Source organism: Sitodiplosis mosellana, unplaced genomic scaffold (assembly GCF_009176505.1).
Source record: "Sitodiplosis mosellana isolate CC-2019 unplaced genomic scaffold, AAFC_SMos_1.0 Smas_scaffold_5948, whole genome shotgun sequence".
Classification (NCBI taxonomy): Eukaryota; Metazoa; Arthropoda; class Insecta; order Diptera; family Cecidomyiidae; genus Sitodiplosis; species Sitodiplosis mosellana.
The window spans coordinates 286,345-358,433 of record NW_022601190.1 but is presented as its reverse complement, the minus strand read 5'-3'; the positions used below and the strand labels follow the sequence as shown (position 1 = coordinate 358,433).

Genomic DNA, 72,089 nt, shown 5'->3' with positions numbered 1-72,089 from the left:
AATTAAAATATATGTTGAAATTAAAGAGAACTCAGTTCCTACAGTGAAATCATTTTCGGATTCGAAAAAAGCGATATATTCACCGAAAAAAAACATAAAATTAAAGAACAACAAATATATCCAGCCGACACTAAAAAATGTGTTATTTTTCAATTTGGTCGAGGGGATTCATTTGGATTTTGAACGGCGGTATCATGCGGTCAAAACATATCAATTCAAATGTTTATGGCCATGCAAAGTGAACACTTTTCGAGAAACAAAAAAAACGCAGCGAGAGAAACAGAATTGCCGTCCATTTCCTTTTGCCACTTAATGATATGAGTTGCCAGAAATTTACTCTTATATCATTATTGAACGAGTTAATTTGATGCTTACCCCGAAACGCACCTTCATTTGAAACGAAATACCCGTAATGATCACGTATTTGACATGGACGCGTCAATCTCTTTTGAAAATTAAATTATTTAACACAAACACACACTCACACGCGGCTTTGTTTCAGAATATGGAAGACACACCGCCAAACCGATGCTGCCGACTTCGTCGCGAATTTAATTATTTAATTTTCGGGCCAACAAATCATTGCACATTTTTGTGCTGTGCATCACAGAATTCAAACCGTATGCAATGGGAACACAAAATATTGGAGTTGTATTTTATGGCCGAATCCATCCATTACTGCGGGCTAAAGAAGAATCAAAGAAAATGGCTTGAAACACAAATGGCCACAATAATTTATTAACATCATCATCATCAATATTGTCGTCATTGCCGGCTCATCATTCGAAAAGAATTAAATCGAAGAAAGAAGAAGCCGTTTAATTCGTCTTTGCATATGTATGTATCTGCTACTCTCAGCACATGTGCATACACGACTTAAACGACTCATTTCCAATTTGAGTGGCTATTCGGTCGTATTCTCAGTTGAAAGATCTTCATTTTTATAGCAAAATTGACTCAAAACCAAAGAAAAATCAAAAGATTTTTCTCAAAGAAAAAAAAAACATCGGCCATTTTCAAATATGAATCTCAGATAAATTTTCTTCAGCTTCAAAACAATGATCATAATTCGAGTTTTTGATATCATTAACTTTTCATCTCGTGTGGTGAAATCAACACAAATTCAAAACGGAAATGAAGAAAAAAAAGTTCCCACAATCTCTGGGTAGCAAACAATGGATTATTTGTTTGGATTTTTGATGAACACATGACTTGATAGATTTATTTCCGCATCTTTAAATTGAATTGTATTATTAAAATAGTGATGTTCCAATCAAAACGATTTGGTTTTTGTTTTCTGCGAAAGGTTAAAATCGCTTTCCAGCAAATTGATTGTTGGCCCAAAGACGTTTTTAAATCTAAAAAATATTTACGTGCAAAATACATTTGAGCGTGAAATCTGATTACATTAAAAAAAACCTTTTTCCATAGACATACATACACGCATGCACACGCACACATCGACTCAAAGTAATGCGATTGAATTGAGTGTTTGGCATATAAACCGTAATTTGCAACACGAACCCAAGACCATGAACATGTTTTTGAGTCATCATCAGTAAGCAAAAGTTTTTCGTACATAGAAATGCACTATACTAGCCAGACCAGAAGATGAAAAAACATCATGCCCCGTCCATATCAAATGATGAATCTGTAATGGCCCGTAATCCATTTCACGAAACCGCAGGATACTGACATAATCGTTGAGATTTGTAATACAAAATTCTAAATCGGGTATCCTTTAGGTAGAACATTTTCGGTTCTCTTCTTTTTGATTCTATGTTTGTTGTTTTTGATGCCGACTTAAAGTCTATTTTGGCTGGTGTACACGATGTTTTAAATACTTGTTGTTGTGGTTGTCTGTCGGTCAAGCCGAAAACAATGTTTAAATCCAATTTACACGAGTCAAATATTATCACCCATTTGTTTAGCCCACAAAAAAAAAACAACAACAACAACAAGCCGAGTATATTACGCCTATTAGACAGTCAGTCAAAACAGAACACAATTGTCGTAATGAAGATCGAAATGAGAATGCGATTTGGATGGGATAAGTGATGCGATAAGTCGGTAAAATAAAACAAAATCCATTTGAAATCCGTGTATGCATTGTTCCGTATGCACAACACATGACTTCATGTGTGTGTGAGAGAGAGAGGGGGAGTTAAAGAGAGAAGCCGACAAGGACAAGCACATAGCAACATACACAAAATATAAAACTGAATAAGACCGGATTGCAAAGGCCAAAACGCAAAATTGCTATTTTGATTTAGTGTACGTCTTATCTCGGCTTTCATTTCTAGGTAATCATTTTTTCAATGCGTATTTCCTTCTTATTCACAAGACGATTCGCAATGCTGCATTTGAAATGGCCAATGGTTAGATTAGAAAACCTTGACAGCAAAAGAAGAACGAATTAAGAAAAGTCAAAATATTACACCAAAACACATTTCGACATGCACACACATGCATTGAATGCGAACGAAATGAAAATTGTTGTTCAGTTATATGCTTTTGTTGATGGTTTCTATTCAAACATTTCGGTAATTCCGGCCAATACAACAGGAGGCGAAAAAAAACAGAATGAAAGTGGCGCAAGAAATAGACAAAATAATAGCAAATTGAAGAGGTAAAATAGCATCAATTGCAACAGCCTTTTTTTGTCTGTGAAAATGGGCAATGTGTTTTGTTATTTGTATCGTCGATTGTGTTTATAAACATGCTGTTTAAACTTTTCTTTTCAATTCTGCTGTTTTTTGTGTGTGCTGAAGTCAATATTTACAAATTTACTTGCCACAAAGGTAAAACTGCGTAACGAAATGTATTAGAAAAAGAGACAGAGAGAGAAAAAAATAAGAAAAAGAGCGAGAGAGAGAGAGAGAGAGAGAGAGTGATTCAAAGAGATCGCAATAACTTTTAACAAGGGACCAATGCCAATTATCCGATTGTAAGTGCCAATGGCCAATGATGTTTGTTCAGTGAAAATCGAACGAAAAATGTGCGCGTGTTACACACACGAATCGAAGACGATTCACCATTGTTGCGGCGATGAAAACAAAATTCTTCAGAATTTTGCTCATCTGAAAGCGATATTTTGTCACACGACGCTCGCGTTCGCAACAACAAAATTTAATTGTGCTGATTATTATGAATACACACCAAAAAGTGAGCACGTATTTGCTGGCAGAGAGAAGAAGACGGTACAAAAAAAAAACGTAAAAAAAAGTGTCGCCGATGATTGTAACCAACAATAAGATTCGCTTGCCAAAGAATCGTGTTAATACAGTGAATGTCGCGAGGCTATTTCATGGGAAATACTAGACTTTGAGGCGCGTATAAAATTCGCTGGCGTGCGCGTTCTTTTCCTGCCTGTATCTTTCCCTCTCTCGCTCTCTGCTCGCTCTTTGTTCATAATCAATGGAGTGTGATCAATTGAACAGTGAATGCACATGAAATAACTAGTTGCGATCACATTATTTTGTTTTTCTCTCGCTCTCTCTCTCTCTCTCTCTCTCCCTTTTCACTCGGCTATTTTGCGGCTATTTACATTGTATTCATCGAATGGTACACAAACACCACGAGCGAACGGACAGTTTGCGACGTTTTGATTTGCACTCTAATTTGAATGCAACCGTTCGGCGTGAACGACGACCAAGTGAATGAGTCATAATGGCAACATTGCAAAAACAAATAAAGAAAAAAAAATCCAACGAGATTGATAGAGATGAAGATGGTGAAGAATGAGAGTAAGGAATATGTTAAGTGTGTGCATTTGGCATTGAACATCGTTATTTATTCATTGATACGACCACTGAATTTGAAATTTACTCAAACAGTGCGAGAAATTCTGTTTTGTGGTGAGAACATGAGAACGATGTTTCATTCTTTGCTCTCAGAGTAATGGAACAGCGTCTCTCTCTCTCTCTCATTTGTCCATTTTAACCGAAATTCAATCTGCACGCTACTTAAGTGTGTGCTTATGGAAGCCAATCGCAAAGTCAATTTAAGACTCCGAAAATTATTATCAGATAAAAATAATTGCGAAACGTGAGAAATGCGAGCGCGAAACAGAGAATATATATATCCATTTCACTCGGTGGCTATTAGCTGGTCTACGAGGCACATATTTTTTTTCCTGCCGAGATTTTAAAGGCGTTTCTCTTCATCATCTGCTACCAAAATCGAAACGATCATTTCCTTTGGGATTCTCAACTGGGGAAACTGTTTGAATGTGCTCACCATTTCTCTCTCCCTCTCGCGTGTAAACCGCGAAAATCATCGGCCGCGAATTTGATTGCTCGTTTCGATTTCACAAAAATACCACCGTTCCTCTCTGTGTGTGGATTTGCGCGCGCAATGCAAACGAATTGAATTGCGGGAAATGGCATTTACCATCGAGATCAATTAAAATATATAAATAAAACGCTTTATTAGGTTAATTAGGTTTCAAATGAATAGCGAAATTCCCACTTTGATACACGATTTAATTATCAAGATTCTTGGTTCACCTCTTGCACACTCCACTCTACATACACGCATTCCATCGTCGCGCATTTTCACATAAACCGAAACCGCACCATCACGAAAAACCTGAGCACCAACCATCTTTTTTGTCTTAACTGTCTCTCTCTCTCTCTCTCTCTCTCTCTCTCTCTCTCTCTCTCTCGCCACAGGATTCGTTTGTTCTTTTAATTTTTAATCGCGTATTTTGTATGAAGCTTGCATTGTCAGATCGCATATCAATTTATGTCGCATTTTCATTCTCACTCATAAACAAAAACAATTTTCGCGAAAACATACAACTAAGCGGCCGGCCAAAGATAAAAGATTCATATACAAAGGCAATTAGAAGTGCAGCAGCAAAGCTTTTTTTCATTCGACAGAAAGAAAAGAAAAAAAAACACAGAGAGAGAGAGAGCAGAGAAAAGAAAAGTGCAGCGTTCTTAAGGAGCTCAAAACCAAATTACATTATTATCAACGGTTGTATTTATGGGATCGTGTCTTAAGTGGTTTTTGTTTGTTTTAAGTCGCAGCGCGCGCTCTCTTTCAAAAACATAATGTTCGCAGAGTAAAAATTAAATGGTAAAATCATTTTCATTAATCGACCCGTGTGCATGTGCACAATATAGTCGTGAAGCAAGACATAGAGCAGCTTTTATTTTTTTCGTACAAGAAGAACAGAATTCTATACAATTGCCATTATCCATCGTGCTGTCGACTGAAACTTGAGAATAAGCCACTTCAACGAAGAACGAACGAACATACACAACGAATGAACGAGCGCATCAGAATTGGGCCCAACTAAAAACCAGACATTCTTCATTGCATCATATATATATATATATTGAGTATGAGATGCAACGCAACCAAATGCATCGCATAGGCTGACCGAAATGGAAAGTATTGAGCACGAAACTTGAACAACAAGGCATCAACAAAAGCTACAAAATTGTTTATGCGAAACCACTGAACTACGTAATAAATTGGTTATATTTGCAGACACGTTTGAAGGAGCATTTTTCGTGGTTGCAGTGTCATGGCAATGTGCATGTGCACACACACACATTACGTATGAATCGCACAGGTTAAATGTACGAACTTATGGAATAATCAAACGAAAAATTTATCGAAGAAGCAAAAGCATTTATTGATGAACGCAAAAGTGGTATTTGAAATAGTTTTTATAGGAAAAGAGATACGATGTTGGTTCAATTCCATCAAGCATCGGTTCGGATATAGAAATATGCAAGATAAATATGCAAAGCATAGACGCGTACGGACGGCCGTGCGACGAACGTATCAACGTGCGATCGTGCATTGCGAGACGCACGCGTACGTGTGTGTATGAATACAGTATACAGCAAACAACGATGGCTCTGGTGATACGTCCGTCGCACGGTCGTCCGTTTGCGTCTATGCTTTGCATATTTATACAGTATAGAACATCTAGGTAAACATATTTCTATGTCCGAATCGGTGCTTGAATTCCATCCTGATATTTGAAGAGCAATAACGAAAAGTGTCATATTGACGATTCCAACACTTTCCCTTCACTTAAACTACTTTAGCTGGCTTTAGCTTGCAGTCTTATAATTTTGTGAATTTCTCTCTTATTCTTAACGGTTCACAGCTTGTCACCCAAGTAGCAGTATATGTCTTTGAATGCATTTGATTGCTTTGACATAAGTGTATCTCTTCGGCTTAGAATATTACTCATTATCATTTAATCATATAACAGAAGTAATAATTGTGGATCCGAATTCCAGAGTCATCAATTTACCCTGAAGGTATTCCTCATTTTACGCCTAAATTGCTGAAGACTTCCATATCCTTCTGGCATATTTTTATTTCCCGGTCTTACTGCATTTCTTCCCAGTCGCACGCGATCATCCACACGTATGCCCGTTCAAATATTTGCCAGAAGTTAAGCAATTTCATTCGATTTCATCGATGATTTGTGAACTTTTTCCCATTTACCCCCATTATTCTGTTTCTTTCCCAGGTTGGCTGCTGGTGTTTTTCTCGTTCTTTAACCGCAACAGTTTGCATGCATTGCAATGATTGTGCATCTCTTAATGGTCATGCATCCACGGCCTAATCTTTAGAACACCAACTCATCAATTTGTATGCGATCCGATTGAATCGTGCAACGTGTAGTTCAATTGCTGTGTATAGAATTGACGGGCTATGATGCCATTCGTCGTCACCGTCGCTGTTGTCGTCGTCATTGCAGAGCTTACGTCGAAGTAGGTGCACTAAAAATAATGCATTTTACTGTACACACTGAATCGATGGAATTGCGATGGAAATGGCAACGAAAGAAGACCACACACGTTGATCGGCATCTCTTATTGTTAATCACACGCCGGTGCAATCTTTAAACATATTTATTTATTCCGCATACTTGCCTCGTTCATTTGTCTCTCGTATTCGTGCTCTTTGTCGCTCTCTCTCTCTCTCTCCCTGTCTCTCGCCCGCTCGCTCAATTCGCCTTAGCCGGTAAGTATCCACACTGCATTCACGCAATGACAGATGAAACGCTCGTCAAATTGGTGGTAATTAAAAAGTGGAGAGAAAAAACAAACTTAACAGACAGAGTATGATGATTAATTCTATTACTATGTCGTTATCATAAATTATAATGGCAGGAAGAAGGGAAGCCTTTTTTTCGCCAAATTCATGGACACAGTTTTAGGAGTCATATTTTTGTTTTGCTTAGGTACTTACTTCTGTTTTTAAACTGTTTATATTATAAAACTTTTACAACAAATTTATTTATGAATACATTCTACTTTACAATGAACGTTTGAAGCAGAGAAGGAAATTGACCAAGTTGCCGTTTGAATGTAGAATGAAGGCAAAATTTATGAGGTCCATTGGGAAAATTCTCAATTTTTTGGCAAACAAATTTTTCTTTGTGAAATGATCAAAATCGAATGAAAGAGAATGTACTCTTGATTTTGATCCAAACCAAATTGATTTTAACTAGAATGAAATGAATAATTTGAATTGGAATAAGTAATCAAATAACGAACTAGTGCTGTGAATGAATGGTGATGCAATGCAGTGCAATGCAACGTATTAAATCCAATGCAAATGCCCATTTCCGTATCATTATGTTCGAATGGCCGTGAGATGAAGTGGTGAATTCATCAACGGCGCAGCTGATAGTAATTGTAATAATGTTATGTGATTAACTTGTTTGCAGACGCTTGAAAGCTTGCAATCACATCTTTAATGTAAAGTAGCTGTGTGTATGCACCGCTGGGATTGATATCAAGAGTGCAAAATGCTAATCTGAAAATTGCTCATCATTAATTTGTCGATTGATCATGACGAGTTAAACACCTTGTCTATGCTCGGGTTTTTCTGTTCGTCCATAATTTTCTGCGCCGGGAGAGATTTGAACTGAATCAGTTTTCAATCATATTTAGTTTCGCTGCGGTGTTTGTTGATTTTTGTGCGATGACTTAACATTTATTCGTTACACCGTTCGTTTCACTCTAGGATTCTGAAATTTAGCTTGAGGAAATCCAGTGTCAATGAAGTGCCATGAATATTATGCATATATATGCATACAGTCATAAATGGATTGCCAGCAAGTATGATTCATTTCGCGAAATATTTGCCGGCAGCTTCAGTTTTGTTCGGTTTTTTTTTATTATTATTTTGTCTGTGGCGCAACACGTCGCAATCTTAGTAAATGCTAATTGATTAGCATCTGCCGCTGTGAGTCGGTCTCATTCAGAACCCCAGAATGAGCGACAGTGAGTGAATGAGTGTGAGAGATAAAACTGAGTTTGAGAGCAAGACTGAGAACCGACTGTGATCAAGATTATGTTTCATTTTACAACACATTTCAATGAATTTAGTGCAGTGCGGATGACTTCATTGCGACGGAATGTTGTCTATACTTTCTCATTGAAGCCAATTTGGTGTGCGCTAAACCCGCTATCCCATCATCCCATCATCGTTCATATTTCTTAGCTTCGTTTTCTTCTTTTTTTTTTCTTGGCTTCGTTTTGACATTTAAATCATTTCATCGCACGGCATCCACATCTTATATGTATAAATTCTGTCCCGTTTTTCGCAGAAAACTCTATGAAAATGCAATGAAGATGAAAATTACACATTTAAATTTTAATGATATAATTAAATGTGTCGGAATTTAATGCGTACCTTGAGTCATTTACAACGTATGATTACATGACTTTTTAACGGTTTTGCATTCACTTTGCAAAATGGTAATTGCGTTCTCAGACTCTTTAACTTCCTCAATGTCAGTACATGATTAAACGCATTGACATAACTTTTTCTTATTTTCGAACGCTTTTTTTCTCGGTGCTCGTTGTCCCTGTCGCGTTTCGGAAAACGTGTTACTGTTGAGATCATCAATTTTGGTTGCGTTTAGAAAAATGGAATATAGTTTATTTTTGTGAGCAAAGAATGTCTCAGCATCACGTTTTTTCCTTTCTCTCTCCCCACTAAACATAAGATCGAAGTCAAATAGAACAAACCAGCGAAAAAAAAACCGACAACGATGACGAAGACGACGAGAAATGATCAATGTATAAAGAATTGTTCCCGGTAGAATGTGTAATCGATAATATCTAAGACAAGCGATTACATTGAATCATTGCACTCGTTACAACGATCGATCATGTTCGTGTGTATTGAGAGCCGATTAGCTGTGGCGAGTTAGGTTGTCTATGAGTTTATTAGTGCAATAAATATTGGCCAAATGAAAATTAAGCCAATTCGCGGAAAAAATTGCAGCGCTAGTTTTGTTGCACGCTTGCAAAACGACTTTGTGTCGGGGCTGTGTCGCACATGCGGTCAAAACAATAAAATGTAATGGAACAAACAATAAATATATGAGTTGGTATGGTTTCGAAAATGCCAAAAACTAAGAACCAACTCCTCATATCGCCAAAGAATTTCGATTTTGCGATCTTTTACACATTCTTATTCGTACTAAAAGAAACGATTCACAGTCATCGTTGTTGCTTCGCTCTGCACTGTGTATATTTCCAGATTGTTTGTTATTGTGTGTCGTGCGCGCGCTATTTTTGCGATATATTTGGTTTTTATTCGATGTTTAAAGTATTTATTTGATTTTCATGTGCGCGCGCACCTACATATTCCGAATTCATTTCGGATTTCGCTGCTTTCTCTTTCTGTCCACCTTTCGCCGAGATTGCGCATGCTTCTCTCGATCTCTGTCTGCGCGCGCGCTCGCACGCGCTTGCTCAATCGCTTTCGGTTTCGGACATACATTTCCAATGCAACGGTGCGCGCAATAAGTATTAAAAATGTACGAGGTTTGCGCTGAGCGCGGGCGCGCGCACACAGTTATAAAAATTACGTGTGTATTTTCGGTTTGAGCTGAATGATCGCGCTGAGAGTAGCACGCTTGCTGTGCGCGAGATGTGCACTGAGAGAGTCCAACACCGTGTGACCATATAGTTGAAAATTACTTACGAAAAATGCTATGTGCTTAATGTACGGCTTTTTGCCTTAATGTGGAACATGCTGGACCACCCAAGTTGAAATATGCACCGAAGACATCTCACATGCCACTGCCACAGAGAGGGACAGAGAGCTAGCGAGCGAGCACAAGCACCGAGTGAACAATGAACGAACAAGCACAACAAGCAAACTAATTTGCTATCCTTTCGTGTCGTTTTCTCTGCTCGGTGTTCCTCTCTGTTGTCTCTTATATTTCTCTACATTGCTCGTTGTTATTGTTGTTGTTGTTGTTGTTGACCGTTTAAGATTGCAGTGCTGCTGTTGCTGCTGTGTAGCTTTTTTCAGCCGTTCTTCCTCGTCATTTTATGGATAAATGTGTGTGCTTCAGTTGCGCGAGAGAGCTCGCTAAAGTACAATGCGCTTAAAATTGTATTTTATTGTATTGACTTTTCTGGGCTTGAATTGAGAAAAGAACAGAGGAATAAATCCAGCAACAACACAGTCCAAATTCAAAATCACAATAAATGAACGAAGATGTGCAGATTGTCGTGCTTCGTTCGTTGGTTGGTTGTTGATGGTTTTTTTTCGCTTTCTTGTTCATTTCGGCACATCGTTGGCATAATACACAACATAATATGGAGATGTATTCAACGCGTAAAGCGAGCTATTCGCATAACTCTCTTGCCCCTGCCTTTGCTATGCTCAACTCGCGCACACACACACACACACATTTTCGTGTGATTCGATTTTTAAATGGATTTTTGCCATTTCGTTCATTTAAAATTTATGCCGATCGTGCGTTATCTTTTGACGCGTCAATAGCATTAGGGCTAACACAATTCAGTTGAACACACACCAAATGATTGCTCAAACAAAAGACAAAAACATTTGAATTGCCAACATAACACCGATTTTTCGGTAACTTCGACAACACTTTGAACAATTCAAGGAGGGTAATTTGTTGGTTTGGAAATTTTGTGGATATTTTTGGTCATTTCGGACTTTTTTCGCCTTTTTTCCCTCGTACTTATTATATAATAATAATAACTGTAAATTAGCAGAGATTGAAAATCTTGGAAAATGTCAATTTGATTTGTCGAATTTTCTTGGTCTTATCAAAAATGTCTTTTTCTTTCCCAAAAAGAGGAAAAGTGAAGAAAGTTTTCAATTCGCAGGTCCTTGAAAGTTATAGAAATCACCAATTTTTGTACAATTGCTTTGCATCGACCATTCCATAGATAAACTCTTTTGATTGCTTTTCTTCACCGATCACAAAACCATTGCATGAATGAAATGGACCACATTCGAAATCTATCAGCATATCATTGTTGTGAACTAGAGTGATAACAATCACTTTGTGATCATACCGCAGAACAAAAACTGTTATCAAATAAATTTCGCAGTAGCGAAAGGTAATCCCGCTATTGGATTAGGGTAACCGCTTTAAATGCTACATTCCACGCATCAGCGAACAACCGTAAATTTCGAAACAAATGTTGTAAAAATAAGAACGAGAATCATGCGGTCTTTAGCATTTGTCAATAAGTTGGATGATTGATCAATTGTGGTCTGTGGTCTACACAAAATACGTGGTCGCATCACGTCAAATGTCTTCGTTCACTCAATACTATAATTGTCGTGGACACATTCGTGGTTCGTTCATAATCCATTGAACATCATTATTTGGAATTTTTATTGACAATAACAACACAAACGACAGACAAGCAAATCCTAGGCAAACACTAAATATTATTTTCATTTCAAGTCATAACATTTATAGAGTTGCTAGAGTGTAGTTTTTCTTGGAACGTTGTCGATGGGTATGACATTGGACGGGAGATTAATAGTTATGAAAGAAAACTTCAAGTAAAACTCTGTTGTACCACGAAGACCAGCTAATGTTCTTTGCGCATTTGTCGAGAATTCATAGCTCTCGGTATTTGTCAATGCCCTGGACGATCAGCGTACGTCTCTATTTTGGACAGTGCAGACCATCTATAGCCTATAGCGTACGAATAAATTCCAACAAAAATACCCATCACAAACTCGCATTGAATGCAGATGTTTTGCAGTTTATTTGCTGTGTCGTGTGATGATTTGTGTAAGCGTTCGGTTCACGCAGCGATCATCGATGCAAATTAATTGCGGAGAATTTACAACTAAACACTGGATGTGTTGTGGTTATTCAAATTTTTGGGCATGAACATCGCCGAATTTGATAATACTGATAAGAGAGCGGCTAAAATGATGAACCCAACGTCGTAATGATCGGTGAAGTATGAGCTGCTACAAAGCCAACACTCGTTGGAGTGGTTTTTTCGGTCTTCACATAAACGTTAAGTGTCGTTTGTTTCGATGCATTTCTCGTTATAGCTCTCACTCTATTGGAAACCCGCGCGACCAAACGACCGCCGCTCAATTTGATAAAGTGCAAATGAATAAAGTGCGCTACCACTTTCCTGACAATCCTCTGAAGGCGTGCTCTATCAACTTTGCATGTTTGCCGCGCGCGCATTGCGAAGCAGCACAAATTTTAGTATTCTCAACCGACACTCACACAAACACAACCGAGGACCGAGAAGAAAGCCATTCGGCGCAAAATGGCAATGGTGTTTGCAGCTAATCTTATATTTCTCACTCTTCGCGCTTTGAATAATAATAAACTAATTAGACTGCGAAAAATGTTGGAGCGCGCAAATGTTTTTGAAATATACCGGTGTCGTTGTGTCTAGTTCGTGTGCCCGCTTTCTTTCGATTTCCTTCGGACTACGTACATCGACGGAAAAAAGTGAACTCGGAAAAGAAGAGCGCGCGCGCGCGTACGCTCAAAATATCACGACACCTCCGCCATCGACACACAAGTACACATTACATTTGTGGAAATTGGCCCTTTATCCGAGCCACAGCGCGAGCACAAATTCAAAATAATACAAACAAACAAACGCTATCCACAGGATCACACGCTCTTTAATCACATGGAGCTCGAACTAAAAGCAACACCGATGTCAGTTTTGAGAAAACCAACACGAAAAAGTTTACAGTCATTCAAATGTGCACGGGCAAGAAAGAGAACGCTCGCAAATACTGATAGACAAAATTAAAAATTGAAAGAAAACCGAACGAAAGAGGAAGACAGAGAGAGAGAGGGGGGGGGGGGGGGTCAGAGAACGGCTGTGCAAATAACTGATAATTTTGGTATAAATTAAAATGCTTGCCATTTAAAGTGGTCTTGCTGCTGCTGCTGCTGGTGCTTCTTCTTTTTCTTCTTGGCAACATTTTTTAAATAGTATTTTACTCACTTTTTTCTTTCCAAATTCATTATACATTCAAACAGTTTGCTGTTTGGTGTTTTCTTTTACCTTCCTCTCACTTGGTGCTGCTGTTGCTTGTGGCTTTGATTGCGTTCGTTTTGCACTTAATGGGAGTGGAAGGAAAGGTGATTTTGACGCGCAAAATACGGATGACTGGAAGAAAATTTGTATTTATTTTTCCGTTTGGACCAACGAGGTTTTAATGCACACGTACATGAATGAATAATGAGTTTAGTATGTTATATAGACTACACAGCTCAAAACAAGCTCGTTCACGCGATTTTTGGCATACCAGCGAAGAGAGCAGTGAGAGAGACCGACAAGAGCAGTGAGAGAGTGAAGAAATGAAACCAAAACGAAAGACGAAGAAGAAAAAAATGAAAAACGCGTACATCGACAACGCCGGAAAATGTGAATATAATTACGAATTCAAATGCACTCTTATTCGCCATTGCACTGTATCGCATCACCACGATAAAATCCAATTATTGATTACGCAAATAACATTTTTCATCGTTCTATTCTCCATTTCACTCTCTGCCGTGTCTCTTTGTGTGTTTTTGTTGTTGTCGCTGGTATCAAACATTGTGAACGCGATGAACTTGACGTTCATTACACCGCAAATTCGCACTCGGTAATTAAAGACGCGCGCAATTTTTCGTTATTGTTTTCCATTGCTGTATGTGTGTGTGTGTCGACAATTCAAAAACATGTATTGTGTGGTTGATCATTTTTTGTCACCTTGTTAAATAAAACAACAGCAGCGACGCGCATTTACGCTCTTTGAGGTGCGTTTTTAATTGTTTGTCTGTTTAATTCTTTTCTCTTTGTAGTGTTCCATCTCTCTCTCTGCCTCTCTCTGCCTTTGTTGTTCTTTCCACATCTTGCTGTGGCGTGTTTTATAGTCGCAATTTGCGTGGTTACCTTTTTGGTTTCAGATAATTTAATACGTAAACTGTTTGTTGTAACGCATCATTTAGAGCAGTTGCAAGTTATGCAAGAAAACGATGATTCTTTGTCGTCGTCGTTGTGTTTGTTTTTTATTTACTGTTTTTTTTTTCTTCGTTCGTTTCTGCGTGCATCGATCGTTGTGTGCTATTTAGATCGATCCTTTGCACTCTTGCTCTCCGTGTTCACGTTCGCAATCAATTAAGCCATGTTTTTGTTGTTTAAGCATTTTGAACGCGCCCTATTGATTGCCACTTGTGAGTGTATGGGTGTAGGTAAAACACACACTTTTTGTCTTGATTGATATTGACTCACCGCAATTTAGCTTACCAACGCAAAAATTGTTCAATTCGTTTTTCTCCATTTTTTTTCCGCTGCGCTTAATTTATCGAAGGTCAGCCTAATGTTTACACATAATTTAGAAAATGTTCAACGAAAAACCCAAACGAAAAACCCGAACGAAGAAAAAGTCAAATAAAACGTTGTGAAGTAGAGACTTCAAGGGAAGTTCACATTCAGACATCAGGTTCACTGTATGAAACCCATTAAACTGTTTAATGTGGAAAAAAAGTCCATCAAAAACAATAACATTTCATTCGCAAACTGCCACTGCACTCAAGTATGCATTGTAATATCATCGATATGCACAAGCACAGACAAAGGCACAAACACACATGAAATGGGAACATGATCAACTCTTCATCGGCGTCGGCATGTGGCATGTGAAAATATCAATGGAAAATAAAAATGTCAATCATAGATTGTTTTCTGTCTGTCAGTTAGTGCAATTGAGCAAATGTAAGGCTCATAAAACAAAAAACGCGCGCGTTTATTGCAGCGCAATAGCACGTCTCTTTCTATTCGCTCTTTGCGCCTCTTTCACGCAAAATGCATGAACGTCAAATGAGAAAATTCAATAGTTTCGAGAGGAAAAAAATTGAAACACATTCGACCGTGCGCCTGACATCGAGCAAAACTGAACAAAAAGACGTAAATCCGACGAGGGAAAAAGTCGAGAGAGAGAGAGAGCTGGATAGAGAAATGGCGAATCGGCAACACCAAAGATTTGACCTGATAGAGAGCAAGAGAATAAAAACAGCAAAACCGTCAAACAACACCTGTATATTTATTTGATCTACTCCATAATTTATGCTCATATCGGACGGACACTGCGACTCGCGTACATCACATTGGATGCAGTAAATCGATCACGTCATCGATTTAATACAACTAGATGGATAATGCGAACTCACAATGTCTATGGAACGATGTGATATGTGGCGCAACTAGGTGATGGCCGCAGAAGTTCTGTCAAAATTCATACACAACCAACTTGACATTCAGTTATATAGTTCAGCTAACCCATAGTACATCCATCCATGGGCTAGGTGCGCCACCAGCGTGAAAAAATATGACAGTATATGATTAATAAACAGCAGCTTTGTGAGTTCGGATAATGTTAACGACGTTTCAAGTCAGTGCAACAGCAGAAGAAGAAGAAGAAGAAGAAAAAAGGCAGTTGCCACCATGTTAAATATCTCGTTTGAAAGCTATTTGATCTCGAGCAAGTTTCGGATTCCGTAGAAAAACCAAATATTCAAAAACGGACAGCTTTCGTTAATGTGGCAGCAGTCGTTATTGTAATTATTATTTAAATCGTACACACACATTTCGCAGCCAATTGATTCGAGTTTTCGACACACACACACACACTCACACACAAGTTACGAATTCATTTCACATCTAGACAAGCAGTTGGATTGTTTTCGTTCAGCAAAACGTATTGTGTCTTGTTGCTTGTCGTGTCGTGTAATTCTTGGAATTGGAATGAGACCGGCGATAGAAAGCAAGAAAGAGTGACGCACAGTAAGAGAAGAGTGGCGGCCGAATTGTTCCTTTTCCTTTGATTCGATTTGCATTTGTGGAAAATAATTCATAAACTGAATTTATATCTACATCAAACGGGATGAAGTACCAACAACTTGCTGGCTGGGGCAGAATAAATAGACACAACGTTAAATTATTATAATATACCGTTTGGTTGCAAGTTGCGCGCGCTCGCGCTCGTTGAATTGAAAATGACCAAAACGACAGACAGGCAATAATTCTTATGCGCTCTCTATTCATTGCAACGGCTCTCGCTAGCATGACGTGCTGGCAGCCAGAGCGAGTGTGATCCATGCATTGGAGGCAACAGTGCGACCGAAACAAATACACTAAAAAAAACCGGTGTGAAATACAAAAATCACCAAATCACCAAGGCAAATAATATATTGTCTATTGCATTTTCCGTAAGGTAATTTTCGCCTTTTTTATCCAAATATATTCATGTGTCGAAAACGGAAAGCCCTTCAAACAAAGTGAATAAAGAAAAAAAAAGTGAAGCAATAGCAGCAACGAGCAATACAACAACGTCGGCACATGTAAAACACACATATTCAATGCTAAATTGGCACTACTTTCGTACTAAATGATGAACAAAAGTTAGCGTTTAGCGCGCTCAACACCTTTTCGCCAAATCGCAAGTGCCTAACTAACCGTGCGCGCATCAATGGCCATCCGCACGTAATCTATTTGTCTAGCGAAACGATAGAACTTAGCCCCGGCCCAGAATATACATATGAACCCGTGAGCATAAAAACAACGTATTGACTCTTCGCCGATGAATACGAAACGCAAAAAAATCGCCGAACAAAGTGAAACACCAATCTGTTATTGGATCAATATGAAGCATGAAATCGTTGGCTACTATTTTATTCACGTTGCGCTTTGTTTCGAAGCGCGGCAAGTGTTTCATTTTGTTCCAGTAACAGAACGTTGTATCACTTTGTTCGGCGACGCGCTCAATGTACTGTTTTGGAAAAATATACATGATTTGATATAGTTTTGAGTCCATTGGTATGATGATTCATTTTAACACAACACCCATTCTATTTCGCTCACACTTACGTGCACTTTAACGTTGCTGAAACATGTACGTTCTTGTTTCTTTACTGCGCACATCTTTTTAACAGTAAAGCAGACTACTTTGTTATACGGGTAAAAATTGCACGTAAGTGTGAGCGAAATAGAATGGGTGTTGTGCGTCTGTGTTTTGGCCATGTATAGATTTCACTATATAAACCAATGTATTCACAGCGGCGTGAACCCGCGTTCCGAGGATTTCATACAAACTTCCCATGTAGACGATCCGAAATAGGCAACAGTCGAAAAAAAAAGTTTAAATTTTTTTTCGATTTTCATATAGTATTTTTTTCTGCTCTATTGGTGTTATCGGCACATCGAAATTCGCGCTCCTTATCAGTTAATTTTCACTTCATAGACAAATCACGACCAAAACCACCATTAAAATGAATCATCATACCAATGGACTCAAAAGTGTATCAAACATTTTTGTTTCAATTAAAGTGAAACACAATTTCACGATTCACTTTCAAGCGAACAGAATTTATGTTGCACTCGCACAAAACTATATCAAATCATGCATATTTTTTCAAAACAGTACATTGAGCGCGTCGCCGAACAAAGTGATACAACGTTCTGTTACTGGAACAAAATGAAACACTTGCCGCGCTTCGAAACAAAGTGCAACGTAAATAAAATAGTGGCCAACGATTTCATGTTTCATATTGATCCAATAACAGATTGGTGTTTCACTTTGTTCGGCGATTTTTTTGCGTTTCGTATTCATCGGCGAAGAGTCAATACGTTGTTTTTATGCTCACGGGTTCATATAAGTAGGCACATTGCATGGAAATTTTCTAAAAAACACTCTCTCACGTACACACGGTATTTCATTTTGCGGCCTGCCGAGTGTGAGTGAACACTGAATACACACACACACACATATTCATCAAATATGAATTATTTTCAAATAAATTATATACGATTTGGCGAACAGCACACCATACCAAGGAGGCCAAAGACCGAAGCAAAATCCAACCGTTGAGTTGCATCGAAACCGAAAGGAAAGTGCGAGGGAACCAACGCGATGAAGAGAATAAATCGCGTTACCGATAAGGAAAGCGACGAAAAGGGAAAATAATTCACAAATAAATAACAACGAGATCAAAAGGAAAAATACCAAGAACAGAAAAAAAACCAGAACAGTCAACAATCAGCAGCAGTAGTAGTGGAAGCAAATGGTAACACACCCAATGGAATAGCCAAAAACCAACAGCACCGACCGAATTGCACGAAATAAATAGTAATTTCGATACAAGCAACGGGCAAAATTGTGCATGGTGTGAAATAGGCACCGCAAATATGCACTTCGATACACGAAGGATATGCTGTGTGTATGTTTGTTTCCGAAAAGAAGTGAAAAAAAACATTGGTGTTTTTCGTTTGTTTCGACTCGCGCGGCCTGTAGTTGGTATAGAAAAACATACCAAATCCAATAGCACCAATTTCCAATAAGAATGGACATGGAGCGTGAACTAGAAAATAATTACGTCTCGATTTGTTTTCTCGAATTACTAGCAGTCAATATATATATACACACAACACGGCCACTGTACACTGTACAGCCCTAAATGAGCAGTCCACAGCCATGAAAAATACACACTAGCCCAGCCACATCGAAGAAGAAGAAGAAGCGGTTTGCGCGAGCGGTGAATAGACTAAAGTGCCAAAGCAGCAAAACATCGCCATTTCGGTCGACGTGCTGAACATTTTTCGCGATACCATCGATTCAAAGAGAGCGAGAGAAAAAAAGAGGTGTAGTTTTATACTATAAATTTATTTTCGCGCTGTTGCCGTTGATGCTTTTCCCCACTTATTTTCCATTTGATCGTTCTCATATGTGATGCATTCGCTCTAATTTGCTCGCTTTTTGACCATTCTCTTAAAGCTCTCAAACTGTTGTAGCTACTCGATTTTCCACATAAAAGAGTGTGTTTTTCGACAGCACATCGGTTCACGACAACCACTTGGAATATGTGCAAACGCAAGTGCAATCGCTCTTTGGCTGTTAATTAGAATCACAAGAATATTTTGTTTTTGGTAACGACATACGTGTATTCAGATAAAAAGTGCAGTCAGTAGTAATGTCAGACTGTAATGCCAAACAAATGAGCATTTCATTTCGAATTTTTCGCCGAGGCCAAGCGCGTATAATTTTTAATCGGATTTCAGTCATTTTCTGGTGAACAGAGATGAACTCGCGAATTTATTAACCGATTCGAATTACAAAACGAATATGAAAAAAAAACCAAGAAGTGGTGTGGACTTTTATTTTGAACCGTGACTTTCGGATTCAAATGTGATGTGCCAACAATAGCAGCACTAATCGGGGCAAAAAAGAGACCGCCACAATTACGAACTGATTTAACCATTTGCTTGGACATTATAGGGTCGAAACTCATTTAAGAATCACCTTTTCGTCGTTGTATTAGTTTTACATGATAAAGTTTCCAGTTCAGCTTCGAAAGCCATTTCCAATGAAGAGAAATTGGAAAAAGTATTGAATTTAATTAACACAGTCAATTGTGATGAAAACAATTCACAGATGGAACTCAACCGAACCGTATTGCTTATCAGAAACTTATTTTCCAACTGGTAATAACCAAAAACTTATAAGAATTTTAGCACTTGCTAATAAATTAGTTGATCTCATTATAATCCAGCCAGATTGCCATATACAAAAATAAGTGTTTACCGGTACAAAAAGCATACCGCACCAACTGTAGAAAGAAGAAAAAAGTATGTGGGCCCACGAGCGTAATGAACAGAAAACTCTAAATTACTAATTAAATGCATGTGAAGAAAGTTAGAATAGTACTAGACGTAATGAGCATGATGTGTGGCTTGACTTCGTTTTACTGTTTTTTGCTTGTGCTGCTTTTTTGCACGTGTGTACAAATACCTATTCGATTGGATTGGTTTGGTTTGGTGTCGATTAGCTGCGATTCAATGTGTGAAAATTGATTTAAATGTGTGATTTGAAAGCAGCGCGCACGCGAGAGAGAGAGAGAGAGAGAGAAAAGCCGCACCGCCAAAACTGAAACGGCACCACAATTGCTCATTAAATGTTGTGCTGCTGTTTTTGTGTGTGTTTGTTTCCTTTCTGCACATACGATGAATTCGGATTGGGTGAAGAGTGTGTGTTCCAAGCCATAAACTCTTGGAGGAAACGTGCTCGGCTCGGTTTTTGCATTCAAAGTATATACATATGCGATATATATTAGCGTCTTCGAAACAAAGACTTAGTTTTCTCGAATACTTAACATTCAATTGGCAATTTTCTGATGAAGAAAAAAGCACATTTTCTATACTTGAAGAATTGCTGTTGTTTTTTGCGCTGCTGAGAAAAAGAAGGCAACGAGCAAAAAAAAATTCAACAATAAAACTAATTTTTATTATTAATAAGACAGCGAGAGCGGTAGAATGAGAGCCATTCTGAAACAACATTGGCACGAAACTAGCGTAATTGCACGCGGTGCGCGATTGAGAGAGGGAGAGAAAAAAAGCCCAACACTGCAAATGCCATGTAACAATATAGTTTTTATACCAGATTTGATTAGTACAAAATAGATGAAGAAAAACAACCGACCAGTGGAAGGAGAACAAAATGAATGAGCTCTCATCCACTAATTATGATGATTTACGCCATTTTTAGAAATCATCATTAAAAATATCGTTTGCTATGATAATATATTTTCTTGATGAGCTGCATTGTTTGATTGCAATGCAATTTTTTTCCCTCTCTCACTTAATTGCTTAGCAGTTCTCTCGGTGCTTGTGTGAATTAGAACAGCCACTCATTATCCATAGGCTGTCTGTTCCACCTCAAAAGCATAGACCCATCGGTATGGCTTTTCAGGGCACATAAGCATAGACCAAGCCATAGCATATCGACCAGTTTTTGCCAAAACAACACGAGGACATCAAGACAAACAATACACGGTCATCGATCCAAATTGCACATTTTCCAAATTCAATGGCAACGACCAAGTTTTCGGACCATGCTTTATTTGACGCGAAGATGATAACGGAGTCTTCATTAAAAACTGTTCAATCAAGACAACAACACAATTAGACACATTTCATATTCACGTATTCGTTTTTTTTTCTCGAGCAGTCAGTCATTCCAAACGGTAATCATTTCTTAGAATGTTGATTGAAAAGAAATTTGTTGTTGTTGGCAGAAGCAGAAAAAAAATGCTGTGCAAAATGATCTAAATTTGAAGTGCATACCGTGAAGGTTAGTCGGGTATTTTTGTGTGATACATCACACACAAGCACAGACAAGTAAAATATGAAAATTGCCCCGGCCGAGCTCTTTTTGTCTCTCTCTCCCTCTCTCCCTCTCTCTCTCTCTCTCTCTCTCTCTCTCTCTCTCTCTCTCTCTCTCGCTCGCTCGTTTTAAAAGCCACAGCACAATTGGACGAGGTCACCAGCCTATTTTTCCAGCTAGTTTGCCAATAATATTTCAGGTGCTTCTCTCGTTCGTAAATAAAATTTCTCGCAACAGCGCAGTAGAGAGGAAAAAAAAGCGACTGAAAGTTATGACTTCTCATACTAGATAAAGTATTTTGTGTTATTTTTTTTCAACTTAATTGCGCCAATAAATTTTGATGTAGCTTCGCAACTCCTTTTTCAGCCGAACATTTTGATCGATGCACAAATTGAATAGCTTTCAGCTTGAAATGAAGGTGTTTCAAGTTGTGAACAGGAAAAAAAAGCGACGAACGGGAAAAAAAATTCGAGTCAGACAAAAAACACAACAAAACATACACACCAACAATGTAACAAGCTGAACGAGAGGGAAGAAGTCGAAATGGGGAATAAACAAATACCAAATTCCGTAATTATTACAATAGACTTGATCATAATGTGGAAGTTTGCATAATAAATTATCAAACGAAAGAAGAAAAAAAACCGCGGCGAACGAGAGAGAGAGAGGGAGAAAAATGTGCGGTTCGTTTCAGTGTTACATGCGTTGTTCCTCTCCGGTCTAAAAATAGTCACGGAACGAAATTATATAGCCGTTTAAATGCCGTTGTTGCCTGTATTCTTTCGCGCTCTCGCTGCATACCTTTTTTTCGGTTGCTTGTTTGTTTGTTTGTTTTTTTTGTCTTTATGTGCAAGACAAATACAATTGCCAAATATGAAAATCAACAAACAATAAAAATTATGCACACATAAATGGCTAAAATTTAATTTAAATGAGCGATCATTAATTATACGAGAGCAACGGTGCGACTGCAGCAGCAGCAGCAGCAGCAATAACAACCGCAGCACAGATATTTGCTTGGATATTTGTGAGTCTTGTCTATTCGCTTGTCATATCATAGATAAACGAGTAATTCCTCGTTGATTGTAAATGATATAGCGAGTATGTAATAATGAAATAAAAACAAATAATAATAAGTAAACAATACACTCCAGAGAGCGAGCGCGCGCGCGCAAAATGCCAAGTGGTATGCTTTTTTTGTGCTGTTGCGTACGCTGGATTTTTCTCTCTCGCGCTCGCTCTTGCTCACTTCTTTGTTGCAAATATGTTATGCACAGTGAATATTTCTCTGCACGCAGCGCGCTCCAAAATGCATTCATAGTCAATCATTCTGAGTGCACAGGCACACATTCATAAGTACCATATTTAGCCGTAATAATGTTTTCTGTGGAAATTACAAGTAATAAAATGTTAAAAAGAACACGTTCGCAAAATAAAACAATGCATTCGAGGTATAGCGGCAGAGAGCGACGAATGAGACGTATTTACACGGTGTAGTTTATTTTTCTCTCATGTGCGCGCGCGTTCTCTCTCTCTCTCTCTTTTGCTCAGTCTGTCTGTCTTTATCTGTCCTTTTTGCACTTGAGCGTGGCTACGAACAGAGGATGCTCTGTATTTGCCTTATCGATTCGAAACAGAAGATGCAGAAGGGAGAGAAAAAAAAAAGAAAAACGGAAAAAGCATTGCAACAATAGTAATGCGCGATATAAATGTAGAGATAGAGAGAGAGAGAGAGAGAGTGAATTGAACAATGACAAGAGCAACTATACAAAAAGCCGATAATTACGCCACGGAATGGAAATATGGAAACAGAACAAGAAAAAAAGGAGAGAGAGAGAGAGAGAAAAGCGTAGCCACGTTTATTGGTTTTATGAAGTGAACACATAACAATTTTTGCAAATTTCATGATTACCTCCATTACAAATACACAATATCATTTACAATTATTTTATAATTATTAAAGACTCTATTTTTCAGTTATTTTTCTTTCACCATCTAATTACCACATTTATAGGGCAATTGGCAGAGTGAGTAAACCAGCTCATCGAGTGATTTCCAAATAACAATCATCATGGCAATCGCAACCGCAGATATGAGCGGGAAAGACAGACACACATAGAGAGAGGAAAACCGAGGCAAACACGGTAAGAAAGACAAGTCATATATTTTTCCTTCTTTTTCTTCGCTGCTCATTTTGAGAAGCACACAATGTGGACGCCCATTGGGTGAAATGCGCGTGAATTGAACGAAATGAATTTTTTCCTGAAAACAAAACTCGCTCGCTTCACTCACACCACACCGAACAAATAAACTAAATCGAATAAAATTTGATGAAAACAAATGAAATGAAAGAAGAAGAAGAAAGAGGAAAAAACCGCACACCATAATGACAAGTAAACACCATAATTATAACACACTTTAAAAAAAAACTTGTTAACATTATCATAAAAATATAAATATATAGAAAAAACATGAACAACAACGAAAGCAGCAGCAAGTAAAATTTACAACAAGCCTAATATAAATAAAAACAGATATATGCGAGAGACACACACATTTGCGCGCGGTGGCCAATCTCAAAATGGGTAAAATTAATCGAACGCCGAGCATCCATTTACGACTCGCAGCTATTTGCTACGCCGATCAATTTTATACACATAAAATTTTCATGCTCGCCGTGTTTTGTTTTTATTTATAATAATTTTAACGCAGGTGCCTATTTGGACGGTGTCAACCAAATGATTGTGATTTAAAATGCAGCGATCTTAGCCTCACATCGTCAAATAGCAAATAGATGGAGTTTCTTTGTGAAAAGATCTTACTGTAAATCGTATGAAAATATCGTTTTTACTGTAAAAATTCGAATTTTTCGGTGATTTCTCTACTCCCAAATTTCCCATTTCTTCTGGCCAACAGTTTGAGAGACCAAAAACCATCAAACTTGTGGGACCATACAAAAAAAAAGGCTGAAGAAAAAATTGATCCAATAAATTGGTGCATAAACTGTGACATTGAATGATAATTATTCGGTTCATTTCGCACCTATTCAAAGACAAGAGAAAAGGAAAATGCCACTTACATTTCAACTCAATCGATGGCACGACAAGTTGGCTACGTCATAATTGTAATATATCCACTGCTATCGATGATGAGTGCGCGCGCGCGCGCGCGCCTGAGCGCATTAGCTCACGAAACCTAAGAGAATGGCAAAATATGTTCGCGCTTTGTGATCACTTTTGCCTCATCGCTATGTTCATATCGAACGAAAATGGAAATTATGAATAATTTTTTTATTCATTTCATTTTTAAAAAAAATGGCAAATGAGCATGGCGCGGACAATCCGTAAATGATTTATAATTGCAGACAAAGAGCGGAAAATATGCGAAACACTTGCATGCAGCGAGTTCTCCACGCCAAAGTGAAGAAAGATAGTGAACGTGCAAGCATAATCAACACGATATATTATGTATATAACTGATTATCGGCTCGCATTGCTCGATTGTGCGACTCGCATTCACAAACACCATATTCCATAAGCATTCAATAACTCTGTCTTGTTTTGGTCATATGGCAAATAAATTGAATGGTTTTGTTTTTATTTTTATTTTTATTTGTCACTGCGACTATATTTGGAGTGGTGTGTGTGTGCGTGCGTGTGCGTTTCTTCATTTTCACCTGTCATTTTTAATGTCAATTTAAATTTTCGTTTATGTTTTCATTATAGACGGATATCGACGGAATAATAGATTACCTTACAAATTGCCAAGAATTTCAAGTGATCTCTTTTTGCTCGCTTCAGTATTTCCAATTGGATTGGCTTGATGGTATTGAGATGCATAGCTGCGATCCAAATCGGAAACAATGACCAATTTGTTGCATGCTCTTATCGCTTTTCAAATGGAAAGAAAGCAAAGACGATTTGATATATCAGGCAAGAGGATCGCATTTGGACGATTGATAGATTGAGTTTCTGTTTCTGTTCAACAAACAAGTGTCTAATCTTGCCTCAATCAAGCCAACGTCCAACCATAAATAAAAAATGATGATTTTTCGTAATTTTTGTTGTTGTTGCTCTGTTATTTTGCTGTTAAATTAAAACGTACACAAAGAACATTCAGAGATATAATTGATAATTGTTGATCATTTTTCCATGTTCTATTCTCTTTCTCTCTCTTCATTTCAATGGATATATTTCAATTTAGGGTTCCAAAAATGGTGAAAATGATGAGAAACACATTGCATCAAGTATTGTGCAGAGGAATGATGACGATGGCGAATCAACATCGACGCACAGAGGTCAAAGAAAGGGACTGAACAAGAAAATGAAGAAGCGACGCAGTTAGGAAACAAACTGAGAAGAGCGAGCGTTTCGTTGATTTGGGTTTAATTAAATCAATAAATTAACTCGAATCAAAGAGGATCAAAAAAAGAAAATGAAGTCAAATGCGTTGTAGTTTTTTCTCTTTGTAACACAACTGCAATCCGATGCTGCTTTTTCGGCATCCAAATGCATTTGCTCGTCTTTAAATGTCCACAATCGATTTATGGCATTCGCTTTCCCATTTCACCTTTTCCTGAGATTAACATGACAAATAAAATGTTTATCGTGTGCATTCGGTACGTTCTTTCTTTTCTCTATATACAATGTACATTGTTTCAGTCCATGAAATAGAAACTAATTTCGATGCGGTTCACTTTATAGTTTTCTTTTGTAATTTTATACACAGGATACCTCCGAATGGAAAAAAAACGAACGGAGAAAAAAGGTTTTGCCTGTGAAAGAAAAATGTAATGAAACATAGGAACATAGACAGCGGGAATAGAGACAATCCATCCTTTCTCTCTAAAGCCATCACAATTTTCAAATTACAACATCTATTGGCCCATCATCTTCATCAACCGTCCTTGTCTATGACTCTATGCCTTTTTTCCTCTCTTCTTTTTTTTGCTTTGTGTGTGATTATTACATGGCGGCAAACAACAAAAACAAAAACATTCTACATAATTTCTCCATCGAATAATCAAGAGGATATCTATTAAATGTGAAAAAATTAACCATAGACACTAAAATTACGTTGTATAAAAATGAAAATAATTTAATTTCATAGTCATTTTTTTTCCTCTCTGCCCCGACAAACTCACACATAATGTGAACATAGGTAGAAAATTTGATTCGAGTGCGATGGCCGCGACTGTGTAACATATTTATTTTCGAAAATAAGAACGAAACTAATGTTGAATTTGCCCGAAATAATGATCGCTGTTGCTCTGTTGGTGTATTTTTGGTGTGAATAATTCCATGGAAATTACTACACATTGTTTTTTTTGTCTCCCCCTTCTCTCTCTCTCTCTCTCTCTCTCTCTCTCGTACGTTTTTAATGTACGAAGAAAAAACACCGTACAGAATGATTCTATCGATAATGACGCCTATTCATTAGTCGATCAAAGAGGGAAATGAATGAAATTTGGCTTAATTATTATTTATCTGTCTTTTTCATGTTCTCATTCTCGGTGTGTTGTTGCCTTTTTTTCCCACTGAACTTTAATTGAATCATTTTCAATCAGCCAGTGATTTTTGCACACAATTCGGTTCTAGGTTAAACAACCGAACGATTCGAAACAAAAAACGCTTGCTAATGCGAGTCAGAACGTGTGCAAATACACAATTCGGAGCGATTGTAATCGGTTTATTTGCAACTGGTGTGTTTCTGTCTCCTGGCAATTCGGACAGCACGTTTCGATGTGCGACTCAGTGGAGAAATTCGAACAAGAAAAATGTTTTCTTTCAAAAAAATAAACGAATTTTCAATTGGGAAAATGTGTGCAAAACGCTGAAATCAAGCAATATTCCAATCAAATTTGATGAAAATTAAAGCCGTAGCAGTCTCAATTCAGATGCAACGTAGCATATAGTCGATGGATTCCACCATCTTCACACAACTGCGACGGCAGTGGCAACAACGACGGCAATGACGGCGATGACGAAGAAGAAGGAGAGACACAGCAAATCAACAAAAACCATATTCCGACCAATGTGTGTGCATATGTAAGCATACGAACTATGTATAACAGCGGCACTGCTTTTTTTTCTATATATATATGTACGATACGTACGTTTCGTATACAACGAGACATTAGGTTCGAGCATATGCTATTCTCGAAGCACATATACAACATATGGTGGCCGCCCCTTTTCATAAACGCACTCGCACGGCTAGTTGTCTCGCTTGCACTAATGCGGCTGCTGCTATAGCTGTGCGATCAGGAAAAATTGGCCCGATTCATTCCATTACAATGGGTTTTCGGTTCGCCGAACGACCGACCGAATGTGTATGTGTATTTCTGTGCAGAAAGCATACGGTTCAAAAGGTCTATCTTGTGCGATAAACTCTTAATTAATCAATGATGAACGCAATGTTTTGATTGCCATGTTCACGATGAGTTCCGTTCACACACCGAAACCAATACCGTCCGACCGACCGACTGACACACCGATCACTTCGTACCTAATAAAAGCGTGTGTTTGTTGTGTTTGGAAATGAATTTGCGCGCGCGCCCGCGCTTCGATGTTCCGTTCGCAATGAAATTAAACCATTTTCGCATGACTGCGAAATCTATCAAACTCCAAAACGAAGCTCTTAGCCCCCGTAATTTCGTTAACGCTTTTGGTTTCAATTTCGCGAACTCATCTTTGACCCGCTGCTTGATTATGTTATTTTGAAAAAACGTGTTCGTGTTCGCATTTTGTTTTTTTCTCTTCTTTTCTCTCTCTCTCTCTCTCGTTTGTTTGCCGATAGTTCTCTTTGGTTTGATTTGGTTCGCCTTTGTCTATTTATTAAGATGATTTCATTAAAATATTGAATGAATAAAAAAATTACACGGGTTTTTGAATCGGTTGAAAAATATGTTTGTATTTGGAATTGGGCTTTCAATGGATCGAATTTCACCATGACCTCAACCAGGTTGATCTGATTATTGTTGGAAAGAAAACCATTTCCATTTTAGCCATTTAAACGATTAAATTAAATCGGATATGGATCCGGGCAGACACACGGTATGAAAAATTTAAGCTGACCCACAAAAAATGAATCGGCTTTGTTTCTGCTCTAATTGTAATTAACAATTAAAATTCAAAATATTTTGATATAAATGTTTTTTTTGTTGGGAGAGATAATTAAATTCCCCCACAACATTTTATTGTTATTATTGGACGTGTTATTTGATCAAATGGCCGATAAAAACTATTGAAACAATCAAAAGATCTTACGATACGAAGGTGAACTTTTCTGTATAAAGATAGAATTTTAAATCAAATGCATTTATGAAGGAATTAAGATTTTTTCTTACTATTTCAAGCTATTAGCTCTTAGTATGAGCCTCAATACCCTTTAGACCAAAATATGTACTAATAAGATTTGCGCCTTAGGTCGAAGAATTAGTGAAAAGAAAGTGTGAACATTTGATTTAATTACATTCGAATAACCATAATTTGAAAATTGCAAACAGTTTTTAACTAACAGCAAACAGAAAGGAACTAATTGCAGTTGTATTATGCCAAAAAAACCTTGAAATACTCCATTCAGGCGTAAATTTAAATCACTCTCTTATACTTTCACTCATAAAAATCTTTTTATGTATACTACAAAAAAACCTAAACTCAAATTATTGGAAATGTCAATTATTTGCCCGTTTATTTACATTTGTCAGTGAAATAGTGGAAATACCAATCACCATTTATTGAAGTGTTCGGTTCATTTATTGGAATATGCCTACTAAACGCTCAGTAATTAGCATTTGTCAATCGTTTTTGGATAGGTTTTTTCGTTGTGTATCAAAAGACATCGTACATTATACATAAAGTACTATACCGGGGAAAGTAATCAATAGTCAATAAAGTGGTAGGTTGATTCTTCAATGGATTTTTCCGTTGTGATGATCGACAAAAGTTTGAATAGAATTAAATCGAAAACAAAAGTTTGTCTTTGAAATGAATTCGTTGTTTATGTAATGATTCTATTTTAGTTCCATTTGAAATTAAAATGTCTACCTTTCGATGGTTTTTGTTCAATTATGACTCAACTACAATTCCTACTGCATTAGAATTGCAATAAATGTTAGTATACTAAGGAATAATAACCATCCTTTGATTATAATCAAATATTATATGATATAATTATAATAGAATAAAGTGCATTTCGTATGTAAATGACAAGTACAAGTCAATTTTCATCGAAACCCGTTGTATATATTGACAAATAGCATATGCCATGGGCCATATGGTATTGACACCAAATTAATAATTAAATTTTGCTAAAAAAAAATATTGAACATTCTAGGAGTTGAGACCAGCCATTCTACGTCTGAAACAAGAAGAGAAGAAAAGCGAATACAACGGCAAGCATATATTAAAACTGTGACATCGTGTGCATCGGCAGGCAATATCCGTTGTCGATGCATTGCCGAATGTGAGTGTGTTTCTTCTCTATCTCTTCCTATATTTTTTTTTCGTTTGTTGGTTTGGTTTCGGTTGATTTGGACGGTATTCGTTGTTGTTTTAATTGTTGTTGGATCGCATATGTCTTATTTTTACAGCTGTAGCACACATTTAATTTATAGTTTTTAGTTTTCAACCCATGAGAATCCTGTCTCCGAAACACGAATACCACTCTAAAGCCGCTGATCAAAGTCAGACATAATTAGAAAGATTTATTATTTTCGTTTTGTTTCTCTTTTTTTTATTCGTTGTATATATTGAAACCACCGGGAATGGGAAAAATGATGAGAAAAGCATTTAGAGAAGAATGCACACGTATATATCTAGACGAAAAGTCGAATCGCTCGGCCTCTTTGTGTGTATACCTGGTGGAAGAGCTCTTGAGTAGTGAGCGAGTAAGCGAGCGACTGAGAAAGCAGTTTTGGAAAATTAAGTCGCCATAATGTAGAGGAGAGGTTAACTATCTCTTGCGTTGTGAGACCTCATCACACAACTTATGATATCGAAAAATGGTATTCATTTTATTCTTTTGAAAGTTGAGAACAGCAACAAAAAAAACCCTTCAGAACATTTAAGCACAGACACAGAGAGAGTGAAACAAAAAGATGTGGCGAAACTGGTTATACATTTGTAAAAAGCATTTTGCGATCGTAATCGCCGCCTTTTTCGTACACACAACAATATAATACACCAGCTTCCAATATAGTCCGCTGCTCGTCGGACAGGCACGAAATTAACCATCGAAACCGATAACACATCAACCGAAAACTCTCTGATGAAGCGAACAAAATAACACGAAGAAAAAAAGCGCGCGCACACACAAACCATACATAAAAAGACAGCATCACGCTCAATAACAATAACAGCCAGTTGCGATGGAACTGCGAGCGCATATGATTTTTGCGCGTGAGCGCACACCGTCGTCCGTTCGATCGCTGAGTGGTTGTTTGCGCGTTTTTTTCTTCTTGGTTTTTTTTTCGTTTCAGATTGAAATTAATATATCATGAGAGACAATTCAATCATTCAAAAAATGAAACGGAACGAAAACGTTATGCCGTCTGTTGTTGGCTGATTTTAATATTGTGTGTGCGTTGTCATTTATTGTATGTGTGTGTGTGTGTGTGTGTGTGTGTGTGTGTTGTGTCTCGCTGTTTATCGCCATTTAGTCGTATGTTGTGTATATCGATCGGTTCATTTTATTATAAGCGCGAAAATTATGTACGTTGAATTGCATGCATTGGTTTTTATCAACGTAATAAGTGTAAAAAAAATATCGATCGCTCGATCATGAGCTCACCTGAAAATGGAGACTCTCGTTGGTACGTCGAAGACGATGACGGCGACGACGGCGGTGATCATTTTATTTAACTCAATTACGATCGACACATTGGCTTGATTATGGCGATGTAACGATATTTAATGTGCTCATTGCACACATATTTCGAATTGATCGGTTTCTGAATTTTATGATGGATTCGCTTCGAAATGTTTCCCTCGAAATCATCAACTGCATAATGCGCATTGTTCTGATGCGAATGGTTAAATAGTCTAAAAAAATGATGAAGGAATCGGCGTTGAATGCCAACAAATTATAAATAATTTTGAGTGAAAATCGATAGGGTCCTTGCATTATAATTACACGTTTCGATTTTTATTTATGATGCTTATTAAATGGTCTTGAAACGGTAGCAACAGTAGTTGATCGTTTATTTTATCGAGCGTTTCAAAAATGTCACCAAGACGCTCAAAATCGATAAAAGCTACGGTGCAATTAAATATTGCAGTGCAATCGGTATGTGTATCGTGGGATGTAAGGTAGATGAGACTGAGGCCGACACGTAAAAAAGCAGCCCATCGATTTTCTTTAATCATTTTAATTGCATATTTACACGTACACCCGAAATTGAACAACGAAGACAACGACTGAACGGAAGAAAAAAAAACAGTATACTTTTTTATAGCCTAGCTCTCTGGCTATGGTTTAATTGGGCACGCAGAGCGAATCACCGTTTATTTGATTGTTGCTGCCATTGTAGTACCGCTCGGTGGCGTTTTTTTCTACTTTTTCGCTGTCTCTCTCGCTCGCTCTCTGTGTTAATTGCTCAAACTGGTAATGTTTGAAATTGAAACGACAAATGGAAGCGACGACCACGAGAGAAAAAAAAGCAACAACACAACACCGCGTACTGCTCGCGCGCTCCAAAACCGTATACACAAAATTTAATTTGTTTCGTGCATGAAATTGGTAGAAATCGTAGTAGCGCACATAATTTAGGGGGAATAATAAGTTAAAATGTGTAAGCATTTATTAATTTAATTGAATTATAAAGGCGATTCTTGAGCTTCTCTTTGCTTTCCACTCAACTACTAGATAAGCCATGGCTCCGTTGTTTTTTCTTCGGCGTCATCATCATCATCAACGTTTCGACAATTTGATTGTCATTGTATTCGTTTACTGGTTCGTCTTCGATACGATGACAGATAGAAATGCCAATCAGCTGCAGAATGAGAGAAAAAAAGCGAAAAAAACATGTCACTGAAAACAAAATACTGTGAAACTGAACCAACTATGAGCAAATCCAATTTGAGCTAAATTACAAGCACATCCCATGAAGTAACATTTAATGGATTTATGATGTTTTATCACAATTATCGATTTGAACAGAAACAACAATGAGAAATTGACGACGTTGGAGAGAAATACAAAATATACGTCAATCTAATTGACTTAATACGTCAATTGACTCGAAGAAACGTTGGAAAATTTCTCGGTGAAATGTGGAAAATCAAGTCACCATAAAATTCAAAGGAAAAACCACGTAAAATGTAGACCCGGCTTTTATAACGTTTTTCCATCATCAATTATTCAGTCTATATTTTCATGTAATATTCAGTTGTGTATGTTGTGTTTTAATACAGTTATAGGCTTTTACATCCCTAATAATATATGAATATTCAATTCAATATTGAAAAATGATTGTTTTGAAATTGCTTTGATTTAAAGAGTTAACCATTTTCACACCGTTCCGATAAATATCCTTTGTCACAGCAACAGCAACGGAGATAGGGTTTTTTTCGAATTAGTAGAAACGTGCGTCTTTTGACAGCTGCAACTTGTTATTGGATCCCAACAAAATGCATTTTTTCTCTTTTTATCTACATATAATGATTGCATACAAATAATGCTATGGAAAGGAAAATGCTAAATATATTATATTCTCTCAATAAAATTGAAGAAAAAGATCAATTCTTTTGATTCTGATTTTTGTTTGGGGATAGGCAACTTGGCCGCCTAACTTTTAGCCGCCGACGGAAAATTGCACTTGGCCGCTGGCGTCCAAAAGTGATTTTCAAAAGAATTACTCTTGGCCGCCGGCGGCTAAAAGTGATTTTCCGTTGGCGGCCAAGCGTAATATCAAAAATACCTTTTGGGCGCCGGCGGCTAAGAGTCGTTTTTAACGGCGGCCAAAAGTTTATATTGAATATTACTCTTGGCCGCCGGCGGCCAAACGCATTTTCAGTGGTTTCCAAGCAGAATGTAGAAAAGTGCTATTTTCTAGAACGACCTGTGCTCTCTTGTACTAAACTGAACTATTCATACTAAAATGTGAAAATGGTACGATCAGCAACGCTCACTCTCGCGCGCGCTCATTTGGTCCTCTGGTACTTCTAACCGTTGCTGACCGTACCATTTTTTCACAGTTTGCAATAAAATAAAATAGTAATACCAACAGAGGTGGAGAGGAGAGCGCAGAGGACCGAACGAGCGTGCGCGAGTGAGGTCCTCTGCGCTCTTCTCTCCACCTCTGTTGGTATTACCATTTTATTTCGATCAGCAATTAATTACAATGAATGAGAGTAACCGTGAGTCTAGGAAATAGCATTTTTCTGCATTCTGTAACTAATTCGTCATCGGCGGCCAAAACGCGTTTTTAATGGCGGCCAAAGTAATTCCTGAAAATGACTCTTAGCCGCCGGCGGCCAAAAACAATTTTTTCGGCGGCCCAAAAAATTCTCGAAAATCACACTTGGCCGCCGGCGGCCAAAAGTAATTTTCATAAAGTTACATTTGGCCGCCGGCGGCCAAGAGTGATTTTCGTCGGCGGCTAAACCGTCGGCGGCCAACTTACACTGGGCCTTTTGTTTTTTGTATTCTATTTTTTTCATAGGTTTTCTATCGAATGGCATTTATCTCAAAAGCTCTCTGTGTTGATATAGAAATGTTGATGATAATTATTGGAATGTTCGTGTGTATCGTTATGTTAATTCCATATCGAAAGTCAATCGTATCGACGATGACATCTATTTCTATTCAACATCGCGCTTTCGTACTAGAAAAAAAGGTCGTTTCATTCCCTCTCAAACTGAAATTCTCAATGCTCGTGAATATGGCACATGTGATGAGTGAATCTCATGAACGAAACGAGAAGAAAAGTGTGTTGTGGCTTGATCAGACAACAGAAAACTGCATTTCGATCGGGAATGTGTGAAAAATAGAGACATCTGCACGAAGAAGGTGATCGTGTCAAATGGATTCAGTGCCATGTTGCACCACAGACAAAAGTCAATTGTGAACAATTTCAATCTTCTGGCCAATGATTTCATTTGGTATTGAATCTGTGCGTCTCTCTCTCTCTCTCTCTCTCCGTTCCCTCGACTGTATAATTCAATAGAATGTCGGTGCATTATTCGGTCAGTGCTGCATCTCAGCGCACTACACAGCGCAGCTCAGCGTTTGGAGCCTAACATTGTCAATATGCGCTTGGGTATTATTTCATCATTTGAATTACGTACGCATGAAATGTGCACACGACGTCAAAGGTATTTCTCTCTCTCTCTCTCTCTCTCTCTCTCACTGATTCCAATTATCGAAGTTCAATAGTTAGCACGTTTAATGTAATGGCAAAAGAAGTGGCGGCCACAATGTCGACACGTAAAGAACAAGACGGCAGTCACAAAATGTAAGCGAGAGCAATGCAATTTATGAGCGACAAGAAACGAACACAACAACGCAGAGGAGGAAAAACAAAAACAAACTTCGCTTCGCTCCGCTCTGTGTTCTTGAGTTTTTAGTTACTTAATCTATTTTGTTGTTTCACAACAAACTATTTTTTGACTCACTACATGAAATGTATTTCATCAAAGTAACTTTGAAGTAATATATTTGTTTGCAAAATGAATTACAAGATCTTGGTTTAATTTCTTTTTTGAAATACACTGCCTTTGGTTTAAATTAAATAAATAATATGAGCATAGAATCTAAAATCACTTTAATTCTGGTCAAGACTCAAAAAATATTATACGAAAAATTAATGTAATTTTTAAACAACATTTGATAATAAAAATTTGATTGGCGATTTGAGATATTATACACTTATTTGTCGTTACTGCCACTGTTTTGAATTTAATAAAAAATATGAGCATACAATTCAAATTCACCATAATTTTTTTCAACACTCAAAAAGTATCTAGGAAAAAAAAGCAGATCAGTGGCTCTACATTTCATGTAGTGCTGAAAACACGCCAAGCTGCTTCGTAAATAAATAATATAATGAAAGCAGCGAGTGAAAAAAATAAAGATCGTTTGACTTCAGCCAATTCAATTTAATATCATTGTTTGTCGGGTAGAAAGTCACAAGGAATTCCTGTGTGCGTTGCGTTTTGTCGTTCGTTATGATTTCTGCCGTTTTTTCCCGTATCGTTCCCTATCTCTCTGTCTCCGCATGTTTTTTTATGAATATATCGCTTTGCTTTTCACTTAAAATAAAAAAAAATTACATGTGACTACGCGCATTCATTGAGTGTATAATACCCGGTATGTGTGTGTATACATTTATATTAAATAAAAAATAAAGTTGTTTAGTTTTGACTTTGTTCGCATTGATGGTCGGTCGTTGTAGTTGGCCGCTCTCCAAAGAATGTGCTTCGTACGCGGTTCGGTAAGCTTCTTGTGATGTCTGTGATGTGTATACGTGTGCATGTTATTTTCAGTTAAAAAGAAAACACTTTGGTTCCATAAATTGTATACATCCACGAGACCATTTGCTCATTTTTTTCGCTTAGCCGCGACGGCTGTTGCCGCCGCTGCTGCTGCTGCTGCCAGTGAAAAGAACCACAGTTGAAGAGTTTAATGAGAACCAAACGAACCAACGTACGGAAAAAAGTGCACAACAGAATGAACAAACGAAGAATGCTGTCGTTGCAATCGAAGCAAACGGAAGATTGAATGAGATGTGAACATTTCAAAGGAATTAAACATTAAGCACACACACACTCTTTCTCTCGATATTTGCAACGTTCTACGCACGAGATAAATATACGCGCTATAGATAGATAGATCTATATAGATGCGGTGGAAAACATTGATAATGTAATAAAGTATAAATGGATAATTTCATAGCAGCGCACGCAAAATACAACAACAACTAATCCGAAATTATCACATCTGTGTATAATATAGCTGTATTGTGGCAAGTACATTGCATAGATTGGCCGAAGTCCAGCCCCCTCTGAACATTTAAACTCGACACACACACACACACACACACATATATACTCACTCGCACACATACTCACACTTTCTCTCCGTTTCTCATTCTGAATAAGAATATGGTTTGGCAGCAAACAAGCTTATTACAGAAAATTGGATGGAATGCGAACGGAGTGGCATAGAGTGGATCGGTCTGAATTGATTTTTATGTTGAAAATCAGTTGGCCACCGAAGATGGAAAAAGGACTGGATTCATGCCACTCTAGCGCAAATCGAAAGAGAGCGAGAGAAGAACTCAAGCAGAAACAATAACGTTGATAAACTGTCAACAAGCTCACACATGCATACACAACCGCGCATACTGGCCATACGCATCGCATGCTGCTCGATCTCTACACAACTAACAGCATTCATTTGTATTTACGATCTTAATATGAACGGCAACATCCGATTGTAACGAAAGTTAAGACTTGAGCCTGCTAATTCAAACATCAAATTGGAACACAAACATACACACGCATCGTGCGCGGCCGCACACACATGCTCACACCAGGGAGGCAAGAGTGGTGTGTGCATGTGTGCAACCATTGAATCTCCACCTTTGTTAAGTGCGCAAAGGCTGACGAGCGCTTTGCATCTCTTTCCAACGCATTCACCGTTATACGGTCACGCTTTTTCATTGCTCATGCATTCTGAGGGATTGAATCGCACCGAGCCAAACGTTGTGCAGAGAGACGAAAAAGGGGGCGTTACCATGTGCTTGGTACAACACCAATACATGCATACACGCCACTCGCACGGCGCACGCATACACACACACACACAGCACAACAAAACGAAGATTATGTTTAATAGAGACACAACAAATTTAGTCGTTGAATATGAGTTCTTACTCAACTGTCTGTCAGATTACAGGTGACATTTGACTGTGTCACGTCATACAGAATAAATTCTCGAAGCGCGCAAAACGAAACGGATCGTGTTTTGTTCAATTTCACCTTATTCATACATTGTGCATCGACCAACGTGCGAGCCAACACACAAATCTGAAGAAACCAAAAATTCAAGTGTTCTAAAAAGTTCTGGAATCAAGTGCATGTCTAAGTGTTTCCCTTATTGACTGTTTCAGCAGCAACATTTCAAAAGAGGAAATTTATTAAATCTAAACTGATTTTACTGTGTGCTTCAAAAAAAATTTGGTGGTTTTTTTTTCTCTTGGTCGGTTGTCTTAACTTTGTTGGCAACCGCAAGAGCAGCGTATGTGGAGTGTGTGTGTGAGTATCGCGAGTTTTGTGACGACAGTGACTTTTTTCACTCTTGAACAAGTGCATGAAAATGGCATTCGAAGATCGTTGTAGTCCACAAAGTGCTCCAAGTCCACCGGGTATACCGCATTCACCACAAAAAACAGCGATCGTTTTGGTTACCAACGGAACCGATTCGCAGAACATTTACAATACAAACGGGTATGTGGGAAGAAAAAAAATGTTTTTGCTATCAATAACAAACTTAGATTTTTTTCCCCAATAACATTCAAATAAACTTTCCATGATCACAATTCGGCTTGGAATTGATTTGTTATGTTGATCAAAATTGGGTTTGTTATTCATGACGAAATTTTTTTTTCTCTTCGTACAAACATGTATAGTTTCACTATCGAACAAGAGATGTCTATGGCGCCGCCGGTAACATCATCGTCAGTTACAACAACAGCCGAACAAATGTGCAATGCAAGTGGCATTGAACAGTGCAGCACATCACCATCGTCGTCGTTGTTGTTGAACAATTCAAACATTAAGCAAGAGAAACACGACGAACGATCAAAAATGGACAAATTATCAGCCAGACAACAAACACCAAACACACCCATCGCATTCTCAATCACAAACATTTTGAGCAATACATTTGGCAATGCAATCACCACAAAATTGCCCACAAACAATAACAATCAAATAAATCGAAATAACAATAACAAAGTGATTAGTGAAAAGAAAAATAGTGTTTTATTTCGACCATACGATGATGATAATTGTGGCGGCGAAAGTGGTGGTGCAACATCACCAAAACAACCGAAACATGATCGACGACCACTATCCGACGATGAAGCATCAAATGGTGAGTGTGAATGAACATGGTTTTCATTGAAGTTCCTTCGAATCGAATTGTTGACAAATGTGTTTCGTATTTTGCATTGAAAATATGAAATGCTATAAATGGCTGAATTTAATCCACATCTAGCAACAGAATGACATTTTAACGGTTTTTTTTATTAGTTAGTTGCTTTCTTTTGGAAGACATTTGAATTTCCTTATCTCTTTTCAATTGAATTTCCTTGTTTGAAAGATATTGGAATCGATTAAAATACATTTTGTTTATTGGAAATTTCGATTGATTTTTTGGAATTTGTTCGAATTTTTGGACAACTCTTTCGGAAAAACTATTTTCAAATTATTCAATCAAAACGTTCTTTCGAATGTTAAAAGAGCATCTAAAACGAAAATCAAGTGGTATTTCCAATAATCAGAAGCAAGTTGAATCTTTGTTTTTTTTTCTGACTTTCAAACGTTCATTAAACGCTGACTCCATTTCAAAAATGAATAAAATTTTCACCAAATTCCAATTGGAATCTGATAACACTAATTTGTGTTGCATCATTTCTGCCATTTATTACAGATAACGATGACGATGAAGAGGAGATTGATGTGACGGATGAGCGGGCAAAATTCCATCAAAATGTTGCTATCGATTTCAGTAACGCACTTCCAGGCAGCGATATGCATCGTCTTGCGCAAACAATATTGTCGCCGCAACAGCAAGTGCATCAGCATCATTTACATCAGCAACAGCAGCTATTATCGCATTATCAGGCGGCGGTGGCCGTAGCTCAGCAATCGCTTCATCGTGCTGGTACTCATGGTTTTATGGATGGTAGTCCGTTGGATGCACATCATCGATCGCCGCTTTACCCCGATTTCTATCATCAAACCCAGCAGCAGCAACAGCATACCCAAGCATTGGCTAAAAGTCTCCAATACCAGCAATATTATCAAACAAGACTGTTAACCGATAGTGTTCTCGCCAAATATCCACCGTTGGGCAATTTATGCAAAACCGTGTCGCAAATCGGCCAAAGTCCAACGCCACCATCATCATTGAATGGCAGCAGCAGCGGCGGCAGTAAATTAACATCACCAGCCCGTTCCGAGTCTTCACCCAGTAAAAAATCACTCAAACGACCTTCATCACAATTGGACAATGTGCCAAGCACGGGCTCGGTGTCGAGTGATTCAAGATCAGCAACCGTTTCAACGTCATCGTCCATGTCAAATGAACCAACGACGGCAACAACGAAAAACCATCAATCGAACAGTTTGGACTCGGGCATGGAGTCGTCGGATGATACAAAATCGGAAACAGGCAGCACTAAAGACGAAAATGGATCTCAACTTTGGCCAGCATGGATTTATTGCACGCGATACAGTGATAGACCTAGTTCAGGTGAGTGACTATTTACAATTTTGTTTCTTTTTTTTGTTCTGTTTAATCGGCTGGCAATAAACATGAACAATACGGTGTCATAAAAAAAGGCAGTAAATATCAATGCCAGATCGCTACTCGATGCAAATTTTTTCTTCACTGTTGTTCTTCTCTCAAAATGTCATTTGTTAATGGCTAAACGCCCCATCGAAAAGAAGCAATTTTTGACTCTCTCTCACTCCGGTGTATTGTTTTATTTTTCTAGTGCGCGTTTAAAAGTAGCAAATAACAAAAAAAAGGCAAAGGAAAAAAATGAACGTAAAATTGTGATGAACAAAAGATCCCGCATCGAAAGTGCAAATAAACTTTGGGTTTTGAGAACAACAAGCGTAATTTTCTCTCACACTTGGCTGTCGACATTCGGTGTCTCAGGCGACCCGGTGAGCCAATCGGCTCACAAAAAACACATAAACTGTAAACAAAACTCGATAACAATCGTGATTCACGATTGGTTGCATTTTGGCACAAAGCCGAAGCATCGAGAGACAGAGACAGAGCCCAACACAACTATCGAAATATGTCATGCTGTCACAGATTTGTACTACGCGCTCAGCATGCACACACCCGAATGCACTTGTAGTATTTTTTGCCATTTTTGCCTATGCCGCTCTCGTTGCCTCTTCTTTTTTCTCTACTCACTTTCTCTCTCTCTCTCTCTCGCTCACTGGACACACACGTACGCCCATCAAATGTACACACAACGTTCACTTCAGAGATTTTGGTGCTGCTGGTGCAACTCTCTCGAAATACCAACAAAGAAAACTGAAGTAATAGAGACATGTCCTTCGTAAAATGTTTATTCTTTTGTCGTCTAACTCTCCGATCGGCACGAGCAATTTTCAACACGAATATTTTTTTATTGCATGAATTCATTGAAGAACCTGTAAATCAATTGCGTTCACCTTCAGAGTTTTTGGGTGAAAGTCATTAAAATAGATTTTAATGTGAAGCTGCACACAGTTCAAATGTAATGAACTTTTCATTTCAATCAACACAATCCGATATAATCCAAAGAAAGGTACCAAAAATTAAGGTCGAAAGTAAATTGTGGGCCGGAAGATTTTATTTTATTTTTTCAATTGTTGAAAATGTTACTCATTTCACGACAATGGCAATGAATGAGAAAAAGAAGGAAAAGAAGGGTTGTTGCAACGCCATAAAATCGAAGGATTCCGAATAGTGTATGGTAATTACGAATTTCTTTGTCTGCTCTATTTGTATACGGCATTCACCCCCTTTGTCTCTTGTTCCATTTAGAAAACAATGGAAAAAGTAGCAAATGCAATATAAATCAAAGTGATTTAAATGAAATATAAAAAACAAGCAAGCAAGATTCGTTGCAATATGAGTCGCAAGTCAGTTGCACGCCTAATCACAAAACAATTTGTTGTTTAAATGAGTAATTCAAACTGTGTCTTCTATGTTTATGACAAAATTGTGTTTTTTTCTCTCTGCATTTTTGTGTGTGTTCATTTTGTTCTTCTGGGCGAGACACGACCAAAAACTGAAAATGTGTGTTCTGAACAAAACGAAATGCTTAGAACATGTTTGCGATAAAAAAAAAGTTAATAAAAGGCCATTTATTTCCAATGAGACACGAACAGAAAAGCAGAACCGCTAAACACGACTCTACCCATTTTTATTAAATGAAAAAAAATGAGTTAAAATCAAAAATCTTTTAATTTGTTTTCTTAGTTTAGCCTTGTTGTCGTTTTTGATAGCGAGCATTTGGTCTATTTAATTTTGTGAGCATTCGTTTATGTTTCGATACGAACAATTGCATGCCGCCGCTTGGCGGCGAATTGTTTGGCCAAAACGAAAAGAAAGCCCCAACAATCATGGTTGATTTTGGTTCCAACGAAAAAGAAAATGTTTCCCGAAAAAAGCAAAGTGTGCTAAAAAAAATTTCGCTTGTCGTATGATAATTTCAAATTTTGTACCCAAATATCAGTTGATGTGTGCTGAAGTCATGCATGAAAACAAGTAAAAGATTAACGAAACGCAAAAAATTATGCAGCAGCAATAACCAATAACAACGAAAACAGGAATCTACGGTTTACAATGATAGATGAAAGCAGAAAAAAACACAGTTTCTATCTGCAATCGAATCGATTTCGGAGAATTTGAATGATGAAAATGATACTCACACGTTTGGAACTGTGTTTTTCTCAGCGCAATTTTACTGCTGGTGGCAGACGCACATTTATTTTTCTTCATCTCTGTTTTTGTTTGCATGAATTCGATGGAATAAAATTTCATCGATCGCGTCGACACCGAACATGGGCCAATGATAAAGATCCACACGGTGTATATTGCATGAAATGCAAAGAAGCAACCAATTGATCCAAAGCATATATACATACATTCAAGTGAAATAAAAAGAAACACATGGAATATATATCGAAATTCTCAAATCCTTGACTCTCTCTCTCTCTCTCTCGCTCTCTGCCCCTCGGTACGGTGTTTTCTTTCATCGTCGTTCGACACGTTGAAATTGATTTTCATCCCATTGAATGCACCGTATTTAAAAACGCACAAAATTCGATAGTATCGAATCAGACAACACATAGATTGATCATTTATGGCTAATTTCGAAGAACACAACAGGCAACAAATGCCTGAACTAAATACGAAACACTCAACACATATTAAATTTCAATAAATTTTTACAGTTAATGGAAATTTAAACTGCATGTCAAACGTTCCATTTGTTTTTGAAAATTTTCGTTTGTTTTTATTGGATTGCTCTCTCTATCTCTCTATCTCTCTATCTCTCTATCTCTCTATCTCTCTCTCTCTCTCTCTCTCTCTCTCTCTCTCTCTCTCTCTCTCTCTCCCTTTCTCTCGGTGTCTGTGTGTATCGTCATTTGATGCACTTTTCATCAAGTATACTAAAAATAATGCAATCGAACTCGAATTGAAACGGTTCGATTGTTGTTCACTCGATTGTTGAAATTATGAAAATAGACGAGGAACAAAAACATAGTGTAAATTTGGAGCGCCGCATTTGAGAGCCGCAATATACATATCGTTCGGCGACGTTGATATAAAATTCGAATAGATTGAAAGTTGAGTAAAGTGCGTGCATCGGTATGTGTATATTATTTATCTAGAAATAAAATCGCTGCATTGACAGATTTATTCATCGGTTGCGCTTTATCCACATTCCTGCTTTGGTTGGGTGCGCGCTCAATACTCCCAGTGCACTGTTTGTGTAACGAAGTGCCGTCACCACGTTTCATTCGTGGCGCACACACTTCTCGTCTCATACAACAACGAACACATCAAAAATGGAATACCAAAAAACAATCGCCTAGGAATAACCCTGAAACTGATCTATTTTTCGAGCGCCTTTATTTCTCGAATTGATGCGATTCGAAAAATCGATAAATCTATTTTTTCGTCGTGAAACGAGAAATAAAAATATGCGAGTGAATGGAAGAGAGCACCCAATTTACTTTGGCACGGTTGGAAATTGAGCCACAGCAGCAGCAGTAGCATCAACACCGAATTACCAGAATCAATTGTAATTTAATGGGTTTTGATGAAATTTAATCACCAACTGACTACCATTCGCCCAATGTTTATTGTAATTTAATGACAGAACAGCGAACCAACTCACACACAAACACTCCCTTTCTCTGTGCTGCCTTCTACATTTCGGGTGAGATAGAAGAGATGGAGAGAGAGCAAAATCGGCCGTGAATTATAACGAAATCAATTGAACCAGAGCTCAATTATAAGTGCGAACAGACAATTATCTCAACCGGGTAATATAATATTTTTTACACTTCATCACACGGTCGCACAGGGCAAGAGAGAATGAAGTTCAGTTTTTCTGCTTTCTTTTTTTTTCATACACACGGCGCGGTTCAGTGCAAGAACAAGATGGATAATGTAAATTGGGCGCGCGCGCACGTGAACGAGAGTGTGATCACTTAACCACGATGCCGCCGCGCATCGCTGTAACAGTAACTACGAGGCAATGTTCTCTACTTATTATGGTAGCCCAGCAGCGATTGTGGTATGGTTATTTTAAGTGAGCGTGAGCGCGTTCCTGAGCAATCTTGGGCTCTCTCTCAATCAGCTCGCTATGATCTATCAAGATAAATAGCCTAAGCGAGAGAAATCTATCCAATGTGCGCGCGATAAGTGTAATGAAAAGAAAAGATACACTTCGAATGGTGGTGCTGATTTGGTGTGCGCGAATCACTTACGATTGACATGATGTAATGGTGATACTCATTTCTGGTGCTGCGTCGTCACTTCTCAGCCCGGTATCTCCTGCATGTGCGTGGTGTGTTTGTGTGTAATATGTAATTGTCTCTCAATTCCAAAAGATCACTTACGTGATGCTCTCTTTCGATTGCTACCTCTCACCAATCGAACCACATCGTAAATCGCATTTTTCTTTCTTCTTTCACTCGTACAAGAAGCGACTGCGGCTGCTTCCGTTATTGGTAATATTTGCGTACAACTGTCTTCCTACTTTGGTAGCCCATTAGAACACCGTCGATTTTAATTTCAAGTCAAGCACGCCTTTTCCAATATTACGCTGTGTTGTGACTTTTTTCGCTTTTCTAGATCGATTCCACTCTCTGCACACACACAGTGTTGTGAAGCAGCAAGGAAAAAATTCGAGTATGTTTTTCTTTGGTTTCGAGAAACACTTCGGCGGCTTCGAATTTCCGTTTGATTGGATTTTCAATTTAACGCATTTTTCGTTGTGTTAAATTGTATATTTGGAATCATTGAATCAATGAATCAATCAAAATAAAATACGAAATGCAGACGGCCAAATGAAAACGGCCCTTTTTTTCCTATCACCAGATAAAGAAAAGAAAAACCGAATTGAACGAGAAAAAAAAGCGGCGTACAGCAAACAGAGAGACCAGCCCAAACCAATCAAACCATTCGGTGCTCGTAAATCATTTACTGTTCAATAGACAAATTTTTCCACTTTTGTGCGTTACCACACTCTTTTTTCCCCTCAATTAATCGATTGGCTTACTTCTTTCAAATCGTATTGCTCGTCCATTTGGTGTGTGTGTTTTTTCTTCTTTAGGTGTTTCTGTTGTTGTTGTTTTTTTATTCGGTAAAATTACTGCACAATTAATAAAACCAAACGAATTGTACACACAACAAAAACGGACCAGCACAATGAACAATAAGTAATTAAGTGAGGGAGAGAACAAAAAGAATTGAGAGGCGAAAAAAAACACACACAAAACACACGCTCAATTTCTTCAAGTATTACGATTTGGAAAGGTGTTAAATTTGACGCGTGAACTCATTTGATTGTCCGAAACAAAGAAACAGATTCAATTTACACAATCGTTTTTGGCAACACTTTTTTTCTCTTTTTCTTCGTCATAACAATAAGAAAGAAAACAATCAGACAGAAAATACGATTTGCACTAGAATTTATTGTGCATCTGAATAATTAGGTATATTTTATTTCGTGCTCGTTTTTTTTTGCCTCGCTGCCAGTTCATTCGACCGAGAATCGATTTCAATATGCTACGTTTTTGTTGTTATAATGATGTGAAGAACAAAAAAATCGTATAATAAATAAGTACACCAATTTTTGGCGGAAATTAAACAATCAATACGAAAAAAAATATTGATCAATACAAAACAAAAAACGATTCAAAAGTTTCCGATCGACACATTTGAATGGTTGTTTCCATTAAAAAAACACAATTTCGAATTGATGAGAGAGGGAAGAGGTAGAGAGCAACAGAAAAAAGACGGCAAGCGACACATAAATCGTCACAACAACGATTTGAAAATGTCATTTCAATCAATTGAATTCATCGTAAAAATGTCATGAAATTATTTAGAAATTAACACCCGACTCACCGAGCAGCAGCACGAACAACAAAAAAACAGCAGATAAAGAGTGTGACAGCGAATGAAATCAGCGCCAATCAAAACAATTTGAAATTAATTATTGTGAAATCGGTTTTTTTTGTCTCGACCGCTTTTTTTTGCCTCTTCTTTCTGTTTGTTTATTCCATCAATTAGAGCGACGAATACAATTTATGCGTGCACTTTGTGTCACACACAAAGACACATTTTTCATATGGTTCACAATTTCGCCATTTTTAAATAGTATTGAGTTGGTTTATTTGACGTTTGTACATTTCACGATCCAAATTTCAATAATTCATCATGTGCGTATTGGAGCAGCAGCAGCAACAGCAACAACTGAAATATTATTCAATAATAATAATTGATAATAATTCAGTTAATATATTGTCAATCAATTTGAGTTTGATATATTTTCACATTAACGCTGTTAACCGCAACAAGTCAACGTCGAGAGAGAAAAACGGCAGCAAAAAAAGGCGAAAAAAGAAGAAGAAAAATAAAGTAAAAAATGAGAGAAAAAAAGTTACCTGAATGCGCATCTGGTGGAAAATGTCAATTCAATTCAATTAAATGTACATTTAATAATTAAAATTATGGCAATGTAATTTTCATTCGTTATGTGTCTGGGATTGTCGAGCGAGAGTGACGGAGAGTGAGATCATTTTCGATGGGGTTGAATGGAATGAAATGTGAACATCTGTTGGAATGCCGAAAAAAATGCATTTCATTAAATATCCTCTTATCCTTGAGAGAATATGTTAAAATGGTGTGTGTGTGTGTGCATTTGCGCTGCTTTTTATTATGTTCATTCATATGAGGTTTTTCTGTTGTTTTGTTCAATATCAATAACAAACATATTTTTCCCGTTAATTATGTTTTGGCTTTCAACACCCAATTCAATCTGAAAGCTGTTGCTGTCCGAAAATGGAGAGCGTCGATAATGTTTATAGTCATTGATAGCATTGCACACAGTGTGCTTTTGTTTATAAAGCAAAGCAAGTAATTGATTTTGCCTAAACCTGGACCCTTACACTTATTTTATTAAATACTTACGGAAATAATCTGTGTAAAAGAATCGCAAATATGTGCTTTACCTGTGTGTTGTATACACAATTCGAATGAAAATTCAAATTGACTTAATGCTTTTCTGCACAGCGATTCCATTGTTTATTTATGGATGTGGCTGGTTGGAATAAGCTGAAAAATAAAAGAGACAACAACAACGACGACGACGACGATGGCGACGACACATTAAGTGTGCAGATTGGAGGAAATACCAACATGCTCATTATTACCATGTCATAACTTTGAACAAAATATGTTTCGTTCGATCGGTACTATGTAATTCCGTCTTGGTAAAATAGAAAAGAGAATCTAGGAAAGAAAGCGTGAATGAAACGACGGCATACGGCCTAACGAGCCCAAAATGATATTGTTTTTTTTCTTTCCTTGCGATAAATATCGATGGCATTTCATGCTAAATAAAACGGCATATTTATTATCTATGTCTTAAAATACAATAAAGATACACATACAATCAATGAAAATGGCTTTTGATAGTGATGATAATAGGCTGTGAGCCCGGAATGCTTTTTTGCCATACACACACACACACACACACACAACCCGATGTCTATTAATAATATGCAATTTAGGCCTTTGATTATTGTTAAATGAACTTATCGAATCGCTCACATCAACCACCGCCACCACCGCCGTCGCTTTATGCAAGCGCTTAAGTGTGATTTCAGTTGTGTGCGATATCGTTTGGGTTGCGGAAAATGATTAATAATAACATTTAATTAATAGTTCAATTTAGTTTCTTGCCGTGTCTTCGACGGGAATTTTCATGTGCACCACCGTGTGTTTTCGTGTATATATAAGCGCTTGCAACCCGATATTTCAATCAAACTCAATTTTCAATCCATTTTCCAAAAAGGATATTCATTATTTTATCATTTTCTCTGCATTAATATGCACTGATTACGATTATTTCTATTCGGTTTTTGTTGTTATTTTACCGCTACCGTTTGTATTGGCCACACATATTTAATGCCATGATGGCTTATTTTTGAATTTTAACTAAACGAGCACATTTTCTCAAACTGTCTATCGTGTGTATTGTTTTACTTTTCCAGTACACATATTTTGGGTTGGCATTTGAACGAAAAAAAAAGTTTCGACCTCATTTGCTTGTTTTATCAGCCAGTCTCGCTAGCAGCGGTTTTCGGACGCTTTCCGCTATGAAAATTATTCATTTTAGTGGATATAGTGGCTTCAATTCGAATTCAAATGCGAGTTTCCACTTTTCTTGATCGCAGATGAGTGGGGTGAGAGAGAATTTCAAATTGAAAGTTCTAAAACAATTAATTTGCTTCGGATGGAAATGCAATCGGAGAAAATGTGGAAACATTTTTGGGTAACTAGAGAGAGAGAGAGAGAGAGAGATACAAATTTTCTTTCTGATACTCACCTTAATTTATATCTCAACAATGCTGTACGTTGAAACGAAAAACCGGCGCCATTCTGGGAATTGTTGGCTCTCAAGATTGTTGCACGTCGATTAGAAATCGAACTACTATTATTGTCAAACGATTGTTTCATTGAGGCTTCGATGAAATTTCATTTCTGTATAAATTGAACAAGATGCAATCGACTCGGTGCTTTGTTGCTGCTGCTGTTGTTGTTGTTGTCGTCTGCCTGCGACTCAACGACAAATCCAACCACTCTCTACCAATTGCACGATGCCGATTTCAATGTTTTTAACTGTGCAACAACAGCACATAACGCAACCGATCAAGTTATAAAAAAGAATGAACGAATTGTAATCACAATATCTGTATCAATATTAATATCAACAACTTCCATTTATATACACCGGCAAGTCAAGCCAATCTATACAATTATTTAATTATCATTGTTTAATACGGCTTTTGAATGAATTGTTGATGAACTATTACACACAATTACACACTCGAGCCAAACGTTTTGTTTTCTCTGTTTGGTGCACACACACACACTCTCTCTCTCTCTCTCTCTCACACACACACACACACACACACACACACACAATTCCTAAGTACAAAATACCGGTCGCGCCTATCGATCTATCAGCATGCACCATCGCACAAAGAGAAAGATAGATAAAGAGCAATGACGACGACGACGAACAACAAAAAACATCATACGTTCATTACACACATCATCATATGGTTAATCTGGATTTGGTTTGTTATTAAACCATTAAATGAGCGTTTAACACACATTCCCTGATTTGAAGTGAAGCCTGAGCGCTCGTTTCGACGACGTTTCGTTTAGCGTTGTGTGTTTTTTTTACATTAATCGTAATAATGGTGATTGCTACCATGGTTATCGCCTATTATCTTAACCGGTACCCAAAAATTACTCGACTGAAAAACTACTGTTCGCGACTAGACTACTGCCGTATGTGATTCAGGATTCAATCATTGCTCTCCGAGTGGAAATGAAACTATACACATCGTAGCTCAATTGGCCAACAAACACAACACTTGCATATACACACACACACACATTCGTACACGACGCTACAAATGCGAATAATATATATTATTACATAATTGTCATTCGCATATATGGCATAATGTATTTGCCGCAAACACAAATCATGGACAAGAGAGAGAGAGAGAGAGAGAGAGAGAGAGAGAGAGAGAGAGAGAGATAAATTCAAAAAGAAAAATCATTCCGTACAAGATAATAATCTAATTGGAATGAAGTCGGAACGCGCAAAACGGAGAGACGCAAAATAAAACACAAAATTCATCTATTTGCAAAACTTCTTTATTTTTTTTGAACGGTTGTTATTTCTTTGAACCAAAGTCAATACTAGACAATTGTTTATTCGCCACGAATTACATGCGAGCAAATAACGACAAAACGGCCCTGCATACCAAAAAAATTGATATATTGATATTGTGATACAGCGGCGACGGTAACATCGGAATAGAGAGATAGGAGGTTAGGGTAGTGAAATTCCGATCGAATGAAATGTGCACACTGGATGTGTGTGTGCGCGCGCGTTCGTTTCTTTTTTTCGATTTGATCGTTATCTAAAACATTATATTGTGTGACGAATATGCGAATTGATTTCATTGCTAATGTCATAGTTACAAGGTTTTTCCCCGTCGCTTACTATCTTTTGGCACGGTCCTTCTCTGTCTCTTTCTTGCTTTGCTCGGGGATCCAAACAATGGAAAACTCCTTCAAAAAATTTTGTACTGTGTTCCGCCACTAAACTGTACAATAAATCAACATATATGCGCGCACAGCGTATCGATAGGATCCCGAAGATATTCATTGCTTTCTTTCCATCGTGCTCTCACGATGCAAACGACCGAACTCTCTTCACTCTCGCTCTATGCAATTGCATTTTCATGTAGCTTTTCGTCTGATGGCATTTTCTTCACATGAAATTATACCAATCGTCAAAAACAAGTACATTAAACGAGCTGGTGCAGAATTTGTAATTGAATTATGCATCGAATGCGAACGAAAAACAAAATGGCCATATACGATATATTCATTCGATGTGTATATTATAATAACTGACAACGGCGACAACGACGACGACAACGACAACAACAACAACAGCAACATCAACAGTTTATTATTTACTAACCTCTTGGTAGCTTACATGCTAGTTGAAATCATACAAATTGATTTATCAGTCTAATTATAATAGTCGTTTTCAAGTTGTTTCATTCAATTGGATTTTTCGCTTGTATTTGTGTGCGCGCGGTGCTTGCTTGCTCGCGACGTATTTTTTCTCTCTACATTTTGTTTCTTTGCCGTTGTTTCGGATCATATCGTTAACCTTTTGTCGAGCAGGTTCTCTTTCTCTTGATTTTATGCTGAAAAGTGTTGTTTAGCGTATGTAGATTATAGCGTAACTTTTATTATTCCTTATTCACTTTTTTCGAAAGAGAGGCTTTTATTTAGTTTTTGTTGTTGGGCTGTTCTGTTCATATTTGTTTTTCTTCTTTCGTTCACCAAAGTGAATATATGTACATGAACCCGTCCATTTTTATGCAGTACGTACAAAGTTTCATTTTGTTTTAATTTGAATTTTGATGTTCATGCGTCGTGCCAGTGAGTTTTTTTTCATGTCGTTATCTGTTTCACAAAATTTTCTGCCGAACCATTCAATTCGCACAGGAATTGTAATGGGTAATTGCCATTGGAATCAGATCACACAAACGTCGACTTTGAATGTTGTTTTCGCATCGAATTTTCGATTTAGCATAAACTGATCAATTCGGGGCGTTTTTTTGTCCTTCTTCTTCTTTTATGTATTCAGTTCAGTTCAGCGCATTTCGAATTTGTAAACATTTTATCTACGATTGACGTCTATTCACAAATATTCACATCCTTTATATGTGCAGCATAATGACAGCCGAGAGTAGCAATTCAATTGAATCGCCGGTTGTGGTTTATTTCCACCTTCTGATGTGCTTCGAAACCAATCGTTAGAACGAATTTTCGTTTAAACTGGATTTCGTTTAATGAATCCATAATTCTCGTAGTGAATTTCACATGCTTTTTCCCTGTGCATGCTCCAATTTCAGTTAGAATATTTGAAAATATCACCACCGACCACACAGCTTTTGCTTCTGAATTTTCAAAACGTCCATATCGCGCTCGTCCGGTATTTATGGTCAATTTTAGGCTCAGCATGTGTGTGTGTGTGTTGTTGGTTTTATCCAAACGCTTCGTAAACGTAGATGAGCCGAGCGCTCGGTGATTGACGAAATTGTTGGCTACTTAAGTATCAATTTTCAATCGAATCAAGTTATTAAGGTGGTAAATTGGAAAGTGGTCGATAAATGTACACGGATTCACTACGTATATATACGTTCTGCCCTATTCGAAAGCGAATGAGCCGATCGGCTGAGTATGTGTGTGTGCATGTGCTTTATGGCTGCTAACAAGAATGTGGCTGTTGTTTGCATGGCGCGCACATTTTTCGATTGTGTATTACCGAAAGAACATACAATTTGAATTATAAATGCTATAAAGCCCTAATTTGATCGTTTCTCATTTTGGTTGCTGGTCGTTTATTCGCCGTCCGGCCTGTCTCCACTTTCACAACATTTTCACCGTGGCCATTTCATTTTCGAACACACACTCGACGCGCTGGTATAACGACTCTGGTATATATCCCTTGTACTCTGTGCGTGTCTCTCTCTCACTCTCTCACACACTCTGTTCCACTCTCCATTGCAGTCAGTGGCGCGCGACTGTCTCTCTATGTTTATGTTCCACTTGTTCACTCGAAAGAGCAAATAATGAATTTTCGCTTCGTTTACATTATTAAACATTAACTATTTATTTACAAACGTAAAGTCCTTCTAATTTTGATGGCAATAATGTGTATGTGTATTGGTTGGATGGCAATGGTATTTCGCTGTGTTTGTGTATTCCACTACCTATTTTATATATACATACATCACAGGCCATAAGTTTGGATACCCCTATGAAACGTTTGTTTCTACGTTTTTTGAACATTTTCACTTGAAATTTAGTATTGGATATGAAAATATATCGAAATTCTGACCGAATGGATGATTTGGAAGATAACATTTGGCCGGCCTATGGCCATTTTTTGGCCTTTTAGCTGTGGGAGCCAAAATCGAAGTCTTAAACGGGCCATCGGATTAAAAAGTTATATACGCCATTGGAAAGGTCTTGAAAAGTAGATGTGATTTTTGGTATTAAACATCAAAATCGGCCGGCGTTTGACCAAGATATGACCGTTTGTAATTTTTGGCCGAAATCTTCAATCAGCCATATCTTGGCCAAAAGCTGGCCGATTTTAATGTTTAGTACCAAAAATGATACGTACTCTCCGAGACCTTTCCAACGACGTATAGCATGTTGAAATTGGACAAGCGGTTTGAAATTTAAAAACTTTGGGCCAAATTCATTCATAGGGGTATCCAAACTTATGGCCTGTGGTGTATGTCGGTGGTGTGTATCGTGTATGCATGTCGTTACAGCGATTTTTGCTATGGCATTAGAAACGGTTAAAAGAAGCGGCCCCACCACACCACTCAACGTAACAATAATTTTACCAAATCTATAACGCTTCGGAAAAACACACATCGGCGAAAAACCGAAACCGATATCTCTATAGAACGAAAGCTGCGCGCGATACATCGGCTGTCCTATCGTTATTCTGCACACACAACCCTATCTATAGACACCGATAGACATGGTTGAGTAGAGACTGTTCCACGAGCGCGCGAGCGCACGTTTGCTCGCCCTGAAAAACCAACTGCAATTATTACTACGATTTATTGTTGTTTGATACACTGAATTTTCGGATAGGATTCGTTGCGTCTGCCAAGTGGCGATAATGATTATTGCCATAAAAAAATTCTATTAAATTGCATGCATATGAGTGTATTTGGTGTGTGGCTCATGCTAACTGCCTTCACCACCGCTGCCAGCCGAATATGCCACCGATATGTTTACACATTGCACACACACTCAGAGTGATCACATTCACAACTCATATATGTCCTATGTAGCAGGTCCGACGGGAAAAATCGGCGGTTATATACGCCACATTTACATATTTGAAATTTTTGAACGAACCTACTTTTCGGGGGTATATTCTTTGGATGCGCCACATGCAAAGGCGACAATTAACGCTCTATCTCTTCTACTCGTTTTCTAGTGATGGCGCACTCGAAACGGCTACCAAAAAACTATTATTGCTTGTAGACTTGGCACACACACAACGAAAAAAAGGCCAAGCGCCCTAATTGAAACTGTAACTAATATGTAATGTTGAATTTCTGATAAATTGAAATGCTCGTAAAATGTCGACGTTCAGTTCGACTCGGTTGATGGCATGAATAAAATATTGGCTGTGTGACACTGGCAATTATTTACAAAGTGATTTTTAAATTAATCAGTCAAATCGTTTTAATTAGAGGGACGCGAGCAAGCAACACACACACACACATAGAGAGTGAACTCAAGAAAACGCACACACATGTAAATGCGACAAATAAGGCGCAGTCGAGGGCTCCTTCTCGGTTTTTGGTGCCCAAGACAATTTTTTTCGGAAAATTATTTATGTCATTGTTAATTTTACAAGAGGCATTCCATCGTCATTTAGGGTGACTTAAATTGGTTTATGCTCTCTCCCACTTGTCTTTTGTACAACACTTGAGAGATGAATTTGAGGCGGCAAGCAGTGGTTCGGTTTTCAAAATTACGGCATTTTATTTCCGATTAATTAGAGTCGGATTTTTGTTGGATGTTTTCTTTTTCTTTTCTACTTATGCTTCCATTTACTATTCGATGAATGACGAGCACAGCGGCTCACCACGCGCATAAATTTTGTATTGCGTGGCGGCGCGTATGTGATTAGTCCGACAATAATTGACAAGTTTTTATTTGGTTCACACATCCAAAACGACAAGTGATCCGAAATGAACAAGACAAGACAGTGGCCACCGTCGCTGCCGCCGCCGCCGCCTGCCTTACATGTGTGCGGGAGACCAATCTTAACGTAATAAATTATTTGGAACGAAGTGTTGACATCATTTTCTTATTCCCTAATTAATTGATTTTTTTTCCTTTTTTCTTTCTCATTGGTTGGTTGGTTGGTTGGCTTCAAACCGAAAGTTTTCGGTCGTAATTTTTGTAATCGGGTTTGAATGCGAGCCAGTGCGACAAATATCCATTGGCTGCGGTTTTCGATATAATTTCATAATTTCCACTCTCTCACCCGCTCTGTCATATGTACAAAACACTTTCAAGAACACACATGATGCGCGTTGTATGTAAGAATACCGAAACGAGAGAAAAAAACAGAAACAAACACCCATTCATAGTTTTTTTCTTTCTTTTCACTCCTTATTCAAACCAATTACAAGTCGTTAATGCGTAGCAATGGCCAATTTGACAGCATGGCTAATTAAAAATGTATAAAATAAGCGCGTTAATTCTTCGAAATCAAACCTACGGAAAATTATGTAGAAATGTTCGAATGCTATAAATATGTCACCCAACTACACACACAGCATACATGATGTGTATGTGTGTGTGTTTGTGTATGCGCGAAACATTTTCAAAGCCAATACCAAGAATTGAATGCAATTAGCCGTTTCGTTTGAATTACCCGGACTAAACCAAAGGGTTTTCACTCAATTTATTCCCACAGCAACGAATTTACGAATCACAAACGCAACGTAATAGCATGATGATGAAAGAACAACGGCACACACACCGAAAAGTTGATCCGAGAACAAATGAGCAATGAGTCGAACCTCGGCCAAAAACTTATTCTGATTATCCAGATGGTTTTTTTTTTTGGGTTCGTGTGTGTGTGTGTGTGCGGATATTTTCGTTATAATAACAGTCATCGTTGTCCTTGTGTTCAATAGACATCAACCAATACTTATTGACAAAGTGAATAAACAATGTGCGACACGGCAGCTCACTCAAAATTGAACAAAAAACCGCAAAACTGACGCATTATGTGCGCCTTTTTTTGTATCCCTAGTAGGAATCATCGATACGTCGAACATCGAAAACACTGAATCGATACGAATCCTATTGACTGTATACCGTTTTTCATGAAATTTTCCAAATTAAGTTTGAGAACTTTGGATTTCATCATTCCAAAACTCTAGTCGATTACAGGCAAATCGAATTCAATTTTCTTGAATTATTGATGACGAACTATGGTTAATTGAATTGTCCCTACAGTTATGGTTGTTAGTTTCCATAAAGTCTTATTTTGCACTGTGACGGCGTTAAAATAATGCTTCAGGCCCCTGAGTCAGCAAATTTAGCTCAGTTCGGGCCTGATCAGCAGCGAAATAGCACTCTCCCTTAGTTTTTACTGACTATTACAGCCTGTAGTAATGAATTTTAAATAAATAAATAAAATAATGAGTCGATTTGCATACGGGTTCAATGATATTACTTAGCGCAAAAAAAAACACTGAATGAACCCGAGTCGGATCGAACATCGACAGCCGAGAGGCCCGCCCGACAAAACCGCTATTCATTGTGTGTTATTGCCTTTGACATTAATAATCATAATAATTATCATCACAATTCTCATCATCCGCTGGCATCATCAATAACAATGTTCATGTATGTAATATGAAACAAGGACCTCAATAACCTCAACGCACGTCTTGCTCGTTACTCACTTTTGCTTTTTTGCGAAACCTTCTCTATAAATGTTGTGCGATGAAACAGGTGCGATTTCGGTTGAAAACCAGATTCAATGCGTAAGGTGAATGAACAAGTTGAATGAAAAATTGAATATTATGACATTAGCTGCATCATGAAAAACTGCTCGAAAGAGTGGGAAATTAGTCTTGAAAAATGATTTGGTTGTGTAGTTTGCATTTTGAGCCAAAGTATCAAAGAACCAGAACACAGGAAAAAAAAACTGTGAATGGATCGGATTTTTCGAATGGTTCGAATAACTAAACCCAACTATCCAACCGTTTTGACTGCTAAATGGCTTGCAGACAAACCATATATGTGTGTGTGTACCTATACAAAACAGATGGAACCACAATGGCATTCTTGTCCTTATTAGAAAATCTAGATAGTCTAACCATTAGCCTCAGGCCACCTAATTATACCCATTCAATAATTACACTGGAAAATGACACGCAATGTTTTATCGTACATGCTGCTTGGTGGTACCACCGCTCGGCCCGGCCCCGACCACATCATATTCTCATTCACATTAGTGACTCTTTATGGTCATCTTCAAGGAGCACATACATTTCATCAAGCCGGATATATCTGAGCCGGCACATGATTCTAAAATGATATAATATAAAAAAAATTCGCTACGCAACGCATATGTTATAGCCACACACCACACTCAAACACTGGCACTGCGAACGAAATTGTAGTACAATGAAATATGTTGAAGCTGGACGACAAATAAATTTGTACATCGACCAAAAAATGCAATAACAATTTTATATGTGTGTCGTTGTCGTCGTCGTTCAATGTGTTCAATTCCTTATTGTTGTTGCCGCTGCGTCGCATTTATCGTTATTAATTCCTTTATGTTCGGGTTTGCTGGTGTCAGTTTAACTGGTTTTCTGGAGTGTTATTATTAGTGCGAACGAAAATTCAGCAACCTTTTTAGTCACATCATTGCAAAAAGCCCCAAAAACGCAAATGCTTCTTGTCATTTGCGGTCATTTCCTAGTTATATTTTCCACTGGCTTTCGGCTTTCGTTTTTGGTTCTCTCTCTCTCTCTCTCTCTCTTTCTCTGCGTGTGTTTCCCTTTCTGCACATTCAAATTCGTGCGCTTCAGTACACAGTTGGATATGGGGTTGATTCTTCCATCATACAAAGAAATTAACTAAACAATAACATCATGGTGTGTGTGTGTGTACTCTGTAGCTCCTTTTGGACTCTCTCACTACTCTCTTTCTATAGAAATATAAATTGTTGCAGGGCCACCGCTACTCATTGAGCATTTGTGCAACCATTTCAAGAAAATTAAGTTAGTTATTTATTGAATTTTAATATTCAATTTACTCACCGCAAAAACTATTAAAGCATTATTAATGTTTACGCATGCAATATTTGCGTTTTTACGCAAAAACACAGAAGAGAATACATATAATAACGATGAAGGCACAATCAAATGAGCTGCACACACTGCGTAAAAAACTCATGCAAATCGGAAATGTGTACGGCCAGTTTCATCACTCTCTCTCTCTCCCTCTCTCATTGCAGTGAATAAAAAGTTGAGCGGAAGAAGACTCAACTCACGCAAAAACCACCTAATTGCCAATGAAAATTGAGACAATCTTGACACTTTTTTCAATGGACAAATTTGTTCATCGTTTTTTTTATGCCTTAAGTGTTATTTTCTGAAACGAGTTTTCTCGGTTCGAATGAATAATTTCCGAATTTAACTAATTGATTTATGTTTCTTTCTTGTCTTGCAGGACCAAGATACCGAAAGCCAAAAGTACCAAAAGTCAAAGGTGAAAGTGAAGAGAAACGCCCACGCACCGCATTCTCAATGGATCAACTAGCTCGCCTCAAGGTGAACATGTACTCCAATCTATTTGATTAATCACTAAGCGCTCGTTCTACTTACAATATATTTCAACTCCAATAATAATGAATTCAATCGGGTTCAGAATCTAAAATTCATAATCAATTTTTCGCTTCCATTTTAATTTATGCGTTTTCTCTCTTTCTCGCACTCTCTTTCTCTTTCGACAGCGTGAATTCAATGAAAATCGTTACTTGACGGAACGTCGACGTCAGCAGCTGAGCTCGGAGCTGGGTTTAAATGAGGCGCAAATCAAAATTTGGTTCCAAAATAAACGAGCCAAAATCAAGAAATCATCCGGTCAAAAGAATCCACTGGCGATGCAATTGATGGCACAAGGCTTATACAATCATTCGACGGTGCCGTTGACGAAGGAAGAGGAAGAGCTTGAAATGCGAATGAATGGTCAACTGTAAAATCGTGTAAAAATGGCAAGCGCTACTCTTACAACGAATAGTATGTAAACGTGTGGTACACACCACTTGGACTGGTTATTTTTAGACGGTTTCTTTGTTCATATCTGATTCGATGCGAATAAAATGAATATTCAATCTAAATTCATTGAAGCATAAATTCCAGAGGAAAAGAGTTGAAAATGGCATAGATCGCGATTTTTTTATAAATATTATTAAAAGCAAGTCTTAAAAATAATCAAACCTCTGTACGTGTGTTAAGCCCTATGAGAAACGAGGCATATTCAGACGAAATAGTCATAATTTAATCTGATTAAATTGAATTTCATATCGAACACTTTTTTCCTGCATTATCAATGAGAAATTGGTTTTAAGCCAGTCGAGCCTCATCATCTACATTTGAATTCGTCAGAATTTTCTCCGAACTATTGTGCAATCTCGGACCACTAAAGCAACAATTTGCTGTAGTTCTTTACATTTCCAACAAAAACATGCGAACAAGTTGTGATTCAACAAAAATTTAATACATATCTAATGCTTGAATCTAATACAAAAATGAAATACCAACTCAAAAGATTGAAAAGGTGATTGATAAAAAAGGATATCGTTAAGTTGTTAAACTACATCAAATGAACACAGAAATAATTATAATTGTGCCAGTTCCAATCGAACAGCTAAAACATGTTTTATTGATTTTTGTTGGGAAAATATGAGCAAAATTTCACATGATTTCCATTCAATGAGAGATGTTTGGCATTTAAGCGTACCCCATTAGGTCACATCTTCTTTGCTTCATAAGTAGAGGAAAGGAAAAATTTATTCATAGATTCCTATTAAAACAGAGGGAGAGAGAGAAAAATATTATTAGAAATTATTGAGCAAAAATTCATTATTTATTAACTAAATATTCGATTTGGCGACGCTACTCAATTAGACCCGCCGATGAAAAACAAAAGCAATTAGAGTGTGTGTGTGTATTGAAGTTTGCATCGATCGGCTAATTTGTAGAAACGCCAAACTTCACTGAATTTGCATTGATTTTAAGCGGCGTCACATTTGTGTCGTTAAATGTCGCTAAAAGGAACTGACGACCGTCAACGCAACCGAATACGAACGAAATAAAAAGAACGAAACGATGGCAAAAAAAAATTGGTTTGAAATTTTATAACAGTTGCAAAAATGGACAATTTTTTTTCTCTCGAACCATTCACTTCGTGCAGTGCATGCTATGACAGCTGTCTTTCAAACTGCTGTGGTTCTCGTGCGATCAGATGGCAAAAGAGTATATCAACCTTTAAAATTGATTTTTATTTTCTAACCCGCTACGATGAAAAGGAAAGAAAGATGAACGCACGCCGAATGAGCGAACGAGATGGAGAGAAGTGGTTTTAAAGCAAAGACATGCAAAAGTGTAAACAAAGCGAATCCAGTTTTCATGCACTTAAAGTTGAAGCTAGGATAATATTGTGATAATAATAAAAGAAAAACATGAATAAATATAAGCGAAGAATAATACAAAAGAAATGCAGGGAGAGAGAGAGAGGAAAAACACACACACACACAGCAATAACAAATTGATGAAATAAGCGTTGAAGATGAACACGACAAGAGCAGCCCACTATTGTCGAAGAGAGTACTGTAAATAAGCACATGTTATAAGAACAAGATCTACACACCTATATACATATACACATACAAGAAATCCGCAATATAAGAGCATATATTGTAAATTCATATTGATAATGAACATTCGAGAGAGATAGAGAGAGAGAGAGAGAGAGAGAGAGAGAGAGAGAGAGAGAGAAAAAAGGAAAAATCTATTGAGCTCAACCATTTTCCATTCTCAATATTTAGGACAAAAACCGTTTCACATTTATCAACATTTAATTGCATTGGTAGTATTAGTCCGTTAGGGAAGTAAAATGCAAGTGTTTTTGCATACACACAAGCACACACACAAACACACACTCACCAGCACATAAAACTGAAATCGGGCCGCTCGGCCACTGGGCAATATATATTGATGCAAAATGATATTTATAAAGTCATTTATTTGTAACGGAATGCAAATGGTGAAATTTCCGTGTAGAGAAGAAAATTGCCGAAATGTGTGCTTGTTTAGTCGAAGGGACGATAGATATCGACCAAACCGCTTGCATGAAAATTGCGAGGCGAGGCGAGCGAGTGATCAAAACCGCAATGACATTAAAACCAAATATATCAGTTAATGTTGAATGTGAAACGAAACGGTTTCGTCAATTTAACCAACGCACTATGCCAACGCCATCGATGCAATTTGGCCGAAGCGTGCGAAACATGTTTCATTGTGTTTGGTCTCGTTTTTTTTTTCTTCGTCAGTCATTCGACATGCAAGCCCAAGCGAGCCAGAAAAAACATCCGTCTTCCGTTTACGAATGAGAATGAGAAAAATATTGGACAAAATGCTATCCCAACCGGACCGTTGGCCATTCATTCGGTTTTCGTCGCTCACTCGCTTGCTCGTCCCCAAATCCCTTCGACACCAGTTTCGATTTCATTGCATTATTTTACCCAAAATAGCTGTAAACTGTATAGATAGCATTAGAATTACCGTTTAAGATTCAATCTATTAGCGTAATGTAAAGAGAAAATCTAAATAAATGTACAACTACAAAATGAACACTTAAATTGGACGTTTCATGTTTCTTTTCATTTTCCTTTTCTTAAACGTATCCTGCCTGCCTTTTATCTTACAGCCCGGAGAATCTTTGGTGAAAATGTTGCCGTTTTCCAAAAGAGCCATCTTTCGCAGAAGAAGAAGGAGACGAAGGAGAGTGGAACAAGAGAGAGCGAAAAAGAGATAGAGCGAAATATTGAGAAAAAACTACCGAAAATTCAAATCACTGTAATTAATGTCAATAAACACTTTTTCTTTGTTGCTGCACAAAATTGTCACCGCGACATGAAATATTGGTCTTTTTACTGTGGTCTTGTATAATTTTGGATGCATCGAATGTACTTGCTACTAGCTGTCCCATTCTCTTTACTCTCACACAAACTGTTCAAACAGGCAAATATTCAAACCGACAAAGAACAAAGCAAGTAGCTTGAGTCTTTGAGCTAAAAGGAAAGAAAAACAAAACGCAGACTGCAAATACAGAAGAAAATGTTGCATTGAGCGAGGACAAGTAATAATAATAAAAAGACAAATAAGTAAAGAAGTAGAAGTGCAAATGTAAACAGAGATTGAAAAAAAAGGACGGAAAATCAAATAAAAATCTCCGGCGACAAATCATCAAGCGCATACATGTCATTAAGATTTCTAATGGAAATTACAAATATTAAATTCACGCATCATTTTTGCTACTAAGTGGGGATCCAAATTGGATAAACGTGTCCCTTGTGTAGCTGCGCAGCTCTCGCTCTCTCTCTCTCTCTCTCGCGCGCGTGCTGTTCTATATACACATGAGCTGAAATGCGTTCATGCACAAAGCCGAAGACAACAATTTACTACAGGCTCAGCAACAACAGACAAACAAGGCACACGAGTAATGCAATCAAAAGAGGAAAATGTACACACAAAAGCATTTTGTATATGTTTTGGCTCATGCGAAAATTAATTTGCATCAATTATAGATGTGGAAAAAAGGTAACAACATCAAGTGTATGCGAACGCGCGCGCGCGCACGCTGGCGTGAACATACATACATACACACAAAACCAAAGTCGTATGAATATGAGAACAAACGCGCGAACATGAAAGCGAAACCACGAAAAATAATTATTATAAATGATAATAGTAGGAAAAACAAAATGCGCTTAATAGCGGCAGTCACAGCGGCAACAGCAGCCAGCAACAAACACACACACACAGAGAGAGAGACACAAACAAACACAAAGAGTTAGTAAACAGAGCCCAAACAATCTCTTTAAATTTTATACGTTTTTAATTACGTACACATATAATTAATTATCACTAATTATCTTCGCATGCTCCCTCTTGCCGCTCTGCTCTTCTGTCTACGTGTGCTCTTCTATCACACCATAGAATTTTCCACTAGGCTTGGTATGGCCTGGCCCACAACGCATACACCATTGGACGTGCGTTGCATATATATTATTATTAATAATAATTGTGTGGAGTCTATTTTGAACCGAAATGTGTATCAAATGATGACGACGATAGCGACGGTGGTGCACAGAACAGCAAAACCAAAACATGTAAGTGTCCACACACGATATATATCTATGTTTTTATCATCTATTTATACTTCAGCGTTGTTTTTACGAGATTTTTGCATTTCGCATTTGGATGGGCTTCGACAACTTTCAGCTGTGCGAAAAAAACAACAACACAAAAATAACAAATAAACGACGACGACAACGACGAATAAAAGTAAAACCTATCCGATTTGACGTTCAATTAATTTATTATTCAGATTAAAAATACGCAAATTAGATAAACAGTTTAAATGAGTTTAAATACACGAAATGAGGTAATTTGTTTCGTTAATTGCGCCTGGACACAGAGCGACAGTGTACAATGGTATTGTCCCGTTTTAGGGAAGTGTGTGTATGTATCTCTGCTGTGTGTGTGTGTGTGTGTGTGTGTGTGTGGTATGGTATGGCGTGTTGAGTTCATCACCAGCAATGCCGCACTGTTCATGTTCTACATTCCAGAAAGGTGCGATTCGGTTTGTGCTCAAGATAAATGAATTGCCGTGCGAAATTGACACGAAGCGAGTAATTGGAAAATTCGGACGCATTCGAAGACACAGGCACAACAACGGAAAATGCATTGCTTCGTTCATTTTCCATCCACACACACAAATCGAACACAATTGTGCAGTTTAATTTTCATTTTGCTCCAGTTTTTCTCCACTTTTTTTCGCTCTGCCTCTTTCTCTCGCTCTCAATTTTTTTCCATCGCACTCATTCTGAGTGGGGCACATAGCAATGTAAAAAAAACTAGATGGAAATAGTTCAAAAGAAATCCTCCTTCGTAACTCAGCTCAAGTATGCGCCAGCAATTAAAATCAAACTCACTATTGTTTTACAGAGCCTGTAAACGAGAACTCGCAGACTCCGTGCACTTCTTTCGCTATCGCTATCTCACTTGGTCCACGCTATGTTTTTTTTCCTTTCCATTGTAAGCCATTTAAACACAGTTAATGTGCACATAAATCAATGCCAGGCTTAAGAGAATACAAAACGTTGCACCAAGCAAAATAAGTCAACAACAACGATGCAGCAGCAACAGCAATCATATGCGCATGATACGCTTGAGCTTCGAACATACGAAAGAATTTGTTTTCGTTCTCATCGTGCGTCTAACCCGATGTTGCAAGTGGATGCCTGTGTGAATTTCACATCTCTAGTCAAAACGAACATGATGATGATGATGAAGAAAAAAAAAATTAACAGAATTAAACAAACATTTGATAATATAAATCGAGCTGTAAATTCAACACAAACACTAATAAGATAACGTTTTGCTATTCTTGGATGGCTTGACGTCAATGGTGTTGCGGCGGCTGCTGCCGTTTGCCTAATCACTTTGCTATATGATATTTAATTTGCTGTACTTGTACCGCACATCAATGAAGATCAAACGATTTTCATCACTTGTACCAAACAGGCAACAGCTTCTATGAACAGGATGAACATTAAACTCGTGCACACGTTCTTTTATCATTTTTTTAAGAAAATCAGTTCCATTTTTGCGGCGTGTCAGCCACGCGATTGAATGTTGCATTCAAAGCAAGACTTCGAAAAAAAATACGGAAAATCACAAATTGACACCAAATCGATGGCCTTAATTTAAAATAAAAAATGAAATTGAGCACTGATTAGCTCAATAGCACCGCATATGGAAAAGGTAAGTCGTCGTTTGCCAAGAATTTTGCAGGGTAAAAACCACAAAAGTTGTCAATATTTTTCAAAAAAGATGATGAAGAACACCGTAAATGAGTAGACTGACGGAATAATTCCAACACATTGAGTCTAGAACATTCAGTGGTGACTTGCGTCCAACTTTCCTAAACAATTGCGAATTTTGACGCAATCAATCAGATTTTATGCAGACGACATCAAAATTGTTCGATAAACATCATGGAATTGAATGTGATCTACTATTGATGAACAATTCAAAAGGATGTCCGTGACGGATTTCCCATTTGATGTGAACGAAAAATTAACAAACGCTTCTGAATGAAAGAACTATTGGTTTACCTTAGTTTCTTTTCAAACACTTTTGAAAGAAAACGATTGTATTCGACAAATTTTCTCAACTTTTTCTTAAATTTTCTCAAATACAATGTGAAGGCCATGAAATAAAACGTGATTTTCAAGCATATGATAGTGTCGTGTTCAGAATGTCAACAAGCGGGTAATATTCCATGTTAATGAGTTGACTTTTCCGCCTGTTAATTGAAAGTGCAACGAGAGAAAAGAGAGAGAAAGATAAGAGAAATTGATTCATTTCTTTTAAAGTGTTGAAAGTTTCAATTGTCATGGATAAAATGAGGTAGCACGTTTTATTTATGAGCTCATTAACGGTTTGCCTCTAATTGGACCACCAATTTCGACGGACTTTTCATTTTCATCACAATACTAAATGCGTGCACTCAAGTAATTACTTCCTCCACTTTATAATCGTACACCATTTTAAACGTACACTTGTTTGAGCATTCATTCACTCGACTCTCTCTCTCTCTCTCTCTCTCTTTCTCTCTCTCTCTCTCTCTCTCTCTCTCTCTCTCTCTCTCTTCCTAATGGCATTTCTATCTTATTTACATTTTTTTGTCGGACAATTTCAAGTGATGCGCAAAATACGAGTGCCGTGCTGTCCAACCGAATATTGAAATTTACATTAAAAACTCTCTTTTGCTTCGGCTCGCATTTAAATGTGTGCATTCAAAATTCATATCCATTCATTTCACTTACTAATCAGTACGATAAACGAACATGACATGTTAATCACCGTTCGTATTGTAGGCCATATCCGACGTTTGCGCACAGCTAAACTCATAATAATTGGAGTCGAAATGTTGAAATGAGTGCAGCACACAGCGCCTCAATCTCTCGCTCGCTCGCTTTGGCCACAATTATTTTAATTTCATTCATGAATATCTTTGACTGTCCACGATTGCATTGAAATCTAAATCTATGAAGCGATTAATTTTGATTCCGTTGTATCATTTCATTTCGACTACCCACAGTAGTTTTCTGTTATACTCGCTTCGATCGCATTCAACATCCCAATGAGGAAAACGTTACAGTTGTACACATTTTGTGCACGGCCAATGTAATTTCTCCATAAGCTGTGCACAAAATGTGTACAACTGTAACGTTTTCCTCATTGGGATGTGCTTTAATTACATTTTTATCAATTAATAAGCATATGTCTTTTAATTTTCGGATGTTGTTGTTTGTGCCAAGTGAAAAGACATTTTTTATTTGAAATACATACCGGCAAAGAAGAAAGAGAGAGGAAGAAAGTTTCGAATCAAAAAAGGAAAACGCATTTGTTTTGATGAGAATTGTGCTCAATGACTGAGCCCGCGCGCGTTCAGTCATCAACTTATCGAAAATTTTTTTATTGATGTTATTAATTTGGTTGATGGTGACGCCTGAAACATACCACAAAAATACCACAACATTTATGAATCACTTTGGCCACCATTTTCCATTCAACTTTGTAGGTATGTTAATTGCATGCATTCAACTCATTTATTATGAGCACCAGTACAGAAGGAACAACAAAAACGATAAAATATTTGTCAATCGGCCCATAATAAACGGAATGCGAGTCGTTTGAATTAATGAAATCGTCTGCCAAACAAGAAATCCATCGAGAATTTTAGTTCCCATTTTGAAATTCAGCGCTGCTGTCGATGACTTTGGTATGAAAATCAATTATTTGATTAGGTTTTCTCTCTCTCTCTCTCTCGATTTGGTGGCCTGAATAGTGTTTGGCGAACATTAACCTGCCAAAAGGTGAACAAACATAAAAGTTATTCACTAATTGAAAAAAAAACTCATCCGGAATGGAATGGAATTGAATTTGGCGGATCGGTAACACAAATCTCGGGTAAAATTTCGTCAAAAAAAAACTGTGCAAATATAAGCACTCAACACAAAAACATCGAGATTTATAGTCCAATCCAAATAAATGGATCACAACGTAGAGAAAGGAAGCGACGAGAGAGAGAGAGAGAGAGAGACGGCAGAGGAAAAAAAGCATGACCAAAATAAAATGAATGATGACGGTGGACTTTTTCCCTCTTTTGTTCGGAAATTAGCATAAACGTTTTATTGCATTATTCTAATAAACTAATAAAATGCTCCTGCCTCGGTGTATACAAGCGGTGTGATGGGTATTTTCTGCGCAAATCGGAACATCGCCACGCCACACTTGCCATTCCTTTGCCGAAATAAAAAGGCCCATTGCTTTCGACACGGCAAAATACAGCTCAACATAAATTGGTTCGGTATTTCTATGTGCAAATTGCTTTCTGTCTCCACTTCCAAAATGCGTACCAACACAAGCACACCCAAAAAAGCGCCAATAAATTCATGAGCAGCATTACAATTTATTTATATGAGTGCGGCGCAAGTTGATTGCTATAAATAAGTGAGTGTGTAATAAAAGCCCAAACGAATCCGACCAAGTTCTCAGGGAGTGCAAGAGAGCTAGAGGTTGAGGTGAGTGGAGGGAATAAGTGATGCGAAAGACAACACATTTTGACCGGTGGTTAAATGACTGACAAAGTGCAAAATCATGTTTATTGATGACGGCTGTGTGAATAAATGGATGAGTCTTTTGAAAATAGATAAACAATCAAACTAAAATGCTCAAAAAATTGCGGCCAATAAACGACGTTTCCCCCTATCGCTCTCTGTGTGTCTTTTCAAAAAGCCAATAAAATTAATTGCTTTGTTCTTTGATGCGTCGTCGACTTTTTCAATGTTTGAGAGACGAGAAATGTCAAACGACAAGTGATTTGGCCATCGAAAAGTTCGTTTCGAAAATAAATCACACACAATGTCGCCATCGATTTGTGAGATAGTCGGAGATGATAGACTTTTTAATTTGCTCATAACGACGATGTCAACTCAGGTGATGATTATGTGTCTATATTCTTAAGAAAGAGTCAACCAAATCATCTACATTGCTTCTGTGATTAATTACTCTAATTAATCACACCTCTAAAACAAGATATCTCTTGACGCACACACACACACACAATTTTTATCGATTCGGTTTTCCTGATGGAAGGCAATTTTTCGTCAGAAAAATAGATTTCGTCTATTTCTAGACAGAATATCTCAAAATGACACACATCACAAAATTACTTTGCAGAAAAATATTGAATTGACATTGATCACACTGAGAATAAACCAAAGAAGAATGAAAAAAAACAATGTTCGCACGCAAAGCGTACATGTGTGTGTGTGCGTCTGTTGTTCTCTGTCTCCCATATTCGATTCACGCGTGCTGTTTTATTTGTGACCACAAATAACGTAACAAAAGAAATCAGAGCGTAACAACAACAACGAGCGAGAAAAAAAAACACTGACGATAAAAAAGTGTAACAACAGATGATTTTATCGATTCTATACAAAAGGTCTACCCTCCAGATTTCTGGTATGTGATCGCACCGAGCGATGTGATTTTCATTCGTTGCTGTTACTGATGCTGCTCCTATTGCACACATTATAAATTGCGTCTCATTTTCGGGCCGAGAAAGAACTTTATGTGAGTGCTGAGTGCAGAGAGACAAACGCATACATCAATGCCAATCATCAAACACCAAACATTTGATAATCAAAGGGAATATAAATTGAAATTGTTATCAATAATCATCACATGATGAAATAACACAAATTCCAAAATTCACTTACGGTTTTTATCTTTACGTATGGATCTGTCGCCCAAAATGCCAATTAATTAAATGAGCTGAACAAATATTTGTGCTGCGGTGCAGGCCATACTCCGAATCCAAATTTTAAAATGAATCTTCTACGAATGCGTCACGCTACTCATTCAAAAAAATTCAGTAGCTGAAACGTGGATTTGATTTGCCATGCAAAAGACCCACCCGAAAATGATGTGATATTTTGTTTGGTGTGCATTTCGACCATATTCTGTGTGTGTGTGTGTGTGTGAGCGCCCCGTCTAGTCATCATTACATCTCACATCACATTGCATCGTTTAAAATTGTATAAATTGTGTAAATCGTGTACAGCACAGCACAGCGAAAAAAAAAATGCAAACGCATGCCGAACTGAGTAAACTGAGTGACAAAGTCAATTGCAATTGCACCGCATATAAATATCCTTGAAAATGATTGTGTCATCCCATCAACCGAATTCATTTGTAAATTAATGCTTGATTTATTATTCAGATCGAGACTGTTGATATCTCTCTGACAGACAGATGAACATTTATATAAATATATTTTATATTTTGTTGTTGTTTGTTCGGTGTGTGTGTGTTTGTGTGTGTGTGAATGAGAGAGAGGGAGAGAGAGAATGAAAACTAAATGTAAAAGTATGCACACCGCTGCTCATTTGCCGGTGCGATCTCTACACACTGCCTGAGTGAGAGAGCGTAAACATTGCAATGGAACGCACAATCGATGCGATCGCGATCCCATATTTATGATTCAAGTCAAGAGAATGAACTCTCTCGGTAAAAATAAACCACGTTGTGTCGTACATGTGCATTTGCGGAGCCAAGATGCGAGAGTGCATTTGAGTAACTCAACGTATGTTGTTGTTGTTGCTTTTGGATTGCAATCAATCAATAGGGAATCATTAGCCGATGATTCATTCTCTCAACAATTTATAACGAGAGTGTGCGCGATCGCGCGCATTAGAGAGTGGGATATGGTGGCTGGGAAAGCAGACAACTGATCGTTATACATTATCTAGCGCCATATGTAATTGTATCATGAAAAAATAAAATTCAAAATGAAATGGACTCACATAATAGGCGATGAATTATGCTCATTAACAACAATTAATCCAATCTGGACGAAAAAAAAGTCGACGATAATTGTCGCTAGTAAAATTAGTTGAGAAATGGATTTATCGAAAATAAAACTCGGTTGATTATTTCGATTTAGTCGTTTATTTGAACGACTGGCCCGAAATAGCCACTCTTCATTATAATTTCACAATAACGAAACAATTGGATGAGTTTAAAACAAACACTGTCTTAACAAAAAAAAAGAAATTATAGGCTGCACGCGAAACAATTGTTGTGCAAAATAACAGCAATCCCTTGACGTAAGGTGTTATTTAATTAGTCATTTTTTTCAGCTTTACAATTGAGTCTTATGCCTCAGCCGACAGAAACGCTCATCTTGACACACACGATGCCGAGCGAAAAATTACTTCATTTTTTTCATCATTGAAATCAAAGCTGACAGTTGAATTTCACACATGTAGAAAGGACGGTACGAGTGACGCGAAAATGGATATGAATACCGAATTTTAAATTGAATGCAAACAAAAGAGGTGAAGTAAATCAATCAATCTCCATATGGAACGATATGAAATGAACGATAAAACCATATGGGTATTTGGCTTTCGTCAAATATTTCTCGACAAAAAAATGAGCTAATCATTTCAATTAACAGGCTGTAATTCCATTCAATTGCTCAGAGACAATATTTGCGTTTTCATTTCTTTTCACTAATGAATCCACTTTCGCCAAGTGTCCAAAGAGCGAGACGATGGGTATCTCCCAAAGGAAAGAGAAAGGGAAAGAGAAAAATAAGGAGAGCGAGAGAAAGAAGCGTTAAGAAAAAAGAACAACCGTTGTCGGACAACATCTGATTTGAAACAAAAGAAGCCCGCCGCTTTCATTCTTTCACTCATTTCGTAGAATAGTCAACATTAGGCTAGGCCATGCCAGTCCAGTCCAGGCCATGCCAGTCCAGTCCAGGCCAGGTATTGTTTTCGTATTGTTACTATGCTTTACGATGAGTGTTGCGCTTTTGTTCAAATGTCGCGCGCGGACAGAACGATTCAAGAATTATAACAAAGTAAATTTAATTGCATATATCATAACGAATTTGGTTTTGTTTTGTGAAAGTGAATATAAAGAATTAATTCAAATATTTAAAATGAGAATGGAAAAGCAAATAATGATCTAGTAAACGTAGCACAATACACACGTAAAAAAGAAAGAAAGGAAAAAAAGAGGAAAATTTTGTATGCGAACAATAGCAATTGCGCGAACGGGACCGGTAAGATGTGCCCGAGAAGAAAAGAGACAGAACAAAGTAGCGCGGCCTGATGAATTAAAACCGAAAAATATAATATAAATATATATGTTTGTTACAAAAACAAAAATTTGTAATGTAGCTTGCCGCATTTATATGAAATAAAAATAAACAGACCGAATTTTTTTATATGAAATTCACTGGTATCAACGTGTGTGTTCTACATTTATTCCATCCGTTCTGATGTACTGAGTGAACGCAGATTTGTTTCTACTGTCTCGTTTGCTCTTTCTTGTCCCGCTCACGCGCCTCGCTCTGTTGTGTGTATGTTTTGTTTTTGCCTTTTGTAGATATTTATATAACAACGTGTTTATTACTTAATTAATGTATAATATACGGTCGAAAATTTTGGTGCTTGTGTTTTTCATCGTAATTGTTGTTGTTGTTGTTCTATTGGCGGCAAAACTTGCGAATAATTCGCATCACATACACACGCTACATGCATTCTGCAGCCCAGATGAATATGATCCGCGAATATATTAGCCGAATGCGCGTGCGTTTACATTGAACACAAAACAACGCATGATTTCAACGCTTGATGAATTCCCGCTTGTCATTTCATGCGAATAATTCTAGGGAAAATTCTTTCTTTTGCACCATCTCTCTTCTGCTCGCCAGCTCATTCATCGCGATGTGAGAGTCATTCTTAGTGCCAAGCGGCTGGCTAATCGCGATTTCAGTTGATTAGATTTGAGAATCGGGCCAAACGAAAGCCAACAACATCAAAAGCATAATTAAAAGTAACAAGAATATCTCTAGGAAAAAAGAGAAGAAAACAAACTACGACGACGACGACAACTACGGCGAACAACGAAAATGCCTGGGCTGTGTGTGTGCGTACGTGTGGTTTGAGATAGCGAACAAGCGGTGAGACATGGATTCGGTTTCTCGGGTCGTGCTGTCATGTCACATATCATGTTCGTTTTATGTTGTGTCACTTATTTTGCTTGTCGTTGCCTCTTGTGCGCGCTACCACTCTTGCCCCCATCGCCCAAATAAAGTTGTACGATTGTGTTGTAAATTGGGCAAACGCTAGTTTATTCATAAATCTACATGTATGCCGCTGCTTTTTTTCCCTTTCGACAATCGCCGAAATTTTGTGGATACTCTGGTAGTGTATTTTTTCTACATCGTTGGCGGTATGTTGATCTCTGGGCATGTTTTCGGTGGCGATTTACAACATCTCAAAAGAATAATATTGAGAAATCGATAAGCAAACAGTGAGTTTAGAGCGGTCCAATTTTAAATAGCTTTGCATAAACGACTCGAACCCACTTTTATCGATTTGCCCATCAAAGATGTAAAACTCTTGGTCCATTCAACAAGCCCATCAAAGCTCTAAAACTGTTCATCCATTCAAAAAATGGTGTGCTGAACGAAATGAAATTGTCACCACGAGAACCAATCAACGAACGGCCGCAACGAAAGAAATC

At 37.6% G+C, this 72,089-nt stretch overlaps 1 protein-coding gene across 1 annotated transcript; it reads left to right on the top strand.

The window, feature by feature from the left end:
- The first annotated feature begins 37,333 nt into the window (after nt 1-37,333).
- LOC129573115 (segmentation polarity homeobox protein engrailed-like) lies at nt 37,334-61,048 on the top strand. Its single transcript, XM_055453343.1, has 5 exons — nt 37,334-37,916; nt 38,099-38,565; nt 39,124-39,948; nt 57,856-57,956; nt 58,139-61,048. Exons 1-5 carry the CDS (start codon nt 37,780-37,782, stop codon nt 58,382-58,384), a joined length of 1,776 nt encoding a protein of 591 aa, XP_055309318.1. The 5' UTR covers nt 37,334-37,779; the 3' UTR covers nt 58,385-61,048.
- Nucleotides 61,049-72,089: the final 11,041 nt, after the last annotated feature.

Coding starts and splice junctions, on each gene's coding strand:
- LOC129573115 (XM_055453343.1), top strand. CDS start 37,780: ATGAAAATGGCATTCGAAGATCGTTGTAGTCCACAAAGTGCTCCAAGT. Junction 39,949..57,855: donor CAGTGATAGACCTAGTTCAG/GTGAGTGACTAT, acceptor CTTGTCTTGCAG/GACCAAGATACCGAAAGCCA. Junction 57,957..58,138: donor ATCAACTAGCTCGCCTCAAG/GTGAACATGTAC, acceptor CTCTTTCGACAG/CGTGAATTCAATGAAAATCG.